General features: G+C 42.8%; 1 protein-coding gene across 5 annotated transcripts; it reads right to left on the bottom strand.

The window, feature by feature from the left end:
• Nucleotides 1-700: 700 nt before the first annotated feature.
• SLC38A1 (solute carrier family 38 member 1) lies at nt 701-52,902 on the bottom strand. 5 transcript variants are annotated; one of them, XR_008444660.1, is made up of 17 exons: nt 51,994-52,902; nt 34,992-35,203; nt 31,354-31,429; nt 30,816-30,931; nt 24,106-24,179; nt 22,355-22,447; nt 21,942-22,023; nt 20,232-20,314; nt 19,145-19,203; nt 18,911-19,039; nt 17,906-17,985; nt 16,235-16,335; nt 10,549-10,667; nt 9,401-9,542; nt 9,210-9,307; nt 6,383-7,951; nt 701-6,051 (listed from the first exon to the last, which is right to left on the bottom strand). XR_008444660.1 is itself a non-coding variant. In XM_054024970.1 (16 exons), exons 2-16 carry the CDS (start codon nt 35,108-35,110, stop codon nt 7,850-7,852), a joined length of 1,473 nt encoding a protein of 490 aa, XP_053880945.1. In that variant the 5' UTR covers nt 35,111-35,116; nt 51,994-52,902; the 3' UTR covers nt 701-7,849. The 5 variants fall into 5 exon arrangements, 4 of the variants coding, with proteins under 4 accessions (XP_053880945.1, XP_053880915.1, XP_053880931.1 ...); XM_054024970.1 differs by having other exon boundaries at nt 701-7,951; nt 34,992-35,116; XM_054024940.1 differs by having other exon boundaries at nt 701-7,951.
• Nucleotides 52,903-72,089: the final 19,187 nt, after the last annotated feature.

Genomic DNA, 72,089 nt, shown 5'->3' on the forward strand with positions numbered 1-72,089 from the left:
GGGGAGGACGGCGAGCCCCGGCCGTGGCCCTGCTCTCCCCGGCGGCCGGAGCACCGTGCTGCCCCCCTCCAGGTGCCACCCCAAGCACAAGCTTGGTGGGCTGGTGCCTGGAGCCAGCCCTGGTCAAGGATCTTTTTGATGCATGGCTCCTCTGGCCCCTTTCCCTCCCTCCTGAGGTGGATGGGCGGGTGCTAGGAAAAGATTCCTTTTTATTTTAAACCGCCCCACATAGTTCCCTTTCATTCAGTTGAGTTATTCAGGGAGAAGATTTTAGACTGAGGGTGGGATTGTAGCCACCAATTCATTCCACAAGCACTGTTCACCATGACCAGAGTTATAGTTATACTAGTGACTTAAAGGTGAAAAAGAAAATTTTTCCAAAGCACCTAGGTGTCATTGGAAGTCCATGGGATTCAGTTGACTTTGAAAATGTTATCCAATCCCACTTATCAATTCCCTGAGAGTCTAGTACAACTGGTACCCAGGGCTGCAAGCCTTGAGTTCAATGGGATTACTTGCATAATTACTACTCAACATGAAAAAAGCAACAGAGGGTCCTGTGGCACCTTTGAGACTAACAGAAGTACTGGGAGCATAAGCTCTGATACTCAACATGAGTAAGAGCTGCTAGCTCATGCTGTTTAACAGATTGTAACAAACACATATTTGTCCCCTTGAAAGAATGAACGTAACATTCTCATTATTTTAGATCACATTTTTAATGTTTAAAAACTATATTGGTAACAGATTACAGAACTTATTACTTTTTTATTTATTTACACACAAACGGGGAAACAGTGTAATCTATTTGTTTATGTTTAATATGAACAGCACAAAATATAGTGACGTTAGCAGGAGCAAAATATCACCCATAAGTCATGACACATTTGAACACCTCATTGGAAATTACCTGGCATCAAGTGTACATCACACTGTAGTGTTTGTACTGCAGCTGGGTGAACCTTAACTTACATAGGGACTCTAAAAATGGATTTAGTATAAACAATCTAAAGTTCAAGTCTTATGAAAAAATACCTTTTACAGTCTGTATCTTGGCTGAAACACTGTAAACATGCAGCAGTTTGAAAAGCTCTGTAAAAGCGGCTAATACATTTTCCTTCAAATTTGTGCTCATGTTTAAAACAAATATTACTGCAAGACTTGTCCTTATCCTAGGCTACAAAGCAAGCTTGGAAAATAAATATTTATTTTTAGACCCGTTTCTCAACTTCTATTTTTCATAAATACTGAATACTATATTGTACAGTGTTAACATGGTATGGAATATGCTCAATCACTTTGTCTCTAGCACCTGATTCTAAAGCATGATTATTTCAGTGGGTGAAATTCACCTGGTGCAGCAACCTTCACAAGGCCTGTTCAAGATACTAGTGCCACTTGATCCCTACCAACAACCTAGGAGGTGACTAGGCATTGTGTGGGCCCTTTGCACAGGGAGTAATTTCACCCATCGTGAGCATTGTTTGAATAATTTGCTATTGAGAAAATATGAATACAGGCATTAGAATTGAATTCTAGTAAATTCATTGAAAAAATGCAGCCATTTTCTTGCTACATTCATCAATATAATTATAGTTTACTTGAGGCAACAATGATAAAGGATAGAGGGGAAGGGATGTACATTTTGCTACGTGAGAAGCTAAAATATTCATGTTTCTGTTCAAATTTGGATACAAACATCTATTTTTGTTAATACGCAGCAACTAATATCTATTTCATAGGGGATAAACAATAGCAAAAATATACAGCATCCTATTTATTTACAATATATATACATAAAAATGAAACATTTCATACAATACCACACAACTGCATAGATTCTTCTTTAGAAACAAACATGTGCACAGTATGTGAATGTTCAGACCATTTCAGCCCTGTACTTATTAATTTGCTACCATTTTCCCAGTTTGTAACAGAAAGCCTTCCATTTTGATACAAATAAAACATTTTTTGTATATATTATATGGAAAAGGTTTTCCTGATGCAAAGTGCTCTTGGGAACTTTTGTGTGAGCTTCTTGGTAGCAGGAAAGAAGAGCCATTTATTGGTACTGTTGATGGAATAGAATACATACTGTTGTGGGTTGGTCCTAAGGATACCAGTGATAGGATTGTGGAACTAGATTGGCATCATTCAAAATCAGAAGGCTTTTTGCCAAGATGCTTTTTAGTCTTAATATAAGATTAAAGCAATTAGTCTTTGCTGATTTAAGATGGGCTATAGATACCATTATATATAATTAATTATTCGTACAGCACCATAAATACGTATGGTGCTTTGTGTCGTGAGGCGGACGTACAGACGAAACTCATGCTGTCCCCAAACATGTTTTCAAAGTTTCATTTAGATGTGTGACCGGTCAAAATAGAACACACACGTATCATTATTAAGCTCAGAAAATCAACCTTCTGGAGTGGATGGATATCCTGAAGGGTCGGAATTACGCTTCTGCAAGGGGCCAGTACAAGGGCTGTGCACCACTGAGATACCACTTGCATCCTCAAATTAGGGCTTATGTGGCACATAGGTCTTGTGCAGGCCCATCTGTACACTTCATCCCAAAACAGTGTTACTTCCAAGATTCTAGGTCCAAAATTGTAATGTATTTTATTTATTTATGTTTATAAACTGGCAGGGGGAGAGAAGGGAGATAGCTTCTTCATTTCTCTCTACAGATCACTGTAAATGAAATGCTAGTCAAGATCAAAAGCCAAAAGCAAAGGATTTTATGGGCCAGATCTGCAGCTGGTGTTAGTCAACATAACACTAGCTCATAATCTACTCCTAAAACCTTATTAGGAACTCCTGCTTGGATCTACTCCCTCCTTCTCCCACCACTTTCCAATAACCATAACAGAATAGTTTAACTAGTTTCACGTTCAGTCTATGAATTTGTAGTGTCCACAATAGTGACAAGCTCTCTAGAAAAGGAAAGCATGCTGCCACCTACTAAGTAGATAGAGTACTCTGGATCCTACTAATTTAACAGAGGAACTCCTATAGCATTTTACAGTGCTCTTAAAAGCCTAGCTAAAATGTGGGACTCCTACTTTTGTTAGCTACAAGTTCACTATTCCAAATAAACTGAATAATAGCAGTACATTTTACAGATAAACTCATACAGTGATTTTGACAATTACAGCAGGGTCTATTGCATTCTGTTAAGAATGTATAAACCTGATGAGAAAATAAAAAAGCATATCATTTCACAGTCTGTACCACACACATCAACATACATATTATTCCTTTGCATAAATAGCTATATATACGAGTCCAATAAATTAGTCTGAGTGAAATCCTCACACCCCCACCCCGTGTACAGGGCCAGCACACAGCCTGTTCAAGGACTGAGCCCATCTTACACCCTTTCAGGACAGAAATGATGATGGTCCTATGCCTAGGGGAAATTGCACTCAGTGCATAAATTATGGTAATTCATTTTATTTTATCCAGTCAGACTGCAGTATGCAAATTGAAGAAGGGGACAAAGTGGGTGAGGAAGAAGTAATATATCAATGGGAGTTGGGCATCTAACTCATTTGTGCCTTTGAAAGTCCCCCTCAATATCTCCTCTGTCACAGTCTCATCAACTCCATAATCTCTACTGTCAGTAGTAGAAGAGGGAAGGAAAAGGGAATGGGAAGGAGGAGGATAATCCCAGAGTACTTGTGGGATAAAACAGTCACCTATGAAATTTTCACAGGTTAAAGTTAGTCTTTTAGGGTTTGTCTACACTACAAACCTAAGTCGACTTATATTAGGTTGACTTACATCTACCACAGTAATTAATGTGGTGGTGCATGTCCACACTACCCTCTTTGGGTTGGTGGTGCACATCCTCACCAGGAGCATTGCCGCTGACCTAATAGGGGCAGTGTGGGGAGCTGAGAGCCTGGTCCCTGAGCTCCGCTGGCAGCTCCCTGCCTGGAGTCCGGCTGCCCCACAGGGTCCTAGCGGGCTATCCCCCTCTTTGCTCCCCAGTCCTCGCTCGGAGTGGAACAAAGCTGTTTGAGGCTTTTCATCCCCACATTCCCCACAGGGAGCCGGGGGAAGCCGCCCGGGACTTCTCACCATTGGGGAGCAGGGTCCAGCTGCCTCGGCTTTTTGCCCCTCCCCACGCTGGAAGCTGGCACGGGGCCGCTTGGGCTTCTCACCCTAACTCCAGCTGGGAGCAGGATTCAGCTGCCCAGTCTCCAGGACAGCAGGGCTCCTGTTGTGCAATTGACAAGAAAGCTGATGTAAGAGACGCAGTGTCTACACAGACACTGCACTGCACTAACTACACTGACATAAGCCTTATCCCTCTCGGGGAGGTGGAGTTATTATGTCGGCGTAGTAGGACACTTACATTGGCGGGACAAGGCTGTAGTATGTACACTGACATAATTAAGTTGACATAAGCTGCCTTATTTTGACCTAACTGTGTACCTTACAGGTCCTGAGCACCTCCTGCAAATTGCTAAGTGACCTCAACTGCCAGTGACTTTAAGAGATTTAAGGACAAGGCAATAGGAGTGAAGGCAATTCAGCAGCTCACAGGAAATTCAATATCTTGAAGTATTAGGTCTGTAAAAAGAAAACATTGTAGTGACACATAATATCCATAGATACGATTGCTAATCTTAGTCTCTTTTTCCTTAGTTATAGTATGAGTATAAAATGAATCAGCCACTGAAAATGAGAGAGTCATCACAAATTGGCAGGTACACCTGAACTTATGAAGGGCATCATTCAACCCTGAATGTGCACCTGGACTCCTGTTAGCCATTAGTTCCATTGGCAGTGTAACCCTTCTGCCAGGTGGAGCCAGCAGCAACAAGGGCTGGGTTCAGTATCTAGTGGTTCCTTTTCAACAACACAACACAAAACCAGCTTGAGCCCCCACCCAGTGCCCTGGGACAATTACACACAACCTTCCTGGACACCTCTAAGAGGCAACACTTTCCCTCTCGCAAGCACAGAGTCTGAGTGTAGCAGAAACTTTTAATAAAAGGAGGGAAGTAACTCAGCATTAATTTGGGAAAACACTGCAACTAGGGTTCATAAACACAAACCATGAGCAAAAGACCCACCCCTAAGTAAGTTGGGCAGTGTCCTTTTTGCCTCAGATTCTTAAGTCCAGCAACCCAAGTCCCTTCAATGTGCCCGTCCCTTCTCTATACCCCACTCACAGTTGCTGTCCTTGGCCAGTGCAGCCCCAGAGTTCAGAGGTTCATCTGCAGAGTTCACCTCCCATGCTGTGTGGAAGCGTGGGGGTGTGGTGTAAGGAGGCACCTTACACGCTTCACTGCTGTCACCCGCTTGTTGCTTGCCGCGCCTCTCTGTGGGGCTCTGCTCTGGCCCTCTCCACCAGCCTCTTTGCTGGCCACGCCTCTCTGCCAGCCACCCTGCTGGCTGCTTGCTGCACATCTCCACCAGCCACCTTGCTGGCTACTTGACAAGATGTCTCTCAGTGATATCAACTGTTAGTGGGGAAGGCTCACTGCTGGTGCACACTGGCCAGTCTCTTGCAATAGACACACTGTCCCAAAGTAGGTCTAATACTTAGACCTGGGTATCAGTGATTTCAGCTCTGCAGCATGTAACAAGACTCTCAATTGAATTTAAATTAACTCTTTTATTTACCATGGAGAGAGGAAGGGTCAAACAGTGTCTAGGACCCTTAAACAAGGCCCATCCTCTCTCAACTCATTAGACTTTGGAACCGATGTCCCCTGCCTAGCAAATGCCATTCAGTTGAGGGTGAGTCCCTCCATTGGGGTATGCCAGGTACAGTTCTGCTGCCCTCGGTTCACACAACAAGGATAACAATCCTTTATTACTCTTGCCCCAATAACAAGGAGACTGGGGATCCAACACCAACCACAAGTGATCATTTGGGCAAGCAATCCCATCATGCTGAACACCTAGGCAGGGTGGGTGTGTCCAGGCAAACGAGATCAGCTTCTGAAGTCTTTTTCCACAGCTCATTATCAGATGTCGGGGAAAGCTCATTCAGACTCCGCTTACACTAGGACAGGGATCGGCAACCTTTGGCACACGGCCCGCCAGGGTAAGCCCCCTGGCAGGCCACGCCCATTTGTTTACCTGATGCATCCGCGGGTTCGGCCGATCGCAGCTCCCACTGGCTGCGATTTGCCGCTCCAGGCCAATGGGGGCTGCGGGAAGCGAAGCGGGCTGAGGGATGTGCTGGCTGCCGCTTCCTGCAGCCTCCATTGGCCTGGAACGGTGAACCGCAGCCAGTGGGAGCTGTGATCGGCCGAACATGCGGATGCAGCAGGTAAACAAACTGGCCCGGCCTGCCAGGGGGCTTACCCTGGCAGGCAGTGTGCCAAAGATTGCCGATCCCTGCACTAGCAACTTAGCACGCATGTTTGAATTCACACATCAAGAACTTTCTCTCTAATTCACACATCAAGAACAATACAACATGAACAAATATGTGTCCCTGGCAGAACATTATTACTAAAAATGATTCGGTATGTGATGATAAAGATCATCTGCTTAGTACCTGAATCTCTAACCTGAGCCATTCTCCAAACTAACAATATGCCACAACATAAATGCAAAGTTAGAATGGCTCTGCAAATAATGTATAGCTATTTTTGTTTGATCCCGAAGAAACAGAAATAGGCTTTTTAAATATAAAAAAGTGTTCTATTTAAAGAGATATTAAAAAAATAAAAATCTGGCTTGATTCCAATTAAGAATCCAGTTTTGCATAAGGGCCTGATCCTGTTCCCACTGGAGTCAAAACTCACACTGACTTCAATCGGAGGAGGGCTGACCCTAAAAGAATAAGTTAACTTCTTTACAAGGTCAGCTTTAGGTATATGCAAAACTATCCTAAAGGAAAAGGCATTAAGTATGACTAAAGATGGTGGTTTTTGATATAACTGGAATTTTTCATTTTTTCTTGAAAAGTGTAGATGTATTTAGTAAATATTGGTTTATATGGAAGAAAATGCATATTTCTGAATCTTTCCTTTCACATAGAAATCAGCTCTGCCTTCTCCTGGTTGGTTTCAAATGTTCAGTGCTCTATACCAAGTCTGTTTCTGGTCAGTTTCAAAAGGGTTTTATATTCCTCTTGGTCTAAGATCACTCATGGTTGAGTATGTGTCTCTGCACAGTGATTTGATGTGCTATCAGCTCAACCATTTGGGCTGGCTGCTCCAATGACTTTTTTTTTTTTTTTTTTTTTAAAAAGAGCAGCACCAAGTGTAGGACATACTCTTATCTAACACCAGCTGATGCTTTCATGGTGCCCTTCATATAAACACTCCAGAATGCTACACTTACTAAATGAGGGAAAATGGTTTACAAAATAGTAATGAAAAGCCAGATCAAATGTATGCAATTTAAGAGTAGAGTTTTGGTTAAAAAAGAGATGGTGAGAGCTGAACATCATTTGTGAAAACTAGTCTAGAATCTGGATTTGTAAAACAAAACAAAAACAAATACATTGCTTGTTCCAAAGGACTAAATATTATGGTTTGGAAGTTTTAAGACTAGTACTAGAACAATCTAATTCAATCCCAGAAGAGTAAAAATTAATTATGATTGGAACCTAGTGGCAAAGCCATATAAACCCTCGCAGACGATCAACACAACCTTAACATTGATTTGATAACTCCCTGGAATTGGAGAAACTGATATTGCTGTTGGGAAAATGGGCATTTTCTGCAAGCAAATACATCTATATCAGTATTTCATTATTTGGATTTGATTTGAGTAAACTCATAATTGATGGGATAGATAAAACAGAATGGTGGTGATTCTGGTGAGTAGCAAACAGGGATGTATCCTTTTCAGCATGATGTTGACTTCAGTTGCCTTCAGCCTTGTCTCCTGAGTGCACCCAGTCATAGATGACCAAAGGAATGCTCACTAGGGAAAACAATATTCCCAATGCCATGAAAAGAGAAGCCTGAAAGAAAAAAGGAAAGGAGTCTTTCAACTAAGGTAACTTTTTTCCTTAGAGAGACTTACAAATTGATACTGGGTTTCAAAATTACAAATGAAAACAAAGCTCTGAATTCCTTGTTAAGCACTGAGAATGAAAATTTCCTCTATCCTCAGTTAACAAACTTTGCCTTAAGTGCTCATTTCAGTGACTCTATCTGAAGAGGGCTGAATGGGTTCTCCTTTGGTACCCCTTGGCTCTGCTCTTTAACTAGCCAAAGGGCTCATTGCAGAATGAAGTAAAGCACATGCACTGGGCCATCCCATGAGGGTTTACTTGCACAGCATTTCAGCCATTGTCGTCTGGTGGAGCTAATGAATTAACCCACATGTAACCTAAGATTCTTGCATGCCAGTGCAGAGAAATAACTATGGAATCACGAGCCTGGCCCAAATTAAGTTCTTGATTATGGAGTAATCAAATAAAATTAATCCAAATCACTACTGTAATATGAATAAAAAACAAAGACATGATAACAGAAGAGCTGGTTCTGGTAGTGCACTGAGTGCACTCAGCAAATCACAGGGACTATTCAGAATCTTACATGACTCTATTCACAGCTGGGAAATTAGCAGGATCTTTGACCTTTACCAAGGAAGTTTTTTATTCTAATCTCAGTATGGGAAGGATTTTGACATCTTCTGGACTGCAAATCTCCCTTGACATCCAGTAAAAACGTATAAGACCCTGCTGAGATCAAGTTGTCACAGTCCTGTATGCTCACAAACGATGAAGAGTTGGCTCCTTTTGCAGGGGGCGCCCAAAATTTGACTGTGATCCCTTAAAACAATGTGAAGTGCTGCAAACATGACACACTGCAGGCTCTTTCAGGTAATATGTTGCAGTGGAAAATAAGTTGTGGCTATGGAGGCAGTTCCTCTGCTGCCAAATTCAAAGGACTCAGAACCTTGCTAAGGATTACTATTGTTTAAACTGTGGTACTTCCGGATGGCCCCTAATTAGATTTGAGGCCCCAATCAGATCAAGGCCTCAGTGTGCTAGGTGCTGTACAAACACATAAGAAGGTAAGGGTCCCTGCACCAAAGGTCTTACAATCTAATTTAAGACAAAACACTGCACAGGAGTGTGACAGAGGGAGGGAGGACAAGGGTAACAGCAATAGGTTCACATATGTTCAGACAACAGATTAGATCTGTTCTCAACCGAATACATTTTAATGAGTAACAGGCAAAGCACTAAACTGATCTACAGAAAAACATACCCAAATCCTCTGAGTAAATTTTTCCGTATCCCGATGTGTGATTTTTAAATACAGCGATGAAGGAATAATGAAAATCAACATATTGGCAGAAGTTACTCCTGTAACATTCAAATAAATATGTTAGCTGTTGTTGGCAGATGTGAAATTCCACAATAACTATTTATTATTAATATAAAACCAGAATACTGTACCTACAACTCCAAAAATATCCTTCATTGAGGGGATAAAAATTACTAACAGGTTGATGAAAATCAGGAGGACAATAGTAACCACAATATGATGGCATAAGTCATATTTTGTTTTTTTAGCCAGCTCAAATAAAGAAGAACGCACCTGTGGGAAAATGAAGAGTTCTCTGTTAGGAGGAGCATACAACTTTCAAGCCCATATACTAATTTTTATTGATTCTGTGCATGACAATGAGATTTTCATAGATGCCCCAGTGATTCTGGAGGTCTCAAATGTACTGCTCTTGGAATAAGCCTTACATTTAATTCAAAATCTGAGAACTGGATTTCTATGTGTCTGTACGAGTGTATTTTCCCCCAGATTATATTTCTTGACAGAGGTGGGGGAATATGTTAACATGTACTTTTTAGTTCAAAATTAACTGCTGTTCTGCCATGGTGAAAGCTCACGTAATCGGCTTTGTGTGTGGAATTAAACAGCGATGGAAAGGAATGGAATTCACCTACATCCAACTCTGCAACATAGCCACTCTGTAGCTGCCATTCCAGCCTACAAAGGAAGGTTGGAATAATGTCACCCACGTGGGTGGGGAGGTATTGAATCCACTGGATCCACATAATTGAGGATTCAGTGACTCCTTCCCCAGCCTGCCCATAATGCCTCTTTCTGTGTTAGACTCTTCAAATGTTGTACAGAGCTCCTTGATCCCTGCAATAAACAGGGGAAGTGAAGGCTGCCCTCATGGTCAGTCCATCCCACCCTCTCATGAAGAGCCCTACTACAACAGGGTTACTGAAAAAGATTTCTGTGGTTCCTCTGTTCTTGGATGAATTTCATCCTTGATTCTGCCCCTATTGAGATCAATAGGGTAGGATAAGGCCCTTATGTATTTTCATTTTAAATTGACTTAACACCTTCCCGTTCCAAGAGAGATTAATTTTTTTTAATTGTATGATAGTTTCTTATTCTCCTATCCAGAACTCCCAGTGAAGCCAATGGGAGTTTAATATGTGGAAAGACTGACTGCAGGATCAAGTACTCTCTGTAGTCTGTCATTGATTCAGAAACCGGACCACACACACAAACCAGCCTTGCTTTGGGAGAGTGCACCTACTACAGATCTTAGCTTTGCAAGGAGCCTTATACTTACTGTGAAAAACAGCACTGGCACTGTGAGTATGACTGCAAAAATGACAGCCACACGCACTGTCAGGATGAGGATGTCATCTCTACTCTGGTAGTTGTGAAGCAGATCTGAGTGCACATTGTCTGCAGGGAAGACAATAATGTAAGTGTTCCAGCAAATAACCAATTAATTTACAGAAACCGTCACTTAACAATGGCCTTCTTGAACAATAAGTGATGTATCAGCAAACAAAAGGGCAGGGAATGAAACATTTTTGAGTTAAAATATGTTTTAAACCATACTCTAGTGATTTCATGTTTCAAGATTATCTCTTTGGGGCCCTGTTTCAGGAAAGCATCCCTAGTCAAGAAAGCACAAGGTTAACTCTAAGCTAAAGTCCATTGCAGGAAGACTACAGGGAGGCAGAGCATAGCTACTGGGGATTTTTTGGCAGCTTAAACTTATATAAAAATAACCACATGCACTGTCCCTGCTGAATTTATACTAAATTATTAGGTTGCACTAAATAAGTCCAAATAGCAAATAAAGTGCTAGGAGAAAACAGATCATCTTCTCTTGAAGAACAAACCCCTTTTTAGGTCAACCCTTTCCCCAGGAGGTTTCTCTGACCACACATACTGCTATCCAACTACTTCTGGTGGCTACCCCCACACCTCCATTTTCCCTCTTGAACCTACCCTCCTCCCTCAGCAACACTCACAGCCCCTGCACCTTAATGACCACCTCCTAGAGGAAGTGATCCATTCTAAATGCTGCTGATATGGGTCACTGGGAGCACCACGTGCTGGTGTACTGACAATATTTTAACAAGGCCTCCCACAAAAGCATCTCCCTTAACCAGTGAGAAATGCTGTGGACCAGGTGTACACATGCTGGCAGACAGGAAGAACATAGAATTCATTTGTTTGTTTCCGCACCTTTAAAAAAACTCTCATAACTGTAACCAAAGGAAGCAAATGCACTGAGCACAAAAAAAAAGTATATTAATCTGCCCTTTTCTGGAAGTGTTCAGGCTTTGTTTCTGAAAGGTGTCCTGAGAAAACTGATAGCACAGAACAGTGGTCAGCCTGTGTAATCTGATGGGGGGAGGCAGGAGGGTAAAGACCTTGCAGGGGGCTCATTGGGGATATATAGTTTTAAAATACCTGCCATTTGGTGCAATCTGGTCTATTCCTGAAGGCAAAAATATTACTCGTCAGAAAGATTTGACCCTAAAGGATAAACCCCCTCTGGCAAGAATCACTTATCAATATACAGAAAAAGCCTGAAATCATCCGAAACTTCCCTTCAGTTTGCGGGTGCAATTTTAAAAGGGTGCTGGCATAGCCCCTTCTCGTACCTGGCTTATACCACATAAGACGCATTCTGCCATTACAAGCCCAGGTTGCTGCCTCTGTACCTCTGGTCTCCCAATCAGCATGACAGCAAAATACCATACAGCCCAAGCAAGTGACCTTTATCAATACCTAATTTTTTGTAACTGTACTCCTGTAATGTACATATGGCAATAACTGCGACACCCTGAGCAAATAAACAAGTGGTGTTGGTTTAAAAAAAGAGAAGGCCAAAATAAAAATGCTATTCTGGTCTATGAAAGGATGAGGGAAAGGGCTACAGAAAAAAAAAGTGCATTTAAAAAAGGCATGTTCCTGTCAGTCTCAAACGATGATCCATGGGGAAGGAGAAAAGTAATGCTGCCCTTCCACGCCCCAGTTCTGCAACTGATAGGGTGCAGGCGAACATCAGGGTGGGGGGCTCTCGCAGATGCAGCATTATCCACACACTATTAATATTCAGGCACATGGTAAAGTAGGAAAGAATTGGGTTTCCTTTCCTCACAGATTAAAGTAATCTGTAGGGTTAGATTTGCCTCCTGCGTGGACTTTGCCTCCTCTGTGGACTTGTCTCCAGGGTTCCTGCTCGAGGTCGCCCCCAGGACTTGGTCCCAGCACTATAGGCACCGATTTCTACTCCCAATGGTGGGTGCTCGACCCCCTTCTGCCCCCTGCCCCGCCCCGACTCCACCCCTGCCCCGCACCCATTCCAACCCCTTCCCCAAAGTCCCTGCCCCAACTCTGCCTCCTCCCTGCCCCTATTCCAACTCCTTCCCCAAATCCCAGCCCCGGCCCTACCTCTTCCCCACCTCCTCCTGTGAGCGCGCCATGTTCCTGCTCCTCCCCACTCCCTCCTGGAGCTTGCTACACCACCAAACAGCTGTTTGGTGGCGGCAAGTGCTGGAAGGTAGGTGGAGGAGCTGGGACACGGCTGGCTGCCTGCTGGTGGGTGCAGAGCACCCACTAATTTTTCCCTGTGGGTGCTGTGGTGTCTGTTCTGTGGTGTCTGGGAGTTTAAGCACATTAGTCTGGTCTTAAGAGGCTCAGATCCTTCAGTTGAGCCCCAGATAGTCCAACCCTTCCAGGGTTTGTCAATAAACCCAAATGAAGTAACCGCAAATGAAACATCCCACTTGTGGGGTCAGAGTCCTCTTCCCTCTTCATCTTCTGTAAAGCAGCGGGCCCCAAATAAGCTCAGAGGCTAGCATCAAAAATTAGTCCCATCATAAGTGGATCCACAACAGGTCCACACTTCCTTTGAGGAGGCAGTAATCAGCTAAGGAGTTCTAGCCTTTAGCCAGAAGTTGGTCCAGTAGCTAAAGACTGGAGATTTGCTCTCCTGATATGTCTGCCCCCCAACTCAGCTGGGTTTTTCTCTTTTAACCTCCTCCCTCCAATTCTGATATCTCCTATAGGTGTAGCAAGGCACAGCCAACTGAATCCACAGTAGCTCATTAACCCTGTACAATTTGTAATACTGGGGCCGGCAGGTCTAGCCCTGCCCATAACTAAAAGGCCCACCCCCCTCAAATAAGCAGAGTAAGCACTAAGTCCAGGCCACAATTGATTTCTGGGGACAACAAATGAGAAAAAATAAAAAGAAACAGGAGCATGAGTGAGGTCAAAGGTTGGAAATCAGGGATCTGGAGCACGACACTGAGCAGAGAACCCCAGATAGCACCAACTACTCCTCAAAGGTGTCTAGAGAGTCAGTGGACGCTGCTCAGAGGAACTCTGCCTGGAGGCCTGATCATACGAGGGATCAGAAATAGACCCCCACAGTTACAGAGCGCGGTCCTGTCCAGCTTCTTCCTCCTAGTATAATGGATGGAAATTTTGGGCCAGCACCAGGAGGAGATTAAGGAGGCCTCATGACTTTCTGGGGCCACAGATGAGGTGTGCCACAACCAGGAAATGTGAGGAAAAGTGCAGCCAGATCTCAGTAAGAGGTTCTGGAGGAACTGGAAGAGGGGCTGCAAGTGTGCTAGGCTCATTAGCCATATGTTGCTGAGAGTGGGGTTTGTAAACCCCATCACATGACTCCAAACTCCTCCTATATGAAGTGGGAATTTCAAAGAAATTCCAGAAATTGAATCTCGGGGAGTTTCTCAGCCTCCTCAAACTTCTTGGGAATCAGATCCTCAGCTGGTATAAATCTGCCTGGCTCTGTTGAAGTCAATATGATATACTAATTTATACCAGCTGAAGATCTGGCCCATTGTGGCTATTTCTTCAGGACCATACAATTGGATCATTAATTTTAATATTTTGTTTGTAGTTTTCTATGAAAACTCACTGGCTAGCAACCGCCCAACTGTTGAATGAGAATGGCCATCAGTGTTGGCACCTGCAGCCTTTATCAGTTTTCTTGGCAAAATCCATTAAACAGAAATGGTGAATTCAAATTATCTTAATTTCTTCAAATTGGAGGCTTCATACCCACCATGACAGCCTCATGGTAGAAAGTAATATCTTTTTTGTAAATTGTTAAGACAGATGAACTTTTGGTGACCTATGACAGAAATGTCAACTTTCAAATTTGCTTCCCCCCGTGCCATCAATATCCCATTATGCATTGGTTCCCAACCTTTCCAGACTACTTCCAGGAGTCTGATTTGTCTTGTGTACTCCAAGTTTCACCTCACTTAAAAACTACTTGTTTACAAAATCAGATATAAAAATACAAGAGTGTCACAACACACTTGTACTGACAAATTTCTTACTTTCTCATTTTACCATATAATTATAAAATAAATTGATTACAATATAAATATTGTACGTATATTTCAGTGTACCTGAACCCGGAGTCCCGCTGCCCAGGGCTGAAACATATAACTTAGCTTCATGGGGCCCCCTGTGGCGTGGGGCTCCAGGCAATTGCCCTGCTTGTTCAAATTGCTTTAGAACATTAGCTCTCAATCATCCTGCCAGTGTAAGGGTCTGTGTGTTCTCCGATTTTTATTTATTCTGCATATTCCTTTTAGTAAGGAAAAAAAATAAGATTTGCTTGTTTTTTGTATTTTTAAAGTGAATTAGTGTTCATGAAAGGAGGCGGATTGAAAATCTTGGACACTGAAGTATTCAGAATTGCAAAAGCATTTCAAGCAGCAGCATTCCAAGCTTACCTAAACTGCATCACCAATGTATTTAACCTGAATGGGTAGGGACCAGCTTTGGCTAACAGAGGGAGCACAGTCTCCATCCCCGAGAATGGTAATAAGGCTGCCAATTGCTGTGGTGATGATTTTGACACCTATTCACTAGGTGCTATCCTGAGATCACAATCTCATTTCACACAGGCAATTGAATAACCAATCAGATATCACCTAATCACTTTAGGTAATTACCGATGAGTTGAACTGAAACTAGTAACACAGAGGCCTTGGCTACACTTGCACGTTACAGCGCTGTAAAGCCTCCCCCAGCGCTGTCACTCACTCCCCGTCCACACTGGCAGGGCACTTACAGCGCTGTATCTCCCTGGGTACACCGCTGCAGGTACTCCACATCTCGGAGAGGAATAACAGCTGCAGCGGAGTGGCTACGACTCCCAGGTGTGAGTGTAAACACTTGCAGCGCTGTACTAATCACCTTGTCAAGTGGCCAATCCTTTCCATTGTTGTGACCGGCTGCAGGAATGCGGAAGTGCCGGTTTCAAAGCTCCTACCACAGAGAAAAGCAAACAGTTTGCAGCTGGCTTTGAGTGAGTAAATGAATGAGCAGGGGGCCAGGAGTTCGGAACTTGCAAAATAGAGAGCTGACATGCTTCAAAAAGCACTCTCTCTCCCCCCACACTCCCTGTCACAATCCACCCCACCCCCCCGTTTTGAAAAGCATGTTGCAGTCACATGAATGCTGGGATAGCTACCCATAATGCACCGCTCCCAACACAGCTGCAAATGTTGCAAGTGTGGCCATACCACTGCGTTGTCAGCTGTCAGTGTGGACAGACTGCAGTGCTTTTCCTTACTCAGCTGTACGAAGACAGGTTTACCTCACAGCGCTGTACAGCTGCAAGTGTAGCCAAGGCCAGAGTTGAAAGTTCTGATATGATACTGCTAAGCTCCAGTTACCCAAAATAAAACTAGTTTACATTTAACTTGTGCCTTTCCTCCTTTTTCTTTCATTTTTGGAGTTAAATTGGCAAATACTGCATATAGCTACTGTCTGTAGCCACTCAGAGCACCGGTAAAGAAGAGATTTGTATCTTTATGGAAAAGGTTAGGGAATTTTTTTTTTTTAAATTCTAGTAAGGTAAGTGAGTGGGATTCTCCTTTTTCAGTGGGTAAATGTTATTGATTTCACCTGGATTCTTTCTGACCGATATGTTAGATCAGCAAAAGCTGCTTACTTACCATAGAAAGTGAAATAGCCAAAAACGGCAGTCATTAAGTACATAACGAACATGGCAAAAAATGAGATATTTGAAACCATTTGCATTCTCTTCTGTGTGCGACTGGAAAAAGAAGAAAACATAATAAATGGCTGTATTTTGTTTGAATAACTGTTGTAGAAATGTATTAACCTTTGCACAAACAAAATTAACTAGCATCGGAGAGACTCCAGAGTGTGTCTTTTCTTCATTTAAATCAGTGATCCCCAATAGCTGTACTGAAGGAGGAGAATGATTGGGGGACTAAGTTCCCAATAGCTACTGGTAGCCTCCCAGTTTTGCTAGGGTTTTAAGTCAAGAGAACATAATGACCATTCTGTGAATATTGCCATCCCCAAATCCCAATGGGTGGCTATGGCCCCTTGCAGTAGCCTCTGTAGCAGAGAAAGGGTCAGCTTGGAACTGCTTCTGTGTGCAAATTAAAGGACTAGTAAAATAACAGAATATTAACATCCTAAATGTTTGCAAAAAATGGTCTATGTCCTCTGGTAAGGAGAACTGCTTTAGTTTAAAACAAATTGGATAAACATAAACATTTCATTTTTGACACTTATTTTGAAATGCTTAAACCTGGGTGCCTAGCGTTGGGCTCTTAATCCATATTTTGATACCAAAATAGAAACACCCAGATTTCTAGAAGAGCTGAGCACCCAAAAATCCCACTGAAGTCAATGGAAGCTGAAAGTGCCCAACAGCTCCCAGTTAGACACCTGATTAAGTGGTCAGAATTTCAACAAACAGCAGATCCTTTGATAAGGACGGGAACTGCAGCAGGCTGAGCACTGCTGAAATTCCAGTAACTTCTTTTTAGGTACTTAAATAGGCGCTGAACTCTTTTGGCCTTGAAGCACTAATTCAAAGACATTAATATGGAGTAAAGAGAGAAAATGGCACAGTCATTTAGGAGCAGATTTTGCTTCATGGCAAAAAATGTTTTCATCTAAGGTATAAAAATACAGCCCTGATTCTCCACTGGATCTGAGCTGTGCTGGAGGGAGCAGCTGCAAGGAGCCAGTTGCAGCTCCCTGATCATTGGCCGCTCAGCCTTGATGGATGTTAGAGAAGCAGGGGGCCTACTGTAACTTGCACCAGTGCAAATCAGGTCACCACACCTACTGCCTGCTCATGCCCCTTTGCTCCCCTTATGCGAGGGTCGGAGGTACAGTTGCTGGTGTGGGAGACTCATCTTCTTCATCTTTCTTACACAAAGAAAAGTTACTGGTGTCAGTCACATCGTTTCACTATACTTGATGTGGTTTAAAAACACATTGGGGTGAAAGCCTGTACATAAAAAGCATAACTTCTTACTGTCACAGACTTTTTGCTACATTGGAATCAATGGCATTAGCTGAAGTACAAGACTCTATCTTGTAAACTATCATAATTTGCACTGCTTGGCTCTCCAAAATCGCTGTGTCATTCTAAAGAAAATCCCTGGGATGTCATGTTACCCCATAGGAAATCCAAATTTACCTAGCTTCAAGCAGTGCTCCTTTGTTTTCTGATTTTATTAAACTACTTTTCCTTTGAATTACGAGGGTGACGTGGAGCAACTCTGCACTAACATTTTACACTCTAAACAGTTCATTTTAAACAAACAAACAAATAAAACAAACAACAAAGAACATCTTACTCTTTAAGTTCGCTGTAAATTGGAAGGACCGATGGGTGGCACACAAATGCAAATGCAAGGGTAGGCAAAGCATAAACAGTCTGTTTGAACATAATTGAAGAAAAGACAGTTAGGAAAAATACATAGTAAGAAATCATCAGTGTTTCAACTACCTCATCTCCCAACTTTCTGAACTCTTCAAATGAACATTGAGAGTCCCTGCAGGGAAGGCAGAGTGCCCATCAAAAACATCAGGAACAATAACTTTTCAATGTGAGGACACAATCTATGTATTTTTCTTGCAAATATTTCTGAGACAGTTCAGAGACAGCAGTCGTGTAGCAGCTGCTACCACCAGGTTTATTCCCTTGAATAAGACACTTTCATATCCTCTTCATATTCTGTCTGGGGATGGGTCCTGCTTTGAGCAGGGGGTTGGACTAGATGACCTCCTGAGGTCCCTTCCAACCCTGATATTCTATGATTCTACTATTGCTGCCAAACACAGTCTTGTGTGCGCGGGGCAAATGTTTGATCTTTACGTGCCATGAGGAGGAATATTATTTCAGTGCCATAGAATGGATGCTCAGAGGAGTCTGACAGTGATAGATCAGAGCTTGACTGTGATATTTCGTCTCAGACCATAGGAAGGAGCTGTGCAGAGGGTCACTGTCCCAAAAGGAGTACTGGGACACATTCTATTTCAAGGAGGCAAATGCCTGCTGGAGTTCCCAGGCATTACAATCTCTGTGTATTGATTGATAGTGCAGTTCATTCCCTCTTTAAAGCTGGCCAGATCTGCTGCCTGGTGCAAAGAGAGGCAGAGCCTCAACTCCTTAAAGTCCAGTGGAACCTGCCCCTTACACAAGCTGAGGGAGAAGATTCATTATGCCCTTCCCATCACAGCGCATCTGTGAAAGGGCCAGGGAGACTCTGGACCTAAATGATGTGTCTCATTGACTAGGAATATGGAGTGTGATATCAAATTATCTGAATTAAAAATAAATATCATAGAAAGAAACATACCTTGGAATTAAAGGTAACATACTTTGGTTGACACATCTCTTCATGTGCTGAGCTAACATTTGATATGATAGGTGATGTTGCACTTGGCTCCAGTACTGGGCAGGAAAGTTGAACTTTCTTGTAGATAACCTGCAATAAAGTGCCACATGGTAAACTGTAAAAACTTAAAATAAAAAATACCAAAGACACTATAGGGGCAACTCTAATCCAACCAAAACAGCAAGCAGAACTTACCACTATGAGGAAAAAAACCATGCAACCAAGGGAAAATCCACTAGTATATCCAAGATACCCTAAAAGAAATACAAAAGAAATCTAATCAATAACTCATGTAATGGTCACATTTGTTTGTGCTTTTGTTCTTTTTATAGCTTCTTACTTTAGAAAATAGTTAAAGTTATTACACATTATACACATAATATGAACCATGAACTTCAGGATAATATAATAATGTCTCATTTTTTTGGAAATCTGTCATTTCACAAGGTTGCTACATTTCAGACATATTAAAATTCTGTTCTGATATGTTTGACTCTCATTTAATATTCCTCTCCTGCCTCCTTGCAGATCATGTATATGGCAGTTTGATTAACTGCACTCTTGAGAATGACTTTCACAATGGACGTAAACTTGATAATAGGAGAATACTCTCATAATATGCCGCAAATTACGCAGTGCTTAAATGTTAAAACTTACTATGGGATTAGATTTTCCAAGGGATTTCGATTTTTATTTCAAGGGCAGTTAAGTGCCTAACCTCCTTAGGTGCTTTTGGAAATTCCAATATGTGCCTATCAGCAACTTTAGGCACCTAAATACATTTGAAAATCTGGCCATATAGGGTGAGAGGCGCCTTGTGGAATATAAGTAATATCTATATACACATTACCTAGACAGAACTAGTCAAAAATTTTCAATGGGAATTGTTATTGACATTTTGAATTTTTATGGAAAAAACATTTTCTGATAATTCTGTTGCAATTAAAAAAATTACTAGCTCTATGTAATATTAATTTACCTAACGGAATAAACACCCAGGTGGTCATAAAATCTGTAATCAGTTGCCACAAGCAAATGGAAGAGCTAACGAACACATTATTTTGAATCAATTTAGTTATACTGTCTCATTTGTCATGTTACTAGCTTTTAGTTTAGCCTGGCTTGTTCCAGGATGCCTAATACATAGCTTATTCCTGTGCTAAGGCCACTTTATTCATGACTGAGCACTGTCCTCTCCATTATATCTGAGTGGCCAATATGACCTAGAGGGGAGCAAAATTTGGGTACCCCCACTTTATTCTAATGATATTTGCACTCTTACCTAAGTTCTTAAGAAGACACAGAGGGAGGATTATAGTAAATGTCACGGCTACAACAAGAATTCGCCCATCCACATACCATGCCCTGTAAAACATTTCAAAGATACAGTGAAATCTCTTCTTAAAGCACTATCACTGTTTTTTAACATTGGATCAGCCATCCAGAATTACAGCATTTTCTCTGGCTTCCATATATTATAAGCTCAAGTACAGGCAAAGACTGGGACAATTTCTGAACTTCCTAGGGCACTGGTTACATGTGATAGTAAATGGAATATTTTATCAGTAATTGCTTAAAAAGTGGCACTCTTTGGAATCTGAGCCACAACACATTTTCATAGTCCGAGGGCAAAATGTTGCCCTTACTGGTAGGAGCGGTGGCATGGGTGAAGGGATGGAGCAATACCAGCTGGCATTAGATAGAAGCTATCCTGCCAGCACAGGAAAAGACAGATCAAGCGGTCAGACATAGTGCAGTGCAGCATATGCTGCAGACAGCAATATACCCACTTAGCCTGCTGAGGGCCTGGCCACATGCCCTAAATGACAGACCATGCTACTGAGGGCTGGGATGCACTGTCCACCCCAGTCACTTGACCCCTTCCCATAGGCTGTGGTTAGAATCCTCTCCTTGTGGTCTGCAGAGAAAGGGGAGAAATGCAGGATTGTTCTCTACAACATATTTTAAAGTGCTCTGTCCAGTCTTGTATGAAACATCTTTAGGATGGTGTTTCCACCTTTTAGCTAAGTTGCAAGACATCATATAATCTGATGTAACAAACAAGACATGTACCAATGTAAAGAATTACCCCTCTTTTTGTTTTGTTTAAGGCAATGATAGATGCTATCAAGCAGTAACAAGTGGCAGAAATCTATCCTAGGTATTCTACTTCTGTCATGTTTTAGTATTGGGGCACTTTGCACTATGACAGGGGTGGCCAAACTGTGGCTCGTGAGCCACATGTGGCTCTTTTACAGTTAAAGTGCAGCCCGCTGAGCCCCCCACAGCTCCCCCTTTCTCCACCAACCAGATGGAGGTGGGTGGGGGGGAGAGCTCGAGACTTCTGCCTTGCAGTGGGGTGGTGGGGTAGGGGCTTCTCCCCAATGGGGAAGGGCGTTTCAGGGCTTCAGCCTCATGGGGTGCACCTGCCAGGGCTTGGGGCTTCAGCAGGAGCAGGGCTGAAGCCCAAAGCACCATCAGGTGCCTCCCATGGGGCTGAAGCCCCAAGCCCCAGCAAGTGCGCCCCGGCCCTCGAACTTCTGAAGATTGTCATATGTGGCTCGGAGGGTCAGTAAGTTTGGCCTCCCCTGCACTCTGGGGAGTTCTTTACAGATTGAATCCTACAAGGTGCTCCGAACTCCTGGAGGTACTGAGTGCCTTCAATGCCCATTGGTTTCAATAGGTGTTGAAGGTGTTTAATAGCCCCAGGTATTGCTCAGCATATTGGGATCAGATCATAAGATAAGAATGCTGTAGAAATCATTCTTCCGAAGAAAAATCTAGACAGTAATCACTAAAGGTTCATTTATTTTTCTTTTCTTTCCCCTTCCTCCCCCCCACGCTTTACAATCCCATTAGGGACCCTGCTGTGAAGATCTGACACTAGCATGAGGAACAGCCAATAATTAGTGCTTTTATAAACCCATGCTCTAGCTTATCTACATGAAGTTTAGACTCTGAAGTCAAGTAAGCAAAATAGTATTAAACTTACGAAAATGCTTCTTCTTTTCCCATAAGAAACTTTATGGCAGAAGGCAGCTCATTTTTTACTATGAAGAGATAGCTCAGCATTGCTGGAGAAAAATGAGACCATTTTAGAAAGTGGACATGATACCTTGTGGAATGAGCACATAGAAGGATACTGGATCTGTTCTCCTGCCAACCCGAAGTAAATACAAGCTGATCTAAGGCAAAGAAGTTTAACTGATTCTAAATTACTGATCCAAGTTGGGTTTTCCCTGATATGTCATTTCAACAGACTACACAGAGAATACTAGTTTGAACTGCACAACAGGACACGAGGGCTCCCAAAACATCACTGGGAGAATGAGAAATCTGAGTGGCCAACAGGCATAAATATATGTGCATTCCTTTGTTTGCTCTTGTCTTTTATACTCTCTTTACCTCCAGTATTCTGGAGAGAAGTGGATCCAAAAACAATCATTTTTCCCGGAGTGCCAAAGACCTGCTCGCCAAGCTTTTCATACACCATGCAGCCTGCGTAAACCAATTGGAGGAGAAATCAGAAATCAGGGTTGACAAGCAACGGTCAAGTCAAAACATTTAAGATTCCTCTTCATTCAGCTAATTTCCCCATCCATGCTGCTATTTTTTCCCTTTTCACACAAATATGGGTCTCTATTGTAATTCACAGGAGTCGAGCAAGCTTATTTGGAAATATCCTCCTCATGTTTTTAAATGTCAGGAGTGGCTACCAATCATTTTTTGAAAGTTGGAACTCACAATGAGATTATTATATCTCTTTAATATAAGTGTCCACCTCCAGTCCTCATGATATTTACAAACCTGGCATCCTGACATCTTAAGTTTGCTCACTCAGTAGGAATAATATAAGATTTAATGGAAGATAATATTCAACACAGCAGGGATCTGCAAGCCAAGGCTCTGGCAGACAAGCTAGAGAGACACAACACAGCAATGCTGTAATTTTATACAGTTTAACTGACATAGATTAATGCAGAGAAGCCAGACTGTTCATTTAAATTATTATTTTTATTTCCTTATAATATATTAATTTTATGAGTTCTCATTCTCCTAGAGCTCCTGTGAAAGAAGGAAAGTATGAGAACTATAATTAAATATTCTTTGTTTAAAGACTGTCAAATTCAACTAGTAGCTAGACCCTCTATTAATTACAAGATGTTCCAGTTGAATTTAACAATTTTTTTCCCCAGTTGTCGTTTGGGCTGACAGAAAAGCTACAGCATTAAGAACACAAGAGGGTATGCAATGAGAATGGAAGATAAATATTTCAGGTGTTACACTGCAGATTATCCAAAAGAGGTGTCTCACAGCTTGGGTTCCTCACATTTTCTCCTGGTTGACATTTTCTCATTAAAACTCACATGAACAAGAAGCAAAATTCAGTTTGAGTTTTAATGCAATGTCATCCTTAGCAGCCTGAAGCCCAGGACCCAAATTTTTAGCGTTTCAAGGACACAAATGTGTGTGCATCTGCATGCCTAATTTGAATATGCAATTGCTGCCATTGTATACACAGTTGTGATAATTGTGTACACAAATTAGGTGTTCAAATGTGGAAGCATTCTCATGCATGGGTAATTTTGAAAGTTTGGACTAAAGGTTATAACCTCAGGACATTATTCTTAGCCTAAAGAGTTTAACATTACAAGGGCATTTATATATGTATTTAGACTTATATATTGTGAGATCCTCAGGGAAGAGTGTGGCTTCTTCCCTATATGGAAAGTACCTATTATTATACCATGGGTACTATTGGGAACAACATCAACTCTATTTTAGTGATGTCATCTTATCCCAGATAAGCTTCACTATACAGAGTTTCATTATAACTGGAATTGCAATCTTCAGATTGTAATGCAATAAAACAGTTTGAATCATTCCTTCTACTTCACTAAATGGAGTTTTACTGTATCAGACCTCACTGTGAATTAGTTTGACTATATCTTTTCTTTATAGCAATGGGCCAGATTCTGGTCTCAGTTATACCAGTATAAATCTAGAATAACTCTGATGGCTTCTGGCCCAGTTTCTCTTTTCTTTTTCAAACTGATGAGAAAAAAAACCCAGGCATCTTGCTTTATTCTGAACATTTTTATCACCTCTTGTCCTTTTCCCTCCTACTAAATTGATACATTATGGTTTCAAATTACCTGTTTCCTTTGAACATATCAACAGGAGATTTATTGAATAAATAGACAGCAATGTCACTGAAGACAATAGAAACCTACAAGAGAGTGAAAAATAAAACGTATTATAATAAAAGCATTCCTTGGTGTTGCAATTTTGTACATATTGGGACAGATTCTCATTTACACTAAGCCACCTTCATAGTTTTCTGGCAGTGCAAAGGGGCCCCAGAGTAAGTACAAATATAACTGACGCGTGCTTTATGGCTTCTTTACATTGCTATAGTGTAAAAAGGGGACCTAGTATAAAGGAGGCTCTGGCCCATTAAGTCTTATATTGAAGGCCTGCCATGATCAACTTATGGTGCTCAAAGTTTATAGCCTATTAATTAGTAACCCTTCCCACTTTTAATCTAAACCAAAATAAAAATCTCCTGCCATCTAAGCAAGAAGATCTAGTCAGAGCAGCGGTGAGCCCTATGTTCCCAACTACTTAGTCTAATGATCTTTCTAAAATCTGAGGCACAGAATTTTATCTAAGCTTTTATATAAGGACACATCCTAATGTCCATATGAGGGTCACATCCTAATGTTCTTTCCCAAGCCATGTTCCAGAGGATATTAATGGTATCTCCTGATATTGTTGTGCCTGACTCTGACAGTGCCACTGGGAAAGTGGGGGCAGCACTGCCCCAAGTAGCCCTGCTAGCCTATTGTACAGGATACCATGTGATCTCCCCCAATCTGTGCACCATTCCAGCTGCTCTGGAGCCAAAGGAGATGTGGTTCTTTGCCTTGACACTAGCATCCCTGTTGGCACTAGCTCACACTGTATGATCCCCAGAGTGGTGGTCTCTGAGCTTCAGATTTTGAGCAGGGGAGACAGCAGAGACACACCTCCTCTGAGGTACTGCATGGCACTGGCAACTCCAGGCCCTGTCCTGCACTGAGAGAAGCAGAGGCAGAAGGGTTTGCTGCATCCTGCATTATGGTTGGTGCTTCCTGCAATGGGGCATCCATCATTTGACCCCTGCACTGTAATCACCGGTTTGCAGAAAAATTCGGGAATTAAAATGGGAATGAATGCTTAGTCAATATTTGCCAGGGGCTGAGCAGCACGCCTGATAACAAGGCAGTACAATGGGCCAAGTGCACAACACTACCTTTGCTCAATGATCCATCTCCTGTAGACCAGGGCACAATTCAAACACTGTGTGTTCTTTTTCTCTCTGTACAGTTACATGGGCTGATTGACAACACCTTTTCATGATATGTGTAAGGAGTATTACAACAATCTGTTGGCATTTCTATCATTTTTATCATGATAATATGTCTTAGGACACCATGTAAACAAATCTTAAATTAAACAGAAAACAAGCTGCTACAATAGATGGTCAGTTTAAAATGACAAAAACAAGTCTTTTCACTGAAAAGAACATGCAGGATGACAGTTCGAGAACAATGTTTTCTTCCTTAGACTAGATGTATTTGGGGCCAAATTATGGCTGCTCTTGCCATGATTGCATGGCCTGAGGTGTGGGGTAGAGTGGAAAAGGGCACAAGAAGCCCCATTTTTCTCAGTGTAACTGTACAGAACATGCCACAATGATGCAGACAGCATGACTTGATCTTAATGGGGCATCAAACAGCTGACAATGGCACTGCACTTCCCAAAGGAACTTGTCCATCCTGGTTGCACTGTACATTGTAATGCCGGGAGGGCAGTGCTGCGAGAGAAGGTGGAATAAGTGCTGCTGCTGAGCATGCTCCCAACAGAGACCACGTGCATGTTTTTGCACTATGTGGGCATAATGTCTCCAGCCATTATTGTTTGGCTGTTGAAGCAAGCCGTAACTGAGCCCTTAACATTGAACTCCTAATTTGCTGACACCAAGCAAAGGGCGTCTTCACGGAGATAAAAATAACAGCTGCAAGCCAGCCAGGTGATGATCTGATCTGTTTCCCTACCTCCCCTCAGGAGTCTCACAAGTTGCTATGAGAAACATGTCCTTTTTCATTAAAGCCATATGAAAAGCCTGTTTGTGTGAGGGCTGTGGTTTAGGCAGACTAGTGCCTGTACCATCCCATAGAATGGAATGAAAATGTTAGTGCCCCTAGCGCTTTGCAAACTCAAAACATAAGCAGTGAAGCTTTGGCAACTCTGTAGTATCGAAATTGTTCTCATGCTTCACATTTTGTACAGTTTAAAAAAGTGCTGGCAACCACATAAGAAATCTGGGCAAAATTCTCATCCCCAGCCCAAGCCAAGTGTATAGCTATATGCAGAGGACCGACACAGGGCTAGGGGGAACAGAATCCTACCTCCCACACTGGGAAGCTATGCTGTCTGTCCACAGCTGCTTCCTTCACTCATCAGCTGTAGCAACTACTGTGACCCACTGCACTGCAGAGGCCTGGGCTTTGTGACCAGTGGATCTGTGAAGTTGGTGGATTAACAGGCCACACATCTGCCACTCCCAGCTCCGCCACACAAACCCCCTTACATTCCCCTGGGGATCAGGACACAGCAGAGCTCGGCTCAACCAGTGCTGAAGTCTGCAGAATCCTCCTCCTAAGGTCCCTCTGTGACCAGGCTCATGTGCAGCCTTCCAAACATTCTGCAACCGTGAGAATTTTCCCCTATTGCTAATATGAAAGAGTCTTTCTATGGCATAGCTCATAGTTATTAGCCATATTAGACTGTAAGCACCTATGGGCTCTCATCTTATTTTACACCTGCAAAGCATCATACTTACCTATTGCGTTAAGTTACACAAATAATACATAACAATAGTGTTTTTGTTGCTTTGTTAATTTTGAATTCAGTATGCAAAGACTATATGATCCTGATTCAGATCTCAGTTGTGCGGGGGTTAAATTTGATAACACTGGAGTCAGTAGAGTCATGCTGGCAGAAAAGCAGGCCCTCGTTTGCTTAATTAGCTTTTTAACATATAGGTTTCCTTTTCCATCTTTGCTTTTTACTTTTAGATCGCAGTGCATGGTTCTCTTCCGTAACCAAAGTCTACCCAGATCAAAGAAGGCTTAGAAACATTTCAGATCTGTGTAATTTACAAGTAATGAATACAGCAAGGCCCTCTGTTCAAAATGCAAAAATAATAATACTTGGTCTCTGTCTTTAATCATTTGTAAAGCAACGTGTGATAAAGATAGCACTATATATTTGTTGGAAAGATTAATTTGATCAAGCTGTGAGGGAAAAAAAAGTATTCTTGATCGATTGGATTCAACTCTCTGCATTGCAGGACATAGGAACATTTTAAACAGTGCTCTTTATTTGCCATAGAGCTCCAGAGGTCCCATTAGGATTTAGTATCTCAAAGACTGGTTTGATGGCTCATTCCCTGCTGACTTGCCTCTCACTCTCTAACTTGTCACTAACTACTACATCTTTGGTCTTAATAGCTTTGACTATGACATTGCTAACATGACTGAAAACCATTAGGAAGCTAACAAAAGCATGACTATTAAAATAAATATCTGCTATTAAATCTGCATAGTTAATTAAGTCGAGAATAATTCTGTTCTTTATAGGACAAAAAATTTACCCAGCATTCACCTTAGCTAAATACTTTGTACAACATGGGTAACTCCACAGATCTACCCAGTATTTGATTCACGACAAGTCCAACTACTATCAAAGATCATTTTAAGCATATCTAGGGTTCAGTATCATGTATGTGATCTACTTCTGCTTTTATCTCATTAATATAAGCATTCAGGAGATACACACCTCTCAACTGCCCCCGGAAACAGAATGCTTTACAGAATGTGGTGTTAGCTTCTTGTTAGTGCTAATGAGTTCAGTAACAGTATGGGTGGTGAAGAGAGGAGCAGACAAGGCTGTGAGAGTTTACAAAGAACTAAAGTTTGAGTGGAATCAGAATGTAATTAGACTAATGCTTTGGACTGTTACTGTGACACACATAGTTCCCATCTACACTGTAATTTTTAAAGCGTAACTGGACCAGGGGCTGATTCCTGATTTGGTTACAGTTGTAGGGTAGACAGGACCCTGAACTCTCCAAAGCAAGTCAATTCCCAGAGTGAAAGTCAGAATGATTTTCTCTTTTCAATGGGTTTCAGATTACAGGGCAATCTTATACTGCACACACATAAGACAGATGTTTGCAAATTGAATATAAAAATTGGAAGCACTTCTATAATTTTAATTAGAAATCACTGATGTAGCAATAGCTCTGTCCACTTCCATTTTTAGTTTGACATATAAGCTAGTGAGTTTATTTTTAATTAAATGTTTGTCAGTGCTGCAGTAGCAAAGCAGTTCAAAACATCCTGAACTGATTTGTATCTTTTCATATTTTACGTTTCAGATCTGTCTCTTGGTGCCATGTGCTAGATCTCAGAAAGGAAAATCAAGGATATAAATCTCATGTGCCTCCTACCCATCATTTTTCCCCCCACCTGGGCACAAAAAAGTATTAGGGCTTGTACACACCAGCGGTTTCTTCAGCATAACTTAAGTCACTCAGGGGTGTGGAAAAGCCATTCCCCTGGAGTGATGTAAGTTACACTTACCTAAGAGCCAGTGTGGACAGTGCTATATCGACGGACGAAGCTCTCCCACCAACATAGCTACAGCCACTCGGAGAGCGGGAGTAATTATGCCAATGGGAGAGCTCTCTCCCGTCAGCATAGACTGTATAAAAATTAAACATCCAAGCCTTGGGATTGCATTTGAACAACTGGAACTCTTTAGCTTTGTCTGCCCAAGTGTTCCTTACCCTGGTTTTGGGGCAAATACTGAAGCAGCCAGGTGTCTGGGGCCAGATTGTGATCTGCCTTGCCAGTGGGGGTTATGCCTTGTGTGATCCACCTGAAGAATAGGCACAATAATGGTCTCTAAGAGCAGGGACTACTTCCTCCCTCCACACTGCAGTAAATAAATCACCTTAAAGGAGGTAGGGACCAGGAGAAACCATGGTCATGCTTCTTGTCACATCAGCCAGTGGAACCTTATAGATAGGGCCCTACCAAATTCATGGCCATGAAAAATGCGTCACGGACCGTGAAATCTGGTCTCCTCCCGTGAAATCTGTTTTTTTCTGTGCTTTTACCTATATTATACAGATTTCACGGGAGGAGACCAGCGTTTCTCAAATTTGAGGTCCTGACCCAAAAAGGGAGCTGCAGGGAGGTGGGGGGTTGCAAGGTTATTTTAAGGGGGGGGGGGGTCATGGTATTGCTGCCCTTACCTCTGCGCTGACTTCAGAGCTAGGCGGCCGGAGAGCAGCGGCTGTTGCCTGGACATCCAGCTCTGCAGGCAGCAGTGCAGAAGTAAGGGTGGCAATACCATACCATGCCATCCCTACTTCTGTGCTGCTGCTGGTAGCAGCGCTGCCTTCTGAGGTGGGCTCCTGGACAGCAGCCACTGCTCTCCGGCTGCCCAGGTCTGAAGTCAGTGCTGCAGTCAGCAGCAGAGCAGAAATAAGGGTAGCAGTACTGCAAACCCTGTACAATAACCTTGCAACACCCTCCGCCCACAACTCCTTTTTGGGTCAGGACCCCTACAATAACAACACTGTGAAATTTCAGATTTAAATAGCTGAAATCATGAAATGTACTATTTTTAAAATCCTATGACCGTGAAATTGACCAAAATGGACCATGAATTTGGTAGGGTCCTACTTATAGACAATGCCATGTGTAAATCCCTATACACGCCAGGCAGTTTTGAGAGAGATACAATTTGCCTTAGTGCTTCCCTTGGGTGGAGCGGCTCTACACAGCCTCCAACAAGTTGTGCAAACTGTATAGTCTAGCCTATTCTTTGTAAGTTACCATTATTATATTACACAGAGTGCTTATGCTGAAGGATTTTAATTTGCTTTGCTTTTCAGAGGTAGTTTCACACTATGTAATCACTAAAATAATAAGTGTTTGGATTTGTGATTTGCTCCCAGTGAAGGCACTGGCAAAACTCTCATTGATTCTTGGAGAACAGGACAGGTTCTTAATCACTGACATTTAGCTGCTCACATATTAAAAATACCTAAATGTAGCCTGTTATTTGTCTCTTAATAGAAAACTACCCTTCTGGGCATCTTACCCAGGGAATGGGTAGAGAAAATGAGTGAGATTCTGGACCTGGACATAGAACACCCAAAGATTCACCCAAAGGTGTGTGATTCTTTAAATTTTGTTTTTTAGGGCTCTGGGAGAAGTAGGATAACAAATTAGTGATTAAAATATAAATTGGGTAATCTATTCTCTTGTTTATTTCATTTGTTTATTTCATTCTCTTGTTTATAACATTTCTCGTACCATTTCTTGTCCAAAAATGCTCTTTCTAATACTTATGCAGCTTGGAGACTCCAAGTGAAATCCTGGCCTCATTGAATCCAATGGCTAAACTTGTATTGAATTCAACGGGTCCAAAATTACACCTCATGTCTTTTTTACTAATCACTGTGATACATTCATATCTGAAACCCATGACCAAAATGATCAAACTTGGATATTTAAGTCCATGTTTAGTTACCTAAATCAGTGGTCTGGGCATTAGCTGCTGCTACTGAAGCCAGCACCTCTGAAATCCAAGCTACTTATGTATGCAGCCTACTTCGTTTAGTAAAACTGCCCACTGCATTTTGAATGGTCTATAAACAACCGCATTCTCTCTAAATGCAAACATTTTAAAATCAAAATGAAAGCGTGACCCCCATCCTGCTATTCACTGCGTGGATACTTACACAAAAAGGATGATTCCTGTGTTGGCTAATGCAAAGGCAAGACCTAAAATTCCACTACCCATAATGGCGTTGCTGAGATTAAAGACAGATATTTGCAATGAGGTTGTTCCTGGAATCTGGACATAGGAAAAATGGACATACAAATAGTTTAGAGTTCATTATACAATGCACATATACTGTGAATTCCAAGTTTCACGTTATAGGAAATAAAAGTAATTACTGCTACAGCAATGATCCAGCAGAAAAATACAAAGCAAGATTTGAAAGAGAATAAATCCTAGTGAACCTTTTCACATGGACATTCCAATTACTGCCTAATGTAAGGGATAAATGCACTTATAGAACAGAAATAGTGTGGGCAATATATATTGCAGTATTTTTAAAAACACCTTCCATTAATCATAGGAGCTGATTTTTAGAGGTGCTGAGAACATTCAGCTCCCCCGGCTCAGCTGGAGTTGTAGGTGCTCAGCACCTCTGAAAAGCAGATCTAAGGGTTGTATAGTTCACAATCAACAGTATATTGAGAGAGACTTACATATTCTTCACATTTCTTTTTTTCCAAGTGACTGTTTGTGAGACTTCTTCGGCTCTCCCGATCCGAAATAAACTTGCTGAAAAGAAGTCAGAGAATACATATTCTATCATGAGGATACATAGAATATGAATATACACTTTAATGCTATAAGCACAGCATGATTTTATACCTGCAAAAGAGGGTCAAACTTAGCTATTTAAAGGGTTATAATGAGCCTGATATTCATTTACACTTGTGTAAATCAGGAGTCAGTGGAGTTACACTAGTGTGAGAACAGAACCAGACCTAACAAATATAGAAAGCTATTCCTGGATCTTTAGTAAAAGAGAAGTACTGCTTCTGTAGACAGGATGGTAATTAATCTGCATACACATTAACAGAACATATTAGTCCCGATCCTCTGGAATGGTGTGCCTGCTGGTAGATCTTAGCCATAAAGACAACAAATCCAGCCATGGGAGGCTCATCCCACTATAGGGGATCTTCTAGTGTTGTACAGCTACCCAATTTCTCTGCTCCTGGTATAAGGGGTACAGCTGAGGGAAATGAGCATGACTGGGATGTTCCTATGCTATTTAGAGTGATAGAACTCTCTTCCTCCATTCTCTTCACAGGTGCTGTTTTGCTTTGTCATCACAATGTGCACATGAGAAATCTATTGTCATCCTGCTATTTTTCTGTCTGTCCCCTGCCTTTGTGCTTCACCATCTTGGAGTTATATTTCTTGCATTTATTTTCTCCCATTTCTTTTCTCTGCTGAAATCTTTTAGATTGTGTAACCCTTGGTTGTTTAGTTTTTGCAGTGTCCCTGATCTCCTTGTTAATTTACACATGGATCTCTGGGCCCTAGCTATTGCATCACCCATTATGCAAATTTCTTTCCTAACCATGTGTTGCCACCCCTTTTCAAAGATACCTTTTGCTTTAGATAATTTTAGGTGATTCTTTTAACAAACACCAAACCAAAAACACTCTGGATGGCTTTACTTAAAAAATATCGTCCCCAACAGTTCCCTACAATTTCAAGGCATTCGATGAGCTAACATCCTCAGGTCAGGACATACAGTTCTAATTTAACTGTAAATACACCTCTACCCCGATATAACGTGACCCAATATAACATGAATTCAGATATAACGCAGTAAAGCTGTGCACTCTGGTGGATCAAAGCAAGTTTGATATAATGCGGTTTCACCTATAATGCGGTATGATTTTTTGGCTCCCGAGGACAGCGTTATATCGAGGTAGAGGTGTATGTAATAAACTCTGAATCAAACCATGTATTATATTAATACATCAAAAAGTCTTGTGGGCTATCTTCAGGGCTTTATCTTTTGGGGGCTCATTTTTGGGAGTTAATTTTTAACAATTTTTGAATTCTATGTACATGTCCAAAAATCCAGGTTTTTGGGGCTCTTTTTGATACTGTAATGAGAAGCTTTTTCAGATACTTCCCAAAGGATCTATTTTCATTTTTATTATATGTATAAAAATGAATTAACCTTTGCATCCTTGTTATCTGGTTTAGCATTTAGTGTTTGTTCCCTGGTGCATTTTAACATAGTACTGTTTCAAGCAGCACTACATTAGAGCACACTAGGGAAACTTTAGTGCACACCAGCAGAGACTACACAAACCAATTAATATGTGCTTTGGAAATCATACCCCATGGTTTGCATTACTGCTCCAAGGAGACAGGCCCTTAAATACCAGCCAGGGAGCAGGGACATTGCCTATATAAACAAACTGCACAAGCTGTGAAATCAGCATGAATTGAGTAACTATTTCTGGGGGTTTTCTGGTATCTATTGGATAAACACTGATTTCCTTTACTTATTCATTTTATTTATTTTTTTAGTATCGGGGGATGGGGGTGGGTGGGTTAATCAGTGTTTATTGGTTAAAATCTTAAATCAGAAGCCTTAGCTATATTATACCTCTGCACCTTTCAATGTAAAGTTCTATTACACTTCTCAATACCCTGGCTATGACCTTATTACTAGCAATGAATGATGAGAATATGGTATTGTTTTAACTATGGACCATATGCAGATGTCTGTATATCCACTGACTTCAGTGGTGTTAAATGGGGGATGCATTTAGTCTACTAACTTTATGGATTCTCTTTAAAAATGATTTTCTGTGCTCTGTCTGTGGTTCTTGAAGGATACACCTCTGATGGAAAATATCTTGAAAAGTCTTAGTCATCATCTCTCCTGTATAATTCCCTTATAAGTTTATCCCTTAAACCAAGACAAACTTAGGCACATATATTGCTGTTAAAATGTACTTAATCCCATTGCTAGTTTTACAGATTTGACTCACATCTATCAGATTGGTCTGACTTTGCTTATCTACATCTGAAACAAATATTTCATTTCTCATACATTTTAAAAACTGTTCATTTTCAGAAAGTTACAGCAAGTGAAGACAGAAAAACATATGCAGTGTCACTGTCAAGAGTCCTGAGAACTGTTGGGAGCAGACAGCAGATTCCCCTTCCAGTTACATATGAGGTGCAAATCAGCGACCCTCTTTCTGAGGGAGAACTCACATTTTAATGCTCACTATGCAGATTTTTTTTATTCATCTAAAATAGATTTTGACCCTGGGCTTCTAGTGAGTTGGAACTTGTATACTTTTGATGTCTTTTTTAAGCCACATTGCTGAATGTAGGCCGTTGAATGGGAAGAGTTTACATGGCACTCAGGTGCTCTCGCTGAAAAACTCTGCATGTGGTGTAATAAGGAGCACAGAGAGGAGCTTTGTTTCCAGCTCAAAAAACCCACAGAAACAGCCAGCAACTCTAGTACAACAGCAGATCCTTACCGTAAATATGAAGACTATTCAAAACCTTAAAATTTAACTTTTTATCTTAAAATAAGGCTTGGAAGGGTTTATTATGATGTGAACAATAGTTTTATTTTATTAAATTAACAAAAAGTTTATATAAAAATAAACGCTATAATAATTTTTAAGTAATCATGTAATAATTGTATTTTACTTTAACTGCTGAGCAGTGAATTTTTTTTTTTTACATTTAAATTTGAAGCTTAGTTATAAATCTGTCACTTTTTCTAAAAGAGCATTTTCTATTAGGTTTTTGCTATGGCAAACTTAGGAGCAAAGGTTTGATATAAATTCTCATTTGCAGAGAGTTTTAAACATAGACAGAAAGATATGATCTACATTTCTTGTTAACAGCATGAGTTATAAATTCACAGAAGCATAAAGAACATTTTTGTGGCCATTGTGGTTACATACATCAGATTGTGGAACAACCTTTATTGAAAATCCTATATCTTTGCCCAAAATGTTTGTCCGTCTAATGTTATTATTTTGTTTTTTGTGTTGTATATGCAGATATTTTGAAATGTTAGCATTTTGCTACTCTATATGTTTATGCATTTTATTAGACTCATTTGAAAAATTCAAAATGATGAATAAATTGCTACTCTGTTTGCTTTATCTGCTGTTGCAGCCTATGCCCAACAGATGTCACATATGAAATTCAAATTACATTTTCAAATGGAGCATGACTCAGTAATGAATAATTCAAGAGATATACTGAAAATTAGAATGCTGTTTTTAAACAGTGTGTTTCACAGGATAGACAGCATCAGTGGAAAAATACTCACCTATTTATCTGGCCATTTTCTACCTCTGTAAAATCATTTGAATCATTGCTGATGTTATCATCCTCAGGGACAGTCATATTCTGCAACTCAGTTAATTCTAATCCGCTTTTGAAAGGCATCCTGATCTAGGAAATGTAAGTATCCAAATGTTTATCCAAATAATAGTGTATATTTTGTAGGTAGACAGTAGCCACAACGTGAGCTTGACAAACCTAAAATGCAGTAAGAAAAACAAGCTGTATGAAGTATTCTAATAAGATTACAGTCAAATCTATACAAAAGAACGCCTTTATCAAGCAACCTCACGTCTGAAGGGACCAACCCAGATTATATCCCAAATGTACTGTACAGGTGGAGTAAAAGGCTCCTCCAGCTTAATTAGAAGAACACCCCCATTGCTTTATTTGTGCCAGGGCTCAGCCCAAGCACCTCTAGGCTTGGCAGTTCACAGCCCTGGCACCTCTGGACTTGCCGCATCAGTTATGAAAGTAAAAATTTTGGTTGAGTCCCAGCACCTAATTGCTTGAGCCCTGACACCTCTTTCATCACAAATTAAGCACTGAACACCTTTGTTTAAGTAACCATATTTTGTCAATCCCATGAGTAGCTATTTACGACAGGTTTGGCTGTGTTTACATTTATAAAATAGTGAACAAAATACTGTATATACTCAATCATAAGCCGGTTCGTTTATAAGCCAACCCCCCCAAGATGGATAAGTAAAAAATGGAAAATTTTTATGACCTGTTCATAAGCCAACCCTATAATTCAGGGGTCCACAAACTTTGGCTCCCGGGCCATCAGGATAAGCTGCTGGTGGGCCGAGATGGTTTATTTACCTCGAGCGTCCGCAGGCACAGAGGTAAACCTAAGTAAACAAAGTGCCCCAGCGCACCAGCTGCTTACCCTGACGGGCCGGAACAGCAACTGGTGAGGAAATTTTTTGGGGGGGAGAAGCTGGAAGTCAGGGGACTGTGACCACCCCGCACATGACCCAACCCCTAGCCTGGGACCCCCACATTCTTCCCATCCCATCCCTTCCCACCTTATCTGGGGAGGGCCAGGGGAGAATGTCTCTGGCCTGCCTGGAGTTAATCCGGAAGGCTGGGCAGCGCAGCTGCAGTCTGCTCCGGCAGGCCAGACCAGGCGGCGCGGCCGCAGCATGTTCCAGTCGGCTGGGTCGGGTGGCACAGCCGCAGCATGTCTGGCAGGCCGGGCGGCGTGGCCACAGCCTGCTCTGGGGGGTGGGGCCGAGCGGCATGGCTGCAGCCTGCCAGCCCCTGAGCTGCAGCTGCTTCGGAGGTTGGGGGGAGAGCAGCGTAGCCAGAAGCGGAGAGACTGGCCCCACCTTTTCCCTTCTGGCTGTGGTGCCTCTCCTTGCTCCCTCTGTTGGGGGGAGGGGCTGTGTCCCACCTCTCCTTCTCTATACCCATTCATAAGCCGACCCCCTTCTCTGGTGCTTCCTTTTTTTACAAAAAAAATTCGGCTGATGAACGAGTATATACGGTAGTAACACACAACTTCAAAAAATAGGTTTACAACCTAGTAGTCAAGGAAAAAATTCTTAGTGTGTTAGTTTGAGCCCCAGCTAGTTGTCATGCCTTTGTGTTTCTCATGTTGTCTCTCTCCTGCTTTTAATATACATATAAAATGTCCCATTCAATATAATTTTCATTATTAATCTCCACGTTAGTACCAAATGAAGGCAACACAGGGATATCATCATTGCAGTTTTCTTTTATGAAATAGCTTCATTCCAGTTATTTGAATACGCTACTATCCGGAGATAAAGATTCAGACCACAACACTCCTCTGATTGAGAAACCGAATGCCTACATTCATGGACAGTCTGAAGAGAGAATAATATGTGTCTTGTATCCAGCAATTGATAAGCTATCAACTGTGAGAAATAAATTAGTCTCTCCCCTGGGAGAAGATGCAGCACCTGAGGCAACTAAAAATAACACCTGTGCGGAATTGGTCTAATCCACTACAATGAAATACATTTCCTCATCAGAAATGTGGATAATTTGAAAGGCCATACTTTCGCCTCTATGATTACGATTCATCACCCCAGGACCATATGTATTTGAGAATCAAAGAACTCTAGAACTCAACTGCCCCACAATCCCAACAAGCTTTTGAAGACGAAGTGTCATTAAGAAACAGTTTCTGTAAATGGCTCATGTGTGGTACAACTTCTCTAAACCCAGCAATTTTTCTGTAAGCAATTTTTCTGTAATGCGAGGTTTCCAAAACTTTAAGGGAGAGTTTGGGGTTACTGACCATACCGGACTAACCTCAGGATATTGGGGGATCTCTGAAGCCCTCAGAGCTGCCTCAAAAAAAAAACCAACCTCAGAATATTCAGATGTAACTAAGGAAGCAGGGCTGTCCCTAGTTTTTGCAGGGCCTCACATATTAATTTCAATTCCTATTCCTGTCCAACTATGACTGCCTCCTATCTATATCAAATAAACAGTACAGAATCCAAAACTGCTGCTTACCCCACATCCTCATTGCATTTGAAAGCACTTAGCAGTTTCACTTTTTTCACTTTAAATAATCTCTCAAAATCTCTTCAAAGGTATAATAAAATCTTATATTGAGTTTCACATGTGTCATTAGACAGATAATTTTCTTATCCCTGGGGTTTGGAAAATCCACCTCTTGAATTTTCAAGAGCAAAGTTTAAGATTAAAAAAACTGAGTTATACCCCTAATTCAAACAAACATCCTTGAAAAAGAGCACTTGAAAAAGTAAACAGGCCCAGCTGAAGTGGCTTTTGCTAATTCTAAAGAAAGACCCATTCATTCCATGACATACAATGACACGTTAAAAACAATTTAAACATGAATTAGGGCTACTTAATAAATACAGTGCAATCTACCTATAAAAATTCCTGATAAAAAGACTAAAGTCAAAAGTTTCAAAAATGTGTCCCTAAAGTTAGACTCCTAAATGCATCTACACGCAAAAGTTGTACTGCTTTAATTATTCTGGTATACTAACCCCTCAGTGTGGACCTAAAGTTATATCAGTACAAGCTACTTTAATACTGGTATAGCTATTATCATACAGAAAGCGGAATAAGCTATACCCATATGGAAAACTTTTTATGAGTATAACTGCCTCCACACTAGGGGCTGTATTGGTATAACAATCTCAATTAAAAAAACAAAAAACAAACAAACAAACAAAAAACCCCACACTCCTAAAAATACTGTTAGAAAGAAAGCACCTCAACTCCAGCTGAGTTGTTTTTTTAGGCCTGTCTACACAAAGAAATATACCAACATAATTATATCTCTGTAGATACACGGGTATAACTCACCCTGTGGACACTCTTATAATTATACTTGTATCTATCATAGGTACTTATATGGCCCCTGCCACCACAGTATCTGAGCACCTCACACTCCTTAATGGATTTAACCTCAAAACACCCCTTTGAGGCAGTACTATTATTCCCCTTTTACAGATAAGGAACTGAGGTACACAGAGATTAAGTGACTTGCCTGTGGTCACCCATGAAATCGGTGGTTGAGCAGGGAATTGAACCAGAATCTTGCAAATCCGAGGGTGGTGCTCTTACCACTGAACCATCCTTCCTCTTTTATAAAGTGGTTGTTTATAAATATGCCAATAAATTTCCATGTGTGTCAGTGTAGACACCCTGGTCGATTACAGTGCTGTGATTGGCCTCTGGGAGGTGTCCCACAATGCCTGTTCTTGCCTCTCTGGTCATCGGTTTGAACTCTACTGCCCTGCCCTAAGGTGACCAACTGTCATTCCCACCCCTTAAATTCCTTGGGAATTTTGAAAGTCCCCTTCCTGTTTGCTCGGTGACGCGTGCAGTGGTGTCAGTGCATCTTTCCAGGTGGCCATGCCTGCTCCATGCACCAAGCGATCCCCTGCTTGAAGCAATGCCGAGCTGCTGGATCGCATCAGCATTTGGGGAGAGACGGCTGTCCAGTCTCAGCTGCGTTCCAGACGTAGGAATTATGATACCTATGGATGGATTTCACGATGTATGACAGAAAGGGGCCATGACCAGGACACACTGCAGTGCAGGGTCAAAGTGAAGGAGCTGCAGAACACCTACCACAAGGCGCGGGCGGCAAACCGCCGCTCCGGTGCTGAGCCCACGAGCTGCCGGTTCTACAAAGAGCTGGATGTGATACTCGATGGAAACCTCACCTCCACTGTGAAGACTCCTGTGGATACTTCGGTGGCTCGCGTGCCAGTTGAGAGTGGACTGAGCCAGGAGGAGGAAATCTTGGACAAGGATGGGGAGGGGGACCCCAGAGGCAGAGAACAACTCAGAGACCAGAGATGCACGCAGGCAGGAGCTCTTCTCTACCCCAGAGGAGACTAGCCAGTCACAGCAGCCAAAGCGCAAACAGGAGAGGAGGCCCCTGGTAAGTGGCTTTGATTTTGGGAATTGCTGAAGCGAGTTGTTGGGGGCAGGAGGGTTGCAGAAAGCAGGGTTGTGTCTGTACGATGCACATACCACCGTACATACATGCCTAGCCTGAGCAGCGGAACAGGGTGTTGATTGATTCCTTCATTTACGGGAATCTGCCGCAGAGGTTTCCACAAAACTCTCATGGAGATACTGGGCAATCCACTGCCGCAGGTTCTTTGGCAGAGCTGCTTTGTTTCTTGCCCCATTAAGGGTAACTTTCCTGCGCCACTGTGCCATCACCGGGGGTGAACCATTGCTGCACATAGGCGAGCTGCATAAGGGCCAGGGCGGAAGCCGCAGTCTTGGAGAAGACCCTCCCTTGATTCCCTGCTCACCCTCAGCTGCAAGATATCTTCCATAATGAACACAGCCTGTGGAAATGTGGGGACAGGAATGATTATAAGCCCCCACCCCCCCACTACAGTACTGGCTCCCTCCAAGAGCCACATGCCCAATGTACAGTATGGTCCCGGAACACTGATTTCCCCTGCCCGTGCAGTTACTCACCATTTGGGGGGGTCTTCATAGAATATCAGGGCTAGAAGGGACCTCAGGAGGTCATCTAGTCCAACCCCCTGCTCAAAGCAGGACCAATCCCCAGACAGATATTTACCCCAGTTCCCTAAATGGCCCCTTAAGGATTAAACTCACAACCCTGGGTTTAGCAGGCCAATGCTCAAACCACTGAGCTATCCCTCCCCCCACAAGGCTTGTGGCTCATGTGTGCTTGCCTGGGGTCAGCCAGTTAGTAACAGGTATGTGAATAGTGGCTGTGTTTTAAATCAGTGGTCTGTGTGTTGCAAATAATACGGCTTCTGTAAAATGTTGCATGACCTTGGGAGCCCAGCCTCGGCTGAACGGCTGCGCAGAATTAGAAAGCGGCCATGAAGAACTAAAGATGACTTTCTGCGTGAGGTCATGGAGCACTCCGCGGCCGAAAAACAAGAATTGAAGGAGTGTTGGGACAGCAAGAAGAGGGCCAGAAAGGAGAACGCGGCACACCAGAATGAAGCCACAAAGTGGCTCTTAAATGTTATGGAGCACCAAGGGGACATGCTCCAGGTGCTACTAGCACTGCAAACCGAGCAGCTCCGTGCCCACTCTCCCCTGCAGCTGCTTCACAAAACTCTTTCCCATTCGCCCCACACACACTGCCAACACACTTATCAATCTCCTGGTTCCAGTCTGTACCTGCTGCATTCCATTCCTGCCCCATCACAGTCCAGCCCTGAGGACTCCCAGTACCACTGCACTCAACAACCGTCCCTTTGCAGTTTAGCCTTGCTGAAGTACAGTACCCGCTGTACTGTACTCCAAAGGAGAAGGTTGGCTATGATAAGTGGACATACACAAATCTTTAACTGTCCCAGGACCTCACCTCCTCCTGCGACCCTCACTTCCCCCATCCCCCTCAGTGCTAATGTGTTTTTTTGTTTGTCTCCTCATGTTGTTGTTTTTTAATAAAATAATTGTTTTGTTTGAAAGCAATCTTTATTCTATTAATTGAAAGCAAACACAGCCCTGCAAAGCAACAGGCAATTTTCTTAAACCTTCATATTGCATCGTCTGCACCAATCACAATAACCTCCTAGCATTACAAGCACTGCACTCCCGAGCATAGCAAGAAATATGAGTGACTTTCAGCTTCAAATTGCTGCCTCGAGGCATCTCTGGTCCTTATGGCCCTGCACTGCGCCCCTCTAATAGCCCTGGTCTCTGGCTGTTCAAATTCAGCCTCCAGGCGCTGAGCCGCAGAGGTCCAGCCCTGAGTGAAGCTTTCACCCTTCCCTTCACAAATGTTATGGACCATACAGCACACAGCTATAAGCATAGGAATACTGTCATCGGCCAGGTCCAGCCTCCCATATAGGCAGCGCCAGCGGGCCTTTAAACGGCCAAAAGCACACTCAGTCATTCTGCACTTACTCAGCCTTTTGTTGAACTGCTTCTTGCTGCTGTCAAGGAGCCCGGTGAATGGCTTCACAAGCCACGGCATTAAGGGGTAGGCAGAGTTTCCCAGGATCATAATGGGCATTTCAACTTCCCCTACAGTGATCTTCTGGTCCGGGAAGAAAGTTCCTGCTTGCAGCTTCCTGAACAGGCCAGTGTTCTGAAAGATGCGTGCGTCATGCATCTTTCCTGACCAGCCTGCGTTAATGTCCGTGAAATGCCTGCAGTGATCTACAAGCACCTGGAGAACCATGCCCCTTCCGATTAATGTACTCAGTGGCTAGGTGGTCTGGTGCCAGAATTGGAATATGCGTGCCATCTATCGCCCCTCCACAGTTAGGGAAGCCCATTTTGTTGAGCTAAAGAGCTGCAAGTCGGGACTAACAGGGCAGAAGTGCATTGATTGATTTGTGAAGGTTCTCTTGGTAATGAAAAAGCAGAGAACCTTTTAAAAATGAATGTTTAGATTGTATGGAAAATTGATTTAACAATTCTGGAACTTCTCACTGAACGTTGTAGTTATGTTCCTGAAAAATGCGACTTTAAGCGAAACAATGTTAAGCGAATCCAATTTTCCCATAAGAATTAATGTAAATGGGGGGGTTAGCTTCCAGGGAAATTTTTTTCACCAGACAAAAGACTATATTATATATATATATATATAAAGAGAGAGAGAGAGGGTGGGATATTTTCCAGGAAATGCCTCACTGCTAAATGAACTAGCAATTGACTGAGCCCTCAAGGGTTAACTCTCACACTCTAGGAGGCAGCAGGAAAGGAGGGCGGGCAGACAGAGACACACACACTGTGTGTGAGAGAAAAAATGCGCATTTCCCCTTTAAGTAGCTGACCCCAGGTTTAAGTACACTGCCCTGTCAATTAAATCAGCTTGCTGAGACCTCCTGAGACTGCAGCTACTGCCTAGAAGCTCCCTCCAGTAGTGTGTCATTTCCCCACCCCCCCGCTCTATGGAAGATGGGGTAAGCGGGGTGCAGGAGCAGCGGAAGGGGAAGACACCCTGACATTAGCCCTCCTCTTCCCCCCTCCCCCTGTACAGCAAGCAGGAGTCTCTGGGAGCAGCTCCAAGGCAGAGGGCAGGAGCAGCACATGGCAGTGGGGGGAGGGACACAGCTGAACGGCAAGCAGCTGCTGCACAGGGAACTTAGGGGATTGGAGAGCTGATAGGGATGGTTGCTGGCAGGGCTGGCTCTGGCTTTTTTGCCGCCCCAGGCAAAAAAGCCTCCGGCTGCCCCCCACCAGCGCGGCAGGGGAAGGCGCGGGGGAAGGGGGGGAGGGCGGCCGGAGCCCTAGGGGGAGGGCGGTGAGCCCCGGCCGGGGCTCCGCTCTCCCCGGTGGCCAGAGCGCCGGGGGGAGGGCGGAGTGCCCTGCCGGGGCTCCGCTCTCCCCGGCGGCCAGAGCCGGGGCTCTGCTCTCCCCGGCGGCCAGAGCTGGGGCTCTGCTCTTCCCGGCCGGGGCTCCGCTCTCCCCGGCGGCCAGAGCGCCGGGGGGAGGGCGGCGAGCCCCAGACGTGGCCCCACTCTCCCCGGCGGCCAGAGCCAGAGCGCCGCACTGCGCTGCCCCCCTCCAGGTGCCGCCCCAAGCACAAGCTTGGTGGGCTGGTGCCTGGAGCCGGCCCTGGCTGATGGTCCACCCTGGTTCCAGCCACCCACCAGCTAGCTGCAATGGGCTGCTCTTCCTGCAAGCAGTGGACAAAACAGGCGGCTGCCAAACGATGTTACATTTCACAACTTTAAACGAGCTTGTTCCCCAATTGATCAGCAACTTAACATCGAAACAATGTTAACCGGGACGACTTTAAGTGAGGAGTTACTGTATAGGGTGAAATTCTGGCCCCAATGAAATCAATTGACTTCAGAGGGGCCAGAATTTCACCCAGAGATCCTAATCCTGCAACACTGTGTATATGGGCATATACTTGCATTTCACAGCGCTCCACATGAGTGCAGGGTCCACCCCATGCTGTAACTTGCAGGATTGGGGCCATAATGCTTATAGGACCACAGTATCTCATCAAGAAGTTCATTCTTAAGTATATAAAAATTCACATTAACATCAACAAAATAACTTGACAGAAATAGAGTCATTCATTCCAACTCAGACAAGAGGCTATTTCTTTCATCAGAACAAACAAATACATGAATTTTCAAACAAGAGTTATGAGGCATTATGGACTCTAGAAGATAGAGACAGGAACTGGGAGTCTGGAGGCCTGGTTTCTTGGCCTGACTGCCATTAACTCATTGTGAGTCTTTGGGCAAGTGACAAGTATCTAATCCTTAGTATCTCTATTTTTAAAATGAGGATAATACTGACACTTATTCAGCTTTGTAAAGTGCTTTGCGATCCACAGTTGAAAGATGCTATATAAGGGCAAAGTATTATTATTTTCCCAAGCAAACTCCAGAACTTCCTTGTTTAAGAGCCAAGGAAATGTAAGTCTAGTCTACACTTAAAAATTTTGCTGGTGGTATAGCAATACCAGTACAGTTATACTAGCAAAATCTTCCTAGGGTAGACATGGCTTATATCAGCAAAAAAGTGTTTTTGCTGGTATATCTTATACTGGTTTGGAGAGTGAAATACTGGCAAAAATACTTTTATGCTGGTATAACTACATCCACACTAGGACTTGGGGGGGGATAGCTCAGTGGTTTGAGTACTAGCCTGCTAAATCTAGCATTGTGAGTTCAATCCTTGAGGGGGCCACATAGGGATCTGGGGCAAAATCAGTACTTGGTCCTGCTAGTGAAGGCAGGGGACTGGCCTGGACTCCATGACCTTTCAGGGTCTTTTCCAGTTCTATGAGAGAGGTATATCTCCATATATTACTTAAAAGACTTTTGCTAGCATACAAATATCCCAAAAACTCACATAGCTAATCAACATTGCTAAACTGGCATAAATGTCTAGTGTAGACCTGGCCTTTTTCTAAACTCTCACTCAAAGTTTCAAGGAAGCAATATAGATACGAACAATAGTCCAATTGGTAACTAAGTAATTCCAATTCCCAATTCCAGCCATTACCTATGTACCCACTCCATGCCTTACCTCCAAATAGGTAAAGCAGTGTTCTAATTGGTACTAATGAAACCCACCTATAAAAAGAAAATTAGCCCAAGAAATAAGATCTCTTCCCTTCACGCGGCACTCTTCCACTCTGCTGGATAAAACAATTCTCTGTGGTGTAATTGCCCTTGAGAGGAAGTGTGAAAGGATTGGGTCCACTGGAGAAGGAGCTTCAAAAGTATGTGTTTAGTAGCTAAAGTAGATCCTCCGTCCAGAAGAATAAGCAGGGAGCACTCTTGTATCCTGCAGTCTCTATGTGATTGGACTGGAAGCTTGCCTTTGTCTTTAGACATCCCATGACATATCTTGAAAAACCTATTACAGATAATTTGCTTACACTTTGCTGCTCACAGAAGAACACCATTGCCTTGAAAATTATAGAAAAAGATTATAATTTGTCAGATTTTAAAAGCAGGATTGACAGATGAGCATGAGTGGATATGCCCTTCTATTTCTCAAGGATATTGAGAACCTCACAGACAGTCAAAACCTGTCAGGCAAAGAATCCAAGCCATTTTCTTTATTGTCTTCTGAAAGGTCAATAATTCTAACAGAATCCCTGCAACTCCAGTTTTCTGGATTGTCTAAATATCCTAACACTAGAGATGGGCTTAACTCATCTGAAAAGTCTGGGTATTTGGAAAAACAAAATCCAATGTAAACAGTCCCATTGTATCTCACTACCCAATGGAAGCATGAACCAGCCCTGGTGGTATTTCTAAATTATGTATTTCAGAAAATACCTCTCCTGAAAGTGGCACTTCTGGCATTAATGTCACCACAGCAAGAGGTAAAAGTGATTGCTTGATGCTGTGGCATCATTCACTGAAATACTTCTTTAACTTGAGAGTTCTTCCTCAAATAACATAATTCAAAATGGTGATCTCAGAGCCTATCTTCTCAGAAGCAGGCAAGCTATTTGAGAGGTACCTGGGTGCAGCTGAGTGGCTTGTGTGCTTTCACCTCTGGGCAGGACTTTCTTCACAGTGACATGGTCTTGCATAGATTCATTGTGGAGTTCCCAGTAATCAAATTGTCCTTTAGTGTTGTGGTAGGATGTTAAACCTCCAAGATACAATTAGTAGTTTTAACTACAGAGATAATTTGCTTGAAAGCTGAAATTTGATTCAGTTTTCTGTTCATAGATATGGTTGTTAATCTTGTGAAGAATCCCTCTGTGACATTTACTAAAGCTATAAGAATCCAGGGCTTGAGTTTCACACAAATTGCTTCCTGTACAAAAAGACTGAGATGTGATATGTGTTCCATATCTTTGAGTGTTCTTTGAAAGGAACAGCAATATGACCAGTAAGAATCCAAGGATATAAATAATGAAACAATGAGTTTGAAATTGTGTGTATGAAATATTCACTTAAAAGACAAATACAATAATGAGTCTTATAAATGGAATTCCATGTGAAAAGCCAGGAAGGTAACTACTCCCTTTAGCACTAGTGACACCAAGAACATCTGGAATATGAAGCGCAGTTATGGTTACTATAGAAGAACACTGATAAATTGGAAAGATTAGAAAAAAGTAACTATGGTAACAAAGGATTTGGAAACTAAGACAACCTGTATGCAGAGTAGATAAAAGAAGTTAACATGCATAGCCTTCTGAAAACAAATAACTGAGGGAAGACATGATAACGAAGTTTGGAAAGAGATGCTATAATAAGGAACAGAGGTGTACACTATTCTTTGCCTGTGGCACATAATCGTCTAGTCTCCCATGGACTGTAATACCTTGGTCTAATTTCAGTTGTTGGGTTTAGTGTGGGGGTGCTGGTGGTGTAGGTAGCTTGTGATATACAGGTCAGACTAGGTGATCTGGTGGTCCTTTCTGGGCCTAAACTCTATGACTATGAAGTGGTTCTCAACCTTTGTCATATTGTGACCTTGTGTTACAACAGGAAAAACTTTGTCCCCTGTTCCATAATTTTTTGGATGCCTCCTCCTCATCCAGCAATAAAGAAAGGGAGGATGGTCACGACTCCTTGAAGTCTGGTTGCAACCTTTCCCCTCCAAACTGAGAAACCATGGTGAGCACAGGATTGTAACTAAAAAAAAAAAAAAAAAATCACCAAGTTCTATTTCTGACTCTCTCACTGACTTATGGCTTGGCCTTAGGCAACTCACTTAAAGATAAAGCAAAAAAGGGAAAATAGCTTTAAGTACAGATTAGTTCTGAGCCCTCAGCAATCAAGCTATAAGGAGCATTCAGCACAGAAATACATTTTAACTTTGTTCTTATTATTGTTTCATGTGAAATCCTCTTAATATTTCCTATTTTGCTTAAGAGATCTCAGAATGCAACCTCACAAATCTCTAAAATCTCATTTCAAACCATGGATTCCATAATAATTGTGAAATTACAGAATGATAAATTGTGGGATACCACCAATAAAACATGAAGTAAGTACCAAGAAGATTCACAAAGGGGAAAAAGTTATTTAAAACTTAATTTGCTGCTAAATGTGCTAACAGACTCTTTAGTAAGGCTATGTCTGCACAGAAATCTGTTCTTAATTCAATTTTTTGTTTTCTTTTTGTAGTACACCTGTAACTTCTTTCCATCAGTTTCCTCATCTGTAATATAGGAAAAATAACTTTTACGTGCTGATATCACAGAGATATTGTGAGGGTTAATTGGAAAATGCCTGTAAGGCTCTTTGAAAATGAAAAGATCATTACAAAGAAGATCAACTGTTCAAACTTCTTGTATTGGATTTAGATTATACATATAGATATGTAAGAAAATTTAACTTTAGCTTTTCATTTAGATTTAGAATATTTAAATCTTTCCACACCACAGAGGATTCGACTAGGTGACCCAACAGTAGGGTTGTCAACTTTCTAAATGCACAAAACCAAACACCCTTGCCCTGCCCCTGAGGCCCCGCCCCGTCTCACTCCATCCCTCCATCACTCGCTCTCCCCCACTTTCACTGGGCTGGGGCAGGGGGTTGGGGTGTGGGAGAGGGTGAGGACTCTGACTGGGGGTGCAGGCTCTGCAGTGGAGCCAGAAATGAGCTCCACTCCAGAAAAGGGCTCTGGGCTGGGGCCGAGGAGTTTGGAGTGCCGGAGGGGGCTCAGGGCTGGGGCAGGGGGTTGGGTGCGGGCTCCAGCTGGGGGTGTGGGCCCTGGGGTGGGGCTGGGGCTGAGGGGTTTGGGGTATAGGAGGGAGCTCTGGGCTGGGGCTGAGGGGTTCAGAGTGTGGAAGGGAGCTCTGGGCTGGGGCAGGGGGCTGGGGTGTGGGCTCCGGTTGGGGGTGTGGGCCCTGGGGTGGGGCTGGGGATGAGGAGTTTGGGGTACCAGAGGGGGCATAGGGCTGGGCAGGGGGTTAGGGTGCAGGATGGGGTGTGAGCTCCGGGAGTTTGGGTGCAGGAGGGGACTCACGGCTTGGGCAGGGAGTTAGGGTGCAGGGCGGGGTTTGGAGTGCGGGCTCCAGCCAGGAGGTGCTTACCTCAGGAGGCTCCCGGAAGCAGCCGGCATGTCCGGCTTCAAGGTAGAGGGGCCAAGGGCCTCTGCGCACTGCCAGCGCCACCCCTGCAGCTCCCATTGGCCATGGTTCCTGGCCAATGGGAGCTGTGGAGCCAGCACTGGTGCTCAGGGAGGGGGCAGTGTGAAGAGCCCCTGTGGCCACCTCTGCACCTAGGAGCCAAATGTACCTGCCACTTCCGGGAGCCGCACGGAGCCAGGCCAGACAGGGAGCTTGCTTTAGCCCTGCTGACCAGATTTTTAGCGGACTGGTCAGCAGTGCTAATTGGAACTGCCGGGGACCTTTTCGACCTGGTATTCCAGTTGAAAACCAGATGCCTGGCAACCCTACCCAACAGACCAAAGTTGCTTTCCATCCAACCGATTCTTTGGTTCACAATACTATTTTACGTAAACTGGACTGAAGGTCAATCATGTGCAAGAGAGTCCCTTAAAAATAAATTAAAACACTTAAATTATTTACATTTTTACTTAAAATAATGTTTTCCTGCATAATGTATATTTTAAAAGATCATATTTACTTAGGCTTATATGCTAGCTTCTGCTGTGGAGGGATGAGCAAAACTACCTTAGAACTGCAAAAATGCAGCAAAAACGTGGTAACACAGGACAATCCCACTCTCTACTCAGTCACCACTCCTCCTATGTGCATTAATGTCCTTGTAAAAAATAGGATTAGGTAATAAAGCATAAATCATCCTCCATGCTCTATGACATCCAGAAGGGTTCTGAGAGGCACGTGGGATGACGGTTTTCTGCACTTCTTCTCAAGGGTTCATGGCGTCTTGCCCTTGGCTACCCACAGATTCCCAGGCGCTATTCAGTCTTGAGAGTCCCCTTTGTCCCATCCATACCAAAACTGGTCTACTGTACAGTAGGGTTACCATATCTATTAAATAAAAAAAGAGGACCCTCCACGGGCCCTGGCCCCGCCCATTTCCCCAACCCCACCCCAACTCCGCCCTAACCCCGCCCCCTCCCACTCCTAGCCACGGGGAAAGGGCTGCCCGAGCGCTACCGGCTTCACGGTTTGCCGGGCAGCCCCCAGACCCTGCGCCCCCAGCCGGCGCTTCCCCAGCGCAGCTGGAGCCCAGGAGGGGAAGCGCCCAGCCGGGGGCGCAGGGTCTGGAGGCTGCCTGGCAAACCGTGAAGCCGGTAGCGCTTGGGCTTCGGGCAGCCCCCTTGCCTCCGGACCCTGCACCCCCAGCCGGGCACTTCCCCTCCCGGGCTCCGGCGGCGCAGGGTCCGGAGGCATGGGGGCTGCCCGAAGCCGGTAGCGCTCGGGCAGCCCGGCTCTGTTTAAGAGCCGGGCTGCCCGAGTGCTACCGGCTTCGGGCAGCCCCCATGCCCGGCTCTTAAACAGAGCCGAAGAGTCAGGGGAGGAGCAGAGCCTCCGCGGCTCTGCTCCTCCCCTGACTCTTCGGCTCTGTTTAAGAGCCGAGCTGCCTGAGCGCTACCAGCTTCGGGCAGCCCCCATGCCTCCGGACCCTGCGCCCCCGGCCGGGCACTTCCCCTCCTGGGCTCCGGCGGCGCAGGGTCCGGAGGTATGGGGGCTGCCCAAAGCCCGTAGCGCTCGGCTCTTAAACAGAGCCGAAGAGTCGGGGAGGAGCAGAGCCGCCGCGGCTGGAGGCTCTGCTTCTCCCCTGACTCTTCGGCTCTGTTTAAGAGCCGAGCTGCCCCAGCGCTACTTGCTTCGGGTAGCCCCCATGCCTCCGGACCCTGTGCCGCCGGAGCCCGGGAGCGGAAGTGCCCGGCCGGCGGCTGGGGTCCAGAGGCAAGGGGGCTGCCTGAAGCCCATAGCGCTCGGGCAGCTCGGCTCTTAAACAGAGCCGAAGAGTCAGGGGAGGAGCAGAGCCGCCATTTTCCCGGACATGTTCGGCTTTTTGGCAATTCCCCCCGGACGGGGGTTTGAGTGCCGAAAAGCCGGACATGTCCGGGAAAAAGAGGACATATGGTAACCCTAACACTGTACAGGAGAGAAAATGTACTATTTCAGCCACCCTCCTTTGTGTGTAATGGTTCAGGCGACTGTTCCTTTCTCACGTTTTTACAGAAAGTATTTGAGTTAAATCAGAACTACTTAGTGGAACTGCACCACTTTACATCAAGGGTCCATTGCTCTAACTGAAGTGATTCCTGGGATGTAATGAAGTTCTCTCATTCAATTTTAGTGAGAGGAACAAGCCCCAGGTCTTAATAGGATCCCTTTTGATTATTACTTATTTATTTTTCACTGACCGATGACACTTCTTCCCAGATTGTTTTGAAATTGGTAAAAGTTTGGGTTTATGATACAATGTTCTTTTTGCAAAAACATTTTTTTAAATTAAAAAATACTTCTGAGTTAAAAGGATTAATTAAGGGTGTCTCTCATTCTGACTAGTGCTTTAACTTCAGAACAATGATAGGTTCATTTTATGTTGCCTTTCAAGCAATATTACCCCTCATAAAAAATGAATGAAGCACCAGTCACTATAATTTGAAATATAGGTTAGTCGAAATGCCTAAGAGCAATGATATCTGGCAGGTTCATACTGTATGACAATCACATTAACAGCTGTCAAGGATGGGTTTTATTTCAGTTGTCCTTCTAATATCAGATAAACAAAGCACAGGTTTTTACATATACCACCTCTCTTTTTTCATGAAGGCGATAAATTATAATTACAGTTTGCTTTAATTTACAACCTCACCTTTAAAAACAAATGGAACAAAAACCTTTGGTCTAGAGGAAATCAATTATGTGATAAGAGAAAGTAGGCCAACAAAACACCCCAAAACAATATAAACTAAGCTTCTCCCTTTTAATGGTTTTACATATAGTGGGCCCAGCCTACATCCCTTGCCTACACAAAACTCTCATTGCAACTAATAAGACTATTGCGCGTTTTTGAAATGCAGGATTAGACAAAAAGCCAGTAATTGTGGGGTTTTGATTTATGCATATGAGTGTGTTTCAGATATACCAGACACACACACATTCACATCATATTTTTAGTTTCTTCCCCAGATGATTGATACTCATTTTCCCCTCAAGACTTAATTTTAAAATGTTACTGCTGCAATCTACCAGCAGGATTATTAATCAATGCCATATTTAACAAAGTCTGGCTTATTGTTAAAGCAGCATCCCTACCAGGGCATTGCACACTGCTGCAATGGCTGTAACCAAAAGATAAAATCAACCCCTCTCCTCCCAATATTTCATTCAAAATGAACATCTAGCAGAATTAAAATGCAAATACTCACATTCCAACTGTCCCTGTCCAGGCAGGAAAGTCTCTACATTTCAGGAGAATACTCTGACTATGTTTCTGCTTCAAAATCTCCCCTAGCCCAATGAATTTCAATAAGAGTTAAAAGATGTATCCTTATTTTACTACCACAATGGCCCTATTTATAGCTTTCAAATGTTGGCGGGAGTGATAGAAATTGAAATCGGAACTCAAATTACAAATGAAAGCGGGGGGTGGGGGTGCGGGCAGGGGCCATTTGGGGGGCCCACCTTTGTGCAGTGACAGTGGGGGACGAAGAAGGGCCCCTCCCCCGGACTGCATCTCTTCTCACCATTGTTCTTCTTTTCATTTAGAAGCTACAGCCCGACCCGCGGGCGGGAACGGAGTGGAGTGAGCGGGAAATGTGCTCATCACGTTCGCCTCCCACCCGCCCGTTCAGACATCATGGGCGAGCCAGGGGGACGGGAAACATGCTCCTGTTTGCTCCCTGTCTGCCGCCAGCCCCGCCATGGACCGCAGCAAACCCCAGCACCGCCACCCCGGCGACGCAGACCCGGGACCACGCGGCTTGGTCCTGTCCACACGGGCTCCCCTCGGCTGCGGCGCCATCGGCGGCTCCCCCACCACAGGGCACCAGGGCACTGAGTCCCAGCCCATCCTCAGACCGACCCGTGGACCAGATTCACGCTGGAAGGAGCCTGGGGGGGCCCACCCCACCCCTACCCGCCGCGCAGTGCGCGCTGCAGATACGCATCTCACCTCCCCAGCCAGGATGGGCCTCGCCTTCAAGGTGTCCCCGCCGCCCCGCCTTGCCTGTCGCCTCGCCGGTGTCCTTCGTGGAAGGCGCTGGCCACCTCGGGCTCTGCCTTGTTGTGGCCCGCTTGGGAGGATGGGTCAAAGCGGCGCCTTTTCCTCGCAGCGAGGCGGGCAAGGGGAGCGAGCGGGAGATGCTCAGACGCGACCTTCAGCAGCAGCGTGGACCAGAGAATGCAGCTTCCCCCTCCTCTTCCTCCTGTGTGCAGCGCGACTGAGCGGCTTCTAGCAGAGCTGTGCGCCACGCACCAAATAACCCACCCACCCACCTACAGACCTGCGTGTGTCTGTAGACATCGTATTAAAAACGCGGCCCCTCTAGAGTCCAGCCGGCTTTAGACAGGCGCGAGGGCACCGGCTCCTCTCCCGCTTTGTGCGCACGCCGCTGCGGCTCAGAGGCAGCTACCGCCGCCTCCTGCTAGGTGCTGCGCCCGATCCAAGAGCATCTCCTGCCCCAGGGGCCACGCGAAGAGAGCCGTAGCTGTGTGCTGTCTGAACGGAGAGGCGGCTTTTGTGTCTGTGCTCCCAGACCCCAGGCGGTGTTAATTGGAGCCAGCAGCTGTAGGTCTTAGAGGCAGAGAGAGCCACCCCCACTCCCTCCGGGGGGGATGATGACACAGGTGGAAACTGCATTATGGGATGATGATGGGAGCAACAGCCGGGCCTCGGAGCGAATTCAGGCTGCCTTTGTCTACCGCTTCAAGGAGTGAGTATATGGGCTGGATCCGTGCTTGTAGGGCTGCGGTCGCAGATGGGCTCTGTGGCTTATCCCAGAGATGTAGCCCACTGTCCTAGCTACAATAGCACCCAGCCATGTTCTGAAAAACAGACAAACCCTTTGTCTGGTTTCCACATCTTGGGACTTAATAATTGTAGCCCTTCCTGCTCCTCTATAGAATTGATCCCACGGTACACCAGCTTTGATACACAGATAAAGGAAATCTCCATGATTCCATCCGTGTTTTTATTGGCTTCTACAAAATAAAAGAGTGCGTTGAGTAATAAACGGTAATACTGTTCATATCCAAATGTTCATACTAATTTCTAATACAGAGAAGTGGGAAAGTATGTCATCTGGTTTAATTGACCTAGCTCTTCAGTAAATACTAATTGCAAAATAACATCTTAAGTGAAAGCTATTCTTCCCTATGTTTTTTATGCTTTCTTGCTTTTCTTGAATTTTTGGAGCTGTGACAGTTTTGTTTCAGGGAGAACCCCTTGCTGCAAGAAGAATCTAATTTATATAAAGGTTAGTTTCAAGTCCCCAAAATAGCTACAGAAAATTCAACATGTACTGAAACCAATTCCCCAACTCATTATACCAAACTACATACTAAAAGTTTCCATTTTCTTGAAATGCTAACACATTTAGGAGAAATAATGTGTACATTAAATATACAGCTGGCACGACACTCTTTGATACTTCACAGATGCTCTCTGTAAACTATTGTATCAGCTCATTTCAATCCTTTCTCAGCCTGAAAAATACTTAAGGAATAAAGCAGAAGTAAAATTTCATCACTATTAACAAATGTAGACCCAGATCCTATATTCACTACAACCATGCATAACTTTAAGCATGTTGTCCCATTGATTTCAGTGGGACCACTCACAGGCTGGAAGTTAAGCTTATGTGTAAGTGTTCATATGTAACCCATTCACATTACAGGTCCATCTCCACTGCCTACTGTGCTGTTCCACAGAGGAGCTGAGTTATTACAGCTACAGAGGCTTTGGCTCTTTAGCTCAGGCTATAGCACCTCATGGTTTTAGTTCTGAAGGTCCCCAGTTTAACCTTGTGTGTGTCAGTTAAGATGGTGGCTGTCAAACTTGCAGGACTGTGGCTTTAAAATAATAATATTTTGTATGCATGTAACATTTTTCGTCAATGAGGCCCAAACTGCTTTATATAAATTAAAAATAACACTTACTATTTTACCTTTGCAATGTGCTTTACAAACATTAACTAATTAAGCCTCACAGTATTCTCTGAGGCAGATACATATTATGGTCCGCATTTTACAGATAGGGAAACTGAGGCTAGAGCATAAGTGGCTTGCCCAAAGTCACAAAACAAGGGGCCAGTATAGTGACCTCACTCACTACTGTGACGACCTGCTGGAATTCCCCTCAACCTCAGCAACTGAAAATTTTGCTAGTGCTGAGCTATGTGACAACTCCTTGACACACCAACTTGTCTGCCTTACCAGCAAACTCATCAGGACTCTACCAGTCCAAACCTAGCCTCGCAGGTAAGAAATAGTGAACTCTAGCTCCCGAATTCCCTAAAGACATCTCCCTGCAGTGTCCAGCTTCCTTTCTGAACACTGACAGAAGTTGTTTACCGCTCCTATAACGAGATAGTAAACAGCAGCTCATTAATGTAATTGTGGTTTGGAAAAATTATTTCAATCACAGCAATATGTTGGTTATTGTTAAAAGTAAAGCAAGCTTATTAATAAAAAGGCATAGATTTAAGTGATACCAAATATAAGGAATAAAGACAGAGTTACAAGCAAACAAAACTAAAAATACATTTCTAATACTAAAACTTAATTTCAGCTAGTTATAATCTCTGACTAAGCAGGTTTTTCAATTATTGTCAATTCCCAGAGACTTCAACCCCTTGGTTGAAGGATCCAAGTAATGTTCTGTGATTTCAGGAGCTCTGGCCTCTTTAGTCCCCCCAGTGATGGATGCCAAAATGGCCTTTTCTCTCTCCTTCTATCTTCCCAAAATTCATTGACTCTGCTTCAAGAGGCAGGAAGGCTTCCTGAGGGTGCAGTCTTCATCTCCCATTGAGACAGTTAACTTCCCCACTTGTTAGTTTGATGGCTTTGTTTACCTTTTATGTAAATATACCTTCCTTGTTCTCTGGCTGACAACCAGGCTGGACAGACAAGTAAATACACATTCTTCTCTCTAGGACAGACTGGCCTTATGTATTGTTTTCCAAACACATTTTAGAAACATAATTTTAGCACATACTTATAACTCTTTGTATACACCCTGTATATACACCACACAATGATTTGCAGGACCAGTGTGTTACCAGTTTGTATATGATACCTTATATCAGTGGTTCCCAACCTATTCTCTGCCACAGCACACCTTGATATCTTTAATTATTTTGAGGCACACCACCAAATTGTCTGCAAATGAACTCTCCCTCTTATCACCTTGGTTTAAGCTGTTTACTGCTCTTGCCATTCACTATGACAAGTATTTTCAGTCAACTCACATATTCACACATTCACACCAACAAGATGCCAAATTTTATTACATGATGAACAACAAATAATAGAAAAATTGTAGCAATCAAGAAATATAAACTAACGATATTACTGTTTATCAAGACTGATATTATCTTTTCATCTTTGAGGCACTTCTTTTTTGTATGGCTTTGGAAGTGAGCAACGTCAAATGCCAAACTCCAAGTCTGAGATCCAAGCCTAGCACTGAATTTGAAAGGGGAAGTTGTTCAATTTTGTTGACCTTGTGTGCACCCAACATTACGCTCATGATTTCTATGCATGCTGGTAAAATTAATATTTCTAAGATTGTAGTTGGCTTTTTTGCCTTTGCTACAAGCTCAGTGACCACGCAGCTTGCTTCTAGTGCTTTGTCAGAAACAGTTGCACAGTCTATCGTCAGTCACACTTGCTTTTCATTCTGATCCCTCAAATGCTTAAAAAAAATTATGTCCTTCTTGGCAAGGGATGAATGTTTGCTTGTAAGGTGTCATTTTAACTTACTTGGCACCATGGCATGGTTTGAGAGTTTCTCCCCACACATGAGTCGTTGTGGAAGAGGGCAAGATGGTTCCCCTTTGGATGAATATCCATATGGCAGATAGCTGTCACAGATGTGTTGGTTCACCACTTTCACTTTCTTAATTTTATGTTCCGCTTCCTCACTACAAGTTCATGTGGAACTGCCAAAATCTTTTTTCTTCAAATATTTGTCAATTTTTGTGTCATAAATTTGAAATTCACTGCTGTAACTTTTGAGATTTGTAAGATTTGAAAAACACACTGACCACCACATGACTCCCATAACATGAAGTTCATTTGAGCGTAGTGTAATGTTGTGTCTTTCACAGGCCACTTTAAATTATATCTCATGAATATTCATGAGCCAAATCCAGAAGAAGCTAGTAGGGTTAAAATCAAAACAACCGTGGTGGCTAACATTAGATCGTGATCTATCTTTTGTGCTAGAATTAACATTTTCAGCAGTGGAAACTAACATTAAAGCTAAATATAAGAATTCTGGACAAAAGCATGCTCAGTGGAGAAAGTGGCACACACTTGAGAATAATATTTTGGGATGACAAGCAATTAATAATTAATAATTTCTTCTCATTCCCAAAATAGTCTTCCCAAGTGTGTATAACTCTCTCCACTGATTTTAAATGCAATATAATTAATTATAATGTCATTCCAGGTCCAGCTCTCTCCGGCTTTTATCTCAAGTCAAATGTAAATATAAAACTTAGGCTTGAATTCTATGTCTTTTTTACGTGCATCATCATCAAAGGCTCAGTGCAGTACATTGCATTCATCAGGGCACATCATCTTTGTTTACTTTTTATCCCTCTTAGCATCGCTTTGGGGAATGGAATGTGACACATGCATAATATTTGAAAGGGGCCTAGTCCCAGAGAGCAAAAGTACAGAATGCAGTCTGGCTCTGACACTGATTAAAATACAAGAGAAATGTTAGTTCTCACATATAGTTTTTCAAAAAATTACATGGCACACTGGTTGGGAAACACTGCCTTACATGACACATTTTAGATACAGATTATTACAACAGTGTGTTAGGTGTAGTGAGTATGTCAGGCCTGACAAGTTGTTGAAACAGAGTATTGCACCACCAGTAGATCTCTTTATCACAACTACTCCCATGGGTGATGCATGTAGCCCCATTGAAATCTCATGATGAGGGGCCAGGTTCCAAGTCATGGCCAGAACTCCTGACTCAGTCCTGTGCTAAAAGTACCAGACCATGGTCCCTGCCAAAAGCAGATAAGAAAATATTTTTAATTTGCTCTTTTATTTAATTAGACTTTAATCCATATTTATTTTAAAACTTGAATTGAAAAGAACTTCAAGGAAGTAAGAAATCTACTCAACAAAAACACAAATTACACAGTGCGCACGATCAGATCCAACTAATATTGTGAAGAATATGAATGCTTTACTTCATTTCTATAACTGAAAACTCAGACATATCAGGTTAGGTATCAGGTTACTGTTTTATATCATTGTGCTACCAAATGTGTAAGTTATGTAGAGAAGGCACTTACAATTTCTAAAAAATTGAGTCTTTAATTTTCAGAGCTATTCTTAGACTCAAGGTGATTAATTTTTATAAAATTTGGTAAAATTCTGTTCATCATATCTTAACAGAGCTGGGCAAAAATAATAATACTTTTTACCAATTAAGACATTTTTCATATGAATTTTTGGCACAAGGCTAACATGTTTTACCCTAGGAGAACAACTTCTTTATAAAACCTCACCTCAGCTTTGCCACAGACTCAGTTCCTTTCATAAGTTCAAGAAAAACTAGGTTATAAATGTCAGAATTCTTCCCATTAACCTTTAAACAACATAATCAGGTATGGAGTTCCAGATATGCATATCCACATGCAAGCCTAGAGATACATAGTATGCTTGTTTGAATGCCTGATCTCATATCATGCCATAAATAGGGCCTCAGGGTCTTCACTCTATTCTTATTCTACTTAGGGTGGCCAGGTGCCCAGTTTTTGACCGGAAAGTCCGGTCAAAAAGAGGACCTGACAGTGCCCAGTCAGATCTACCGACCGGACACCCAAAGTCTGGTTACTGTGGGTGGGGGAGGCAGGGAGGCACTGGATCATGACCCGCACCAGCCCCTACTCATCTGGGGCTGCCTTCTACCTACATTGGGTGGCTGCAACAGCCCTGGCTCCACAACCTGGGAGGGGGTGGAGGGAGGAAAAAAGCGAGCGACTGGGGGAGAGGGGAAGAGGAGCGGCTGGGGCAGGGCCTTGGGGGCAGGGGTGGGACCTTGGGGGAAGAAGCATGATAGGGGCGAGGGCTCAGGGGAAGAGGTAGGGCAAGGGAGGTTCCAGCATTCCTGCTGAAATGTCTAGTTTTTAAATATTACTAAATTGTCAACCCTAATCCTACTTGATCTCTTGTGTTTTTGACATTGTTAATCATATTCTCCTTGATATTGTGTTAACCTTGTCTTTTGTGACCAAACTTCTCCTGGTTTTCTTACCTTTAGCTCATTCCTTCAGCTTTTCTTTCAATAAGTCCACTTCTCTCCCACTTCCTCTTTGGCCCCACTCTTCTCTCTGTCTATATTCCTTTCCTGTATAATCTCATCCTCAAACGTGGCTTCATTATACTTATGATTCACAAATCTACCTCTCTACTCTAATCCTGTTTCCCCCACTCCAGTTCCATATCTAGGCCTGTCTCTCTCTGACATCTCTTCTTGAATTCCAACCAACCATCAGTTTAAATTTACCTAACTGTAACTGAATTTCTCATCTTTCCTCTGAAACATTCCCTACTCGCCATTCTTTGTCACTAATGACAACATTCCCATCTTTCCTGTTATTGAACCCTAACCCTAATCTGAGGGTCATCTTTAGATCTGCCCTATTTATATTTTATAAATGTGAGAAACTTAGCATCCAAATTAATTTCAGAGTTACACCCTGAAATATAATTGTTTTCCTCCCAGCTCCTAAAAATTCCTTTTAAAATTGGCTTTCAAAAATTAGCATATCTGTCTGTTTTATCTATCTAAAACTATATATGTATAATAAAAACTATACTTTGAAAAATGAAAACATACTTTATAATTCTTTTGTTCATTACGTTATCACAATACGTTGCCTTATTATGTAAGACACTCTCATCTGGAAGATCAATTACATTATCAGAAAATCAACAATACTGACTCTTTAGTTTGAGGTATTGCTCTTCAATATGGAGTATTAAACTAAGGGCTGCCAGAACTGTACTTGCTACACCGATGTTAAAACACTGCTGTTGCTACCAGCATTTTAACAGGGGTTTCTTGACTTTTATATATAAGGGTATTTGATCTAACAGTGGAGTTATAAAAACAGACTTAATGGGGTGGTCTACAGCATGATTTGGCTAGTGTGGTTTTCTGAAAATATCTGCCCACATTCGTCAGGGAACCCAGGAACCCTGATAACATCAACTGATTAGGCAAGGATTGGTGGATCCCCAGGGGTGCTTCACCAGTATCAATATGGGCAGGTTAAGGAAGGTACATGACACTCACATCTTTAAGAACACAGGACTGTTCAGAAAGCTTCAAGCAGGGCCGTTCTTTTCTGACCAGCAGATTACCACTGGTGATGCTGATATGCCAGTAGTGATTCCAGGGGATCCAGCCTACTTCTGGCTCCCCGGCTCATGAAACCATACACTGGCCACCTTGACAGCAGCAAGGAAAGATTCAACTGCTGGCCAAGCAGGGGCTAAATAACTGTTGAATGTGCTTTTGGTAGATTGGAAGGATGCTGGTGGTGATTACTCACTAGATGGGATCTCAGTGAAAAAAATACTCCAGTGGTTGTTTTCTGAGTAATATGTGTGAGGTTAAGGGTGAAAAGCTGCTGCCAGAGTGATTTTGAACAGCCAGACATATGGGCCAGTACAAGAGCTCAACGTGAAGCTATGCAGTTGAGGTAGATTTTGAAAGAGCATTTTAATGCTCACTCACAGTAGTGTTCTGTGCTAGACTGTTCCCTGGGCCTGAAGCTTGGGTGCTGCTAGGTATTGTGTAGTGCTTGTTGTACATTTATAACTACGAGTGGGTGTTTTCTCGAACCTATGAGTTTTGTGTTATTCTACATTTATAAGTACTGAGTGTTTTGAGTACTGCTATGCCTTCTGCAAATAGATGGTGTGAACTAATGAAGACCATTTTACTTTTAAAAAATAGAATTTTACTGAGTGGCAAAAAATAGTGCAGAAAAACAATGCAAAAAAAAAAACAGGCAACGTAATACAAATTTTAAACATAAATTAACGGAATGGGACTTTGAAATTAGAAAGGCAGCAAACATTTCTGTCCATTTCAGTGCACATACATAGTCTGTTGTGGCTACACATATACAACTGTGGCTCTCACAGGTCACTGCATGAGAAGCTGTAGTCTTCCATGGTGACCCATCGCATGGAATGGTAGGGATATTGATGTAGCCCTTGGTGCCACATAGAATATTGGGTCTATAGGGAGCTGCTACCTTGGAGTTCTCACAGGAGAGCAAAGGATGGGAAGTCTGGGATTTTTGGACCTGTAGAGCAGCCAGGGTCTGCAGCATTTGCGTTTGCTGCCTGAGAAGACCCATTACGTCATGGTGCATCCCCCTCTCTTTTTCCTGGGCCTTTCTCCTGTTTGATCTTTCCCTCTCCATGCTGTCTGCTATGTTGGCACTTCAGGCCCTATGTTTGCAGTCTGATGCAGCACAGGCTTGTAGTTTCTCAGTGAACATGTTCTCCATACTCCTTTTCTTTCTCCTCCTCAGCAGGATTAGACATTCTGCAGGTATGGAGGGGGACCGTTCAAGGCTGTAACAGCAGCCGCTGTTAGTAAAAACAGACAGATGTATCATCGGATTTACAGTCACAACAGAAAGATGCACAATACAAGGCGACTTTCTCCTCCTCCTCCTCACTGTTCACAGTAAGAGTCTTTGTCTCAGGCTCTTCCAAGGTATCCATGGTGGTTTGCAGAGTGCTGGTGGGGTGCAGTTTGTTGTAGAAGTGGCAGGTCTGCCTGGCTCAGTTCCTTCACTTTCACACAGAACTACTGCTGATCCCTGTTGTATCCCTTTGATTGAATCCCCATGCAATCTCTTCGTATATGTCTGTGTTTCTATGACTGGTCTGTAGCTCTGCTTGCACAGCCACTTCTCCTCACAGGCCCAGGAGATCCAATACCTCCCACTTACTCCAGGCAGGAGCATGTTTACTACGTGGAGCACATGATAAATAAGCACCCCGACTTTCACAATAAGCCAAAAATCAAGCTAATCCCATTTTAAAACAAGGCCAAAACAAGACAGTCCCTAAGAACCCCAGCACTCTATGTGACTAGATCCCCCTGGCGCGCAGTCTGGGACTGTGGTGGGTCTGCTGTGCACCCCTGACTCTCCTCCCCCCTTGCCCCTGCTTGCCAGGAGCTGATCAAAAAAAAGAAGCTACAAGCCAAAAACTAGCCAACAAGCAACTCACAAGCCAATTAAACCAAAAACAAGCCCAATTTCTGCATTTTTGTGTGTGCTGGTTTGGCATGTCTGGTGTGGAGCTGGTATGGTCGGTTGAGTAGTTGCACACAACAGGGAGAGTTGCTAGGTGTGCTCACCAAGGCGGGCAATCAGAAAAACACATTAAAAAATGGGGGTGGAGTTTAAAGGATAGAAGTCTTCTGGTCTCCATGACCCCTGAACAGAGGAGTTTATAAGTGTGACCAGAACAGTCACTGTTTCAAAGAATGGGGCATTGTAGGACAGCAGCTAGATGACTATTAGGGTCCACACAGGTTGCACAGTGTCTACACTTTCAGTGCTTTGACCTGAGTAGATCAACCACAGCTTCCTGCTGTTCGGAGAGGTGGTTTTACAGCATCACTGTGATAGGGCACTTACATCAGTGGGAGACAAATTTTAACATAGACGCATGCATGAATAGGTCGACGCAAGGCGAATTACATCAACCTAACTTTGTCGGATTCCTCTGAATTTTGGTATACATCAGGCAGGTGCGGACTAGGATTAGTGACCCAAATGTGGTCTCATTTGATTTAGGGGTTGTAGAGATATATGTCCTCTAACCCAAAATAGCCATTTTTCAAAAAAGTTTCTAGGGTTGTTGTTGTAGTTTTCGGTTGTTTTTTAAGCAGAGCTAGACATCAAATTATTGATGCGATATGGGTCAAAATGGTCTCATTCTGTCAAGTTTTGCCCACTAAATCTTTGGGAGATCCAAATGAGAATAGTATTTAAGAACATGCTCACTTCTTTGCTTGTGTAGATGTGCCATCTGGAAGGATTACAGTGCACATGCACCAATAAAGTAAAAAAATGAGAGAGTTTCTATGCAGCCACTTTATGATTGCCTGGGTAGTTCAAGGGAATGTATCAACACCATTACCCCTGGTGAACACCTTGCCACTGATGTTTCTAGTCTGAATCTTTGTGTACCTGTGCAATAAAGATTTTATAGCTCATGTTGCTTTCATCAAGTTGTCTCTGTTATAATATAACATGTTTTTATTTTGTGGGTAGGTTTACTGTGAACACAGCAGATTAGTCAGCAGGTGTTCTAGCCACAGTTTTGTTATTTTGAGTGCAGAGGAATCGGAGAACAGGACTTTGTGTGTGTTAGAGGAACAGGAACTTGAAGAAGGGTTACAGCTGTGGAGGGTATGGGAAATGAGGACAGGTGGTAGGCAAGACTTGCATTTGTTGTTTGTTGCATTTTACTAGCCTCTGCAGAAATGGGATGGACAGGAGAGGGGGAAATAGAGTGGCTAATTCCTGATTTTGGGGCAGATGAATGTGATGTTTCCAAAGGTGCCTCGGATGGAGTTTTGACAGTGCAGGTACTGTGATGGAAAAGGAATGTGTGTGCCCAGTGTTGCCAGTGTGTGGATTTTGAGCAATTCCTGGATCATGAGGTTGCCGAAGTGTGCAGGAGAGCAAGGAATACATCATGACATGGGGATTTTGACTACAGGCTGATTTGGGTGCAGAGAGGTGGCTTGTGTTGACATCATGCTTTGCCCACTCTGCAGCATCTAAGTGGTGACTTAAAAGGTTGTGATCTACTGAATATTGTGGTGATTCACTTTAATGGAAATGATCTGGGCCTTATTCATGGTGTGCACCTCATACAATGTCTGAGAGCAAATTCGGACCACATCAGAGATTTGTGTCCAAGAGCTGCGATAGTTTTCTCTAATTTGTCTGCGCATCTGCATAATTGCTAAAGCAACAATATGAAAACTATTAATAAGTGTTGGAAGAACATTAGTCTGAAGATTGGAAGGTTCATGGCTCCTCAGAAAATGTGTTTCTCAGAGATGGGATGCATCTGTTGGACGGGTCAGAGGATCTTTCTCTCAAAAGTAAAACTAAGTGTTTTGGAATAGAAATCCAGCCTTGTCACAAACTCCACCATCAAACCATTATGAAACATGAGCAGGAACACCATTCCACTGTAACATAGTCATCCTTTGCTCCAGGCACTGCATGTGAGTCCAGTTATAGGAGGGAGGGAAGTAAGAGCAATAGAAATGTTTGTATACCAGGGAGCAAAGACTTCAGAGGGATGCATTCCCTGCTTGCGGGGTGTGCGTGTGTGGGTGTGGGTGTCTTAATTTGCATAGGCAACCTTAACTGTGCATTTCCTGGTTTTCAGATGTTTGAGTTTTGCTCAACTCAATGTTCTGCAGACATACCACCAAGCCACCTTGACTCTGCACTAACATAGGTTTTTGACACTGAATATGATAAAAAAAAAGGTAGCCAAGCCAAGAAAACTGGTTCTGCCCCTGTGGACTGATAACTAAGCAACACATCACTTGGTGGGGGACTTTGCTCACCTGATGAAGCTGGTCAGGGGTCACCTGACAAAGGGGACTGGAGGTTATAAAAGAAAGGACTCTCACTGGCTATTCTGTGGAAAGAGCAGAAGGAGAAGCTGGCTACAGAACAGAAAGAGACATTGTATGATTTGGAGGAGAATTTTCACAGGGACAGCAAAAGACACATCTCTGACACCAGGGCTACTCCCTTGCCAAATTTTAAAACCCTGTTCCAAAGCATGGAGGTGCTAGAGTTTCTCAATGAAACAGGTGTAAGAAGTTTTTTAGTTTAGGCAAATGAAGTATTTTCCCCCAACTTTGTGTTTGGAAATGGCTGAACTATTTTAGCTGAAACTTTAGGGAAAAAATCAGCCTGAGGCAGAAACCTGGCATGAAAAATTTCATCCTGAACAGTAAAAGTTATGCAGTTTTAAGGAACTGAAAATAGAACAATCAAATGGAAACCATGGACAACTTTAACTATACCTATGTCACCTATAATAATGAGAAAAGCATCAAGCATGTAACAGCAATAACAAAATAAGAAAATAAAAACTGGTTTAATCTTTCTAATAGCTGCAAATCTTAAACCCAAAAGATGTACACATGGCTGGATCATACAGCTTTCACTCTAGAAAATTTTATGAAAAATGTACATATATTTAACCAGTATTACCAGAGGTGATGATAAAAACAAAAACAAAACAAAAAAAACCTGACCCTACTCTTACTAAACCTTCTACAGGGAAGATGTAATTGCCATAAATAATTTAAAAGGCCTGGAAGTCAGATATTTCCAACATTATGTAATTATTACAATCCAAGTAATTTTTTTTATGCTGAGTATATAGTTGCTCTCAGTTGTACAGCTGATTGTTTTGCCTACATGTGCGTATGTAGCTTGTACAGACGTAGGAGTTCCACCCTACTAGTTTGTTTTTCATTTTTCCTGGAAGCAGGAATACGTGTTGCCAAAGTTGAATACAGTATTTCTATATCTGTTTACTTTTCTCCTTGATGTACAACTGTTGTTAAACAGGAACTACTGCTTGTCAGTAATTGGTTAGCTTGTTACAAATACATTAATTAATTGTTACTACTCCCGCTAACAAATTCATGTGATTCATTGTGTCATATTTCAGAATTAGGTAATTAGTTATCTGGAAAAACAGCAACAATCTAATTTTATACACAGTGCAATAGAAAGAGAACCTGAAGAGAACCTGAAGAAAACCCTGCTAAAGACCTGGTTTTACAGTCCTTTCACAAGCAAAAATGCCTGTATCAGGACTTTCAAGACTGCCCTAAACAGAGAGTTTCTTCACATCTCTCCATCCTCCTGTAATTACCCCTTCAAACTTCCCAAATTTTTCTTAACCCAGTGTTCTTTTCTTTGCTAAGGGCTAGATTGTACCTTTAGGCATAATCCTGAGCAAGGGTGAAGCATAAACTGCACCACCACAAAAGTAGGCATAATTTCCTCCTTGTTTTCTCTTGCTTCAGGGCACCTCATACAATATATGAGAGCAGATCTGGACCACATCAGAGATTTGTATCCAAGAGCTGCAATAGTTTCTCTGATTTGTATATGTGTCTGAATAATTGTGCTGTCCAGTGTGTTAGGCAGGCAGAGGCAAAGTTCCATCCACAACATCTCATCTACCTGCTTGGGAGGGGAGAGTGGCATTTGTGCAGCACCCACTTAGCCCTGTGGGACCAGACCCAAGATCTAGTGAGCTCACACAGGATTATAAGTGGGGGCTCTTACTCTCTCTTACACTGCTTTGCAAATGTGGAGTCCAAGTTACAATCTAGCCTAAATGTTGTCTTTGGGAGAGTAAATTCATATATATATATATATATGCATAAATTTGTCTCTGTGTGTGTATACACACAAACACACACACACACACGTATATATTTGCATTGATTGACTATATAATCAATAGCTCTAGATAATACTTAGTCCTGCCTTGAGTGCAGGGGACTGGAATAGATGACCTCTCGAGGTCCCTTCCAGTCCTACACTTCCATGATTCTATGATCTATATATGCATTGATTTATATATAGAGAGAAATCAATGCATTCCTGAATATTTATTACTTAATTTGAATATACTGTTTATGATGTTTAACACTTTCACTGACTTTGTCTCTTATAGTACTATCCTAACTTTGGCATTCCTAATCTCAAAGTTATTATGTTACTAACAAAACTGGTTCCAGAACACTGAATTTACTGGGCAATATAAGATTTCAATAATATGCATTTTGCAGGTACACTGTTTTGCATCACAGTATATCAGTTATAAAGACATTCATTCTTAAGATTAAACTATTATTTATTTTCTCCTATATCAGGGACATGGAGTGGATTTAATAAATCACATCAGCACAAAGTTAATTATATTTACACTTGAGTGTCAATATTTTTTGTGACTTAGGAATAGCAAATCTTGCCCTGTGGTTTCCATCCATTTGGATGATTGGAGTCCATATGTTACACAGAATGCCAGTTAATACTGTGTGACACAATTCATGCTAGTAACTTAGATTTAGGAGATGTCAACAGATTTTAAGCACATACTGAATATGACATATTTTTGATGGCACATTCCAGTTTTTCATCTTATATGATGTAAAAATGAATGGTGTGAGAAAAAATATCCTTGTTCTGAAGTTCACTAAGGCAAGTTGCAAAATAAAATCATTGTTTCTCAAAGGGACCCTGCAGACTTCAGAATGGCCTTTTCTGCAATCATGGGACCCTATACTACACTGCAATTTTGAGGCAGTCCTGTTCAAGAGTTGCAGAAAGATGGTAGTTTTCGGGGGCTTTTTCCCCTTCAAAATGAACATTCTGTTAGTATACAGGGGAGTTTTCCATACCAGTTTTGGTGTACATTTAATGTAACATGCATTCAGTTTTTCTTTTTTCCAGGAGATAATTATATACTTTTCAGGCAAACATAATGATTTCATTTTTAATAATGATGTGTTATTCCAATAATACTTCTGTGATACAGAATTGTAATAGCTATCAAATATGTTTTGCTTCCAGATCTTTCTTCAAAGCCCAGAGTTAGGGAGACTAGCAACCAAAGTCCTGATGATCCCAATCTAGTCCCAGTTCCACCCACTAATCCTAGTCATAAATCTAAATCTAAATATGATTACTGCATGTGTAGAGAGTTTGCAGATGTCAAATTCATCTGAGAATCAAGTTCTGACAGGAAATGAAAAACAAGAAAATAACCCTGAAGTGGACTCTAATAAGACTAAAATTTGAATTTTTGATCTCTTTTCATTTGATCCTCTTTAATGCTTAATACTGCATGTCAAGACAGTGTCTCCTATGTAAAAGAGAAAGTTAGCTGACAGAAAATGATAGTAAAAGGTTATATAATATTTTTAATCACATAGGAATGAAAAATGAAACTAAATTTAGTGATTATTTTTTCATACTCATACTACTTAATCTGATTATACAGAAATTATTAAAATCTGTTCTGAGGTATGAATAGAAATACCCTAGTTGGCCACTGACTGTGAAGCCAAGCAGTAAGTAAGCACTGCAAGAGGCACTGTAAACATTATTACATCATATGATTCCATTTCACACATAAAAAGCAACAGAGGGTCCTGTGGCACCTTTGAGACTAACAGAAGTATTGGGAGCATAAGCTTTCGTGGGTAAGAACCTCACTTCTTCAGATGAAGAAGTGAGGTTCTTACCCACGAAAGCTTATGCTCCCAATACTTCTGTTAGTCTCAAAGGTGCCACAGGACCCTCTGAGGCTTTTTACAGATTCAGACTAACACGGCTACCCCTCTGATACATTTCACACATAGCACATGTTGAGTTATTCTTTATCAAATTATCCAGCTCCTCAGATCATTGTTGTCTGCATTCATGAAAGATATGGATTGTTAGTCCTGGAGCCTGAGGTTCAGATAGATTGTAAATTCTCTGGGGCAGGGACTCTCTGTGTGTATTTGTACAGCACCAAGCATAATGGTATCCTCATCCATATCTTGGGCTCCTAAGCACCGTGATAATACAAATAAATCATAATAATCATAGTCTTACAGTCTTCCTGACACTATCCTGCCATTAAGGCTCATCCCCATTCTGAACACTCAACCTCTAAGAGTGAGAAGATGTTTCTATAAATATATTCATTTTGGTAATCTCAGAAGCAAATGTTCACTGTTAAAGACCATCTTGTGAGAAATTCTTTTACTGGCACAGTTGGTGTAATGTCTGGTAATATTTGTAAGAGCCATTAAAAAATGAAAAGGCAGCTTGTTCTGAGAGGTTAGGTCTATTCTATTGATTCAATCATTCTATTGATTTAACATGGTTTTCCATGGTTGGTCTGATTTGGCCAGATGGAAGTTAGGTATCCTGCGTGGATTAGCAGTTTTTTTAACCATGCTGTGATACACCACACACACACACACAGATCATTTTGGCCTTGCAGGTCATTTGGTAATCATCCAGACATAATTCTGTAATAGTGCTAGGCAGGAGTAGTGGCCATGGAGTAGTGACCCACTACATTCTTTGAGGAAGTGTTCTTCCCCACCCTCACTTTCCCCTGTGGAGTTCTGCAGCAGCTAGCTGAGTACTTGCTAGGCACTGGAGGCAGCACTTGGACCCTTGTTTTATAAAACTTTAACATACATTCCTTACATATGTGTGTATAAGATGACCTGGATAGAAGATGATCCCTAATTTAGGCCCTAGTCCAGCAAACATTTAAACACATGAATTGAAGTCAAAGGTCTGCTCACCTGCTTAAAGTTAAGCATGTGCTTACATGCTTTGCTAGTTTGGGGCCTAAGGGTACCTAAGGGTACATCTTCACTACCCGCCGTATCGGCGGGTAGCAATCGATCCCCGAACGTGCTCACCGTCGACTCCGGAACTCCACCAGAGCGAGCGGCGGTAGTGCAGTCGACGGGGGAGCCACGGCCGTCGATCCCGTGCCGTGTGGACCCCAGGTAATTCGATCTAAGATACTTCGACTTCAGCTACGCTATTCGCGTAGCTGAAGTTGCGTATCTTAGATCGACCCCCCGCCCCCAGTGTAGACCAGCCCTTAGAGTCCAAACCTGATGCAGTTGAAGTCGATGTAAATTTTGCCATTAACTTCAAAGGAGCAGGTTCAAGTATTGGTGACCCTCATATAAACTGAACTCCCCAAAACTTACTATGACAGATGGTACAGACTCTTTGGGGCTCTCTCATGGTCCTGATATAACCCTATTACAGCTTTGCTAATAAAGAGAGATCTCATCAACGCAGATATTGAGACAGGAGAGCTGTGGAGGAATCTTGGATGGAAGGAGTTTCTCACGTAGCTCAGGGGAGTTGAGAAAGAAGACTGATCCCTTTGGAGCCTGATTCACTTGAGGAGTTTATAAAGCCCTGATCCAAATCTCACTGAATTTGTTGGAGTCTTCAAATTGACTTCAGTGGGCTTTGGCTCAGATCCAAAGAGAGGGAAGCCTCTAGTGGAGGAGGGACCTTCTGTGCATTTCACCAGGAAGTTAGAGGAGTCTTCTTGGGAAACATGATGAGGAAGCCCTATTCAGTTGATGGTTATTTGCTTGTGTATACACTGTGTTGATTTAAATGGCCAGCCCAGAGGGAGGGGTGCAGGTTGTAGTTATTGGGGCTGCTCAATAATGGAGAACACCAAACTCTTAAGGTGCCAGTAGCATTCCAGGTGTACCTCGACTTGGAGACAAGCACTGTATGTGCTTCAGCAGCTAGGTCTTGTAAGAGCTAGTCCTACTGGGTCCCAAGTGACTTCAAGTGAGCAACAGTGGTAAATGTTAGAGTCCCAGGGGCATTCCAGTTGAGAGTCAGGCCTAGTGCCTGGGGTAACCTCTTAAGCCCAATCTCTATTCAAGCAAATAGAAGCTTGCAGGTTTCCAGGTCAGATTCAGTTACTGTCTCTCACTGGGACCCCTCTGCACTGGTTCCCTCCCTAATTGCTACTTCTCCCCCCAAAAGTCCCACACAGACCTGCACTCAGCTGTAATATCAGTCAGTCACAGCCTGTTTTATACATGACTCTGCATATGGTTCGTGGAGAATCTTTGCTGCCTCCAGATTCCCTGGAGCTCCTGGCTAGGCATGCGGCCCCTGCATCCAGCTTCCCTGCTGCTCCTAGCTAGCTATGCATTTCCTGCATCCCAAAGCATGGCCACTTGCTGGTTCAGGACTGGGGTGACCAGATGTCTTGATTCTATAGGGACAGTCCTGATATTCGGGGCTTTGTCTTATATGGGCACCTATTACCTCCCACCCCCATCCTGATTTTTCACACTTGCTATCTGATCATCCTGTTCAGGATCTTTCCCATTACCTGCCCAGGGGAAGGAGAAGTACATTGGAGAGGCTGATTGGAGTTGTAGTCCCCAGCATAGGAGATTCATCACCAGGGCATTTGAGAGTCAATTCCTTTGGTCTTGTGATATCTACAACTAAGTGAGGTCGCTCTGGAGCAATGTCTTCACTGCAGAGACTGCACTGGGCTCTTATTTGGGTGTTGCCCTAACTCCTCTCCTGTTCACACATAAAAACCACTCATAGTGGAGCTTTGAACCACCGTTGCCAATTTTCACGCGGTAAATAAGCACCCCGACTTTCACAATAAGCCAAAAATCAAGCTAATCCCATTTCAAAACAAGGCCAAAACAAGCCAATCCCTAAGAACCCCAACACTCTATGTGACTAGATCCCCCAGTGTGCAATCTGGGACTGTGGTGGGCCTGCTGTTCACCCCTGACTCTATCCCCCCTTTTCCCCCGCTTGTCCCCCCTTGCCCCTGCTTGCCGGGAGCTGATCTAAAAAAAAACAAAACAAACAAACAAAAACAAAAACAAAAGACAAGCTACAACAAGCTACAAAGCAAACAAGCTACAAGCCAAAAACTAGCCAACAAGCAACTCACAAGCCAATTAAGCCAAAAACAAGCCCAATTTCTGTTTTTTTTGTTTTTTTTTTTTGGGGGGGGGGGGTTGGCATGTCTGCTTTGAATCTGGGCTAGCTGGCATAGCTGGGAACGTGGGTTATGGTTAGAGCCTGGGTCTGCTTTCATTCGGGCTAATAACCTGCCCATTTTGCAGTGAGGATGTAGGCGGAATCATTTGAGTTCTGATGGTCTCCAGTGCCTTCCCACAGTCCTCCGGGTGTACCCAGAAAGATGGACAAATTCATCCCCAATTCACTGGGAAAGAATCATAGAGCAGTTCAGCTATCTGCAGCACAAAGAACCAAGGGATATGCCCCCAGAAGTCCTAGTGACACCCCTGAGTGAGCACCAGTGAAGAGACAGTATCTCGAGTACTGCTTTGCATTGTGACTGCTCACACCTGGGATAGGCTAATCCTGGTGCTCAGACCTGTGTGCAGATCACCCAAGTTACCTCTGCTGTGAAGACTTACCCTAAGAAAGAGGTTTATATTTCCTTTTGTTTGCGGTGGAGAAGCCTCCAGTGGTTTGTAGTAGGAGATGGGAGATGGCCACGTTTGCTTAGATTTTTCCATCACAGTCAACTGTGCCATTGAGAACAAATATTTACATTGCAATAAAACAAGTTCAGAATGTAATAATGAAACTTACAATAATGGTATCTGACTTTTAGATCTTTTTAATAATCTATGGCCATTACTTCTTCTCTGTGGAAAGTTTAATGAGAGTAGTATCAGTGTTTTATGGGTTTTTTATTGTCATTTCAGGTAGTACACCTCTACCCCAATATAATGCGACCCAATATAACACAAATTTGGATATAACGCGGTAAAGCAGTGCTCCGGGGGGCGGGGCGGCGCACTCTGGCAGATCAAAGCAAGTTTGATATAACGCGGTTTCACCTATAACACGGTAAGATTTTTTGGCTCCCGAGGACAGCGTTATATCGAGGTAGAGGTGTACTGTAAAATATATGCCATTTTTAATAAAAATGATCAGAAGTGAAATATGTGTGGTCCAGCTAATGCAAAGATTAGACCATATAGCTACGTTTTAGACTGAAAATGCCTCAGAGTGTAGGCCATCTCCACTTTTGTGTCTTGTAAAGTACTGAGCACGCTTCCAACAACAATAGTGATCAATTTCTAAGGTGACACCAATTAATGATTGGAACATAAGAACTGGCATACTGGGTCAGACCAATGATCTGTCTATCCCAGTCTCCTGTCGCTGACAGTGGCCAGTACCAGAGCTTCAAGGAGAATCTACAAAACAGTACAATTTTGGAGAGCTCCACTCCTGTCTTCCTGTACCTCAAAGCAACACCCTGTAACCCATATATTCATCATTCATATATAATTATGATATATTTCATACAAAGCATGCCATGAAGGATATCATATGAAAGGTCATGATCTGC

This window comes from Malaclemys terrapin, chromosome 1 (genome assembly GCF_027887155.1).
Source record: "Malaclemys terrapin pileata isolate rMalTer1 chromosome 1, rMalTer1.hap1, whole genome shotgun sequence".
In the NCBI taxonomy this organism is placed as follows: Eukaryota; Metazoa; Chordata; order Testudines; family Emydidae; genus Malaclemys; species Malaclemys terrapin.

Bases quoted from the DNA above. Each gene is read 5' to 3' on its own strand.
- SLC38A1 (XM_054024970.1), bottom strand. From the start codon at position 35,110: ATGCCTTTCAAAAGCGGATTAGAATTAACTGAGTTGCAGAATATGACT. The intron at 22,448-24,105 runs GTAATTTGAAAC...TGGTTTACGCAG, and splicing joins GATATGTTCAAAGGAAACAG to GCTGCATGGTGTATGAAAAG. The intron at 22,024-22,354 runs GTAAAGAGAGTA...ATTTTTCTCCAG, and splicing joins TTCTCTCCAGAATACTGGAG to CAATGCTGAGCTATCTCTTC.